At 46.3% G+C, this 60,891-nt stretch overlaps 2 long non-coding RNA genes across 8 annotated transcripts; both read right to left on the bottom strand.

Moving 5' to 3' along the window:
• Positions 1 to 20,870: 20,870 nt before the first annotated feature.
• On the bottom strand, positions 20,871 to 31,994 carry LOC137862586 (uncharacterized). 2 transcript variants are annotated; one of them, XR_011100413.1, is made up of 3 exons: positions 31,899 to 31,994; positions 28,211 to 28,310; positions 20,871 to 23,143 (listed from the first exon to the last, which is right to left on the bottom strand). It is a non-coding gene; the product is annotated as an uncharacterized lncRNA (long non-coding RNA). The 2 variants fall into 2 exon arrangements; XR_011100418.1 differs by having other exon boundaries at positions 20,871 to 24,196.
• Positions 31,995 to 36,172: 4,178 nt separating this feature from the next.
• Positions 36,173 to 50,801, bottom strand: LOC137862594 (uncharacterized). Of its 6 annotated transcripts, XR_011100421.1 has the most exons (6): positions 50,584 to 50,720; positions 44,085 to 44,198; positions 43,207 to 43,332; positions 41,638 to 41,759; positions 39,211 to 39,351; positions 36,173 to 37,102 (listed from the first exon to the last, which is right to left on the bottom strand). It is a non-coding gene; the product is annotated as an uncharacterized lncRNA (long non-coding RNA). The 6 variants fall into 6 exon arrangements; XR_011100426.1 differs by lacking the exon at positions 39,211 to 39,351; XR_011100424.1 differs by lacking the exon at positions 36,173 to 37,102 and having other exon boundaries at positions 38,797 to 39,351; positions 50,684 to 50,801.
• Between the last annotated feature and the right edge of the window lie 10,090 nt (positions 50,802 to 60,891).

Consider the following 60,891-nt stretch of genomic DNA (forward strand, 5'->3'; position numbering starts at 1 on the left):
TGTCTCAACAGCAACCAACACAGTGAAATCAGTTTGATGTGATTGTAGGTGGAAGTTGAAGGCTTAGAGGATCTTGTGATAAACGGTAGAGTTAGGTCAGTGTGAAACCGAAATCTCCACTGTGTTGTTGTAACCTTCACTGCAAGGCTCGCTATGCAATTTAACTCCCAGGTGGGGCTGCAAAGCCCCAGAAGGGCACAAAGCAGCCTCATCCCGATAAGAGTGTTTTGCTCTGAGGGTGCCAATGGCAGAGCGCAGGCTGCCTCTGAAGAGCCAACTATGTGAGAGGCCAGACACGCCGAGATAACAAAGACAATGCATTCTCAGTAATGAGAGCTCTGCAGGGGAAAGGGATCTGTTTTCTCAGCCTGAATGATGATTCAGAAAAAGAGGGAGGGAGTTGTCAAAGGTGAGCAGTGTCCTGAGGTGGCCTGTACAGGCAGCAGGCCTGTAAAGGAGCGTTCCCTGCTCCCTCCTGAGTAACCTCCCCACTGCAGCTACCACAGCTGCTGACACGAGTGGATGTTCCCTTGTGTGCCAGACTTGAAAGTCCACATGGTTTGATCCTACCTTCAAATTGTAGGGATTGAACATAGCCCTTCTGCTAACAACCCCAGCTATAATCAACGGTTTCAAGTCAAGGCTGAATTTTTGGTTTAGCATGTCACTTCAGCTAGGATTGAAACCATGCTTTTCTCTTCCTCCACCCTTCCTTCTACAGGTTGAACCCCCCATGACCCAGAATGTCAAACACATTCAGACACCCTGTCAGTCAGACACACCAAACAAATCATTTTTTTCTGGGGAAGTGACTGACACTTCAGCAGCTTAAGGACGGATTTCACTCACGGATGTAGATTGTTTATGAAGGCAGGTTTTTCCTTTCTACCTTGGCAGGCTGTACTAAACAAAACAAAACAAGAATACTGAAATAAGGAAATCTTTTCTAGTAGGAAAGAACGTCTTACAGAGCTTGGCAGAAACACCATCTCCCACACTTGTCCATATGAGTCATGGTGTCACTCAGGAGATTACTTGGTACTTGCTGCCTTGCCTCCAAGTTTAAAGGAAGGCAGTGACGTGCTGTTCTGCACCTTAGATTCACAAATTCCCTTCTAATCTAATGGTTGACTAAGGCCACTTTCTGCCACCTTTCTCATAATATAGCTTACTCCTATTCCAGAAAAGATAGGAAATGAACACAAAGAGACAATAAAAGAACCTTGGGAGGTTTCCAGATTGCTTTAATTCATAATTTCATTGCTATAGTTGAGATATAAGTAATCTTCTTGTTTCCACTCCAGTTACTTTCAACCTCAATAATGCTAGAACACAATCTTGCACCTCTCAGACACTTCTGAAATAAAGTTACTGCACCTGAAGTTATTTTTTTTATATATATATAATTTCCACAACAGTTCAAATGATAATGTAGACATATGGGTATCATATAATTGATATTACATTCTCAGTAGCTTAGTTTTTGGAAGCAAAGTATAAACATTTCCAGCATGCACACTTAAAAGAAATATGCTTGCAAAGCGAGATTACTTCCTATGAGAAAGAAAAAAAAAAAAAAAAAAAAAAAAAAAACAGCTCCTCTTTAAATGACAAATTGCATTTCCTCTTCCCATCTCACAGTAGATGCTTACACATGCATGTCACGTACACACACAAACAAACATTCACATGTGTAAGATCCACCATAATCAAAAAAGGAAAGTGCTGTGAAAGGTCCCCATAGTAACTGGGCAGCATATCATGATGTAAATCAGTACATCTCAGGAAAGCTGCAAGCGTTGTTGTCTTGTTTTGCAATGCTAACCACATGCAGACACACAGACACCGAAGTGCTTTCATGTTACCTCAGTTCTCCTTCCATAAAGGTTGGTGGTAAAGCCCTCCCTGATGATGCCCATCAAAGTACTGATGAGTTGAGAGCTGATGGCAGTTTTGAATAGCCAAGGAAACTGATGATTTGAAGAACTTAATTCCTCCCATTTTAAACAAATGCTTGTTTCCCTGGGAAAACTCATCAAAGCAATGAGATATTCTGAGAAACAAAAATCCTTCCCCTTGCCATACCCTGTCCTCAGGACAAAAAGTTTCTTCTGGATTATAGCTACCCATCTTGACTCCTAATATGGGCAACAAGAAGGAATATGAAATTCTGGGGCACTCTTCGTGTCATCCTGAAGTCAATGTGTGAAATAGGTCAGATGCATCACTGAAAATGTGCCCTGAAAATGCCACTTTCTCCTTACTCACGGTATAAGAAAGCTACCAGCATGAGCTCCCATGCAGACCTTGGAAGAGGACCATGCCCTATCCCCATGGGACAAGGGAAGGAGGGAAGCACTGCTCTCTCGGCTGGCAGGAAACTTCTTTCTCAGCTCTAAATCCAGGGACTAGTTAACCCAGTGACACAAACAGGGTGATCCGTCCCTCCAGCAAAGGTTTGAACAGCATCAGATTTTCACTTCAATGTACCTCCTGCCACAATCAATCTATAGCCAACCTCCAGGGTGGAACAGGGAAAGGTTTTTTTTTCCCTGGCTCCTGCATCCTTCCTGTACAGGAACTACTCAGAAAAGCCCTCACCCAGTAAGCCAGGTTTATCACTATCTTCTCGTCCAACTCAGTGTCATAGTGGTGGCTTATGGCATCCTCATACAAACCTGTCTCTTTCTTCCTTTGTGCATGAGCGACAGTAAAAGTTCCTCCTATTCATCTTCAAGTAGGGAGCTTCATATTTTGTGCTACTAAATTGCATCTGCTTCTACTGGGAAGTAATAAAGATGAGTGTTAAGGTCCAAAACCACCGGCTCTCTGGGGACAAACAGTACTTTTTCCTTCTGGCCTAGCTAATAATCAGAGAAAGAAAAAAAAGATCTGAGAGTCTTTTCCAACCGCTTTCCCCAAAACCAGCTGATTTCATTCCTCCCTGCGAAAAAAACATGGTTGGCATTTGTGGTTTTATGCTGAGGAACACGTTTGCCAGTTCTGCTTGATGCAACTCGTGGCAATGTGAATAGCAGTTGCTGTTTTGTTTTGTTGCTTTTTTTTTTTCCTGAAAGTGAAAAGAAGTGTGAAAACCAAAACTATTTCATTCCAGTTACAAATGCAAGGAGTTTTGCAGTGTCATTCATTTTCCTAGGTAATATCCAAATATTTTTTCTTGCTGTGCTCCAGCCAATATCCATTTGAGCTTTCATATGAGGAAAAGAAAATAGATTTGAATTACGCAAAGCCAAAAAAACAAATCAACCACTATACAAGCTTAATGGTACACACAGACAATCTCCTACAATTATAATATGTACAGAAGTATTTAACCTGTACCATTATCCCCTGTTAAAAGGTAACAGGGTGCGAGAAAAGAACCACAATGAGATATTCATAGAGTTATATATCTGACAAGAGGTCAAATTAGGCCACAACACAGGCATCAGCAGCATAAAATAATGGGATTATTGTTGTACTAAAGAAAGACCCCTGTGTCTGATCCTCAACTAGATTAGCACTGCTTGACATACATCAAAGGAGGTATAAAGGAGTCATATCTGATAGGCAGTGCTAGAGATCCCAACTGCCTCCTCCTTTTTTCAGTTTACAAGAAAAACAACTGCGTTTAGAGCAAGTTACCAATCTTTTTCTAGCCTACTTTTTTTTTTTTTTCCAGCCCACACCAATCCTAATTCCATTACTTACAGCAGTGAAAGATGGCTAAAGTGGCTTTTGTTATACAGTCCAACATCCTGGGCAACCGCCTTGCAAAAGGAAAAGGACAAGGAAGACTTGCAAACAGACAAAGCACCACAAAATAAACTATTGGTACAGTAAATATATGTATTTCCTACCCAGCACTGGTGAGGTACACCTCTTGATAGGCCTGATGGCATTTGTAGATATAATATGGCAGCAAGCAGCTCTTCAAGCAGCACTCACAGCAAAGAAAACCTTGTTAACATCACGTTGTTTATAGTCTCTATAATCCAGCAAAGGCCTTGTACAAGAGCTTTTTGAAGAAAAGCATGCAAACTGTCCACCCCTCTCCAACATACATGCTCAAGAGGATGGCCAAACCTGGGCCACAGAAGGTGTTTTGTTCTTCTTTGAACTTCTGTCTCCTAAGACAGAGAAGTGAGAATAGCCCTTTGGATATTTCACTAGGAAAATAAATAAATAAATGGATGAATGAATGAATAAATAAATAAATAAGATGCAAATACCTATTTCCCTGCTGAAAGTATTATGCTCATCTGTTTCCCTGTCTATGTGAAGTGGCAAACTTCACATAGTGCTGCAGAGCCTTCAGTATAGGCAACCGCTGTCTGAGACCTGTAGTTTCAGGTGGTCCTAGCATCATGGCCTTTCTCAAAAGAACTTTTGACTCATGTCTAAAAGGGAGATAGCCACTGCTGAGAGCCACACAGGTTTTGTACTACTATAGCTGCGCTGATACAATTAAACTACCACTGGTGTAGAAGCAGTTATGGAGGTAAAGCACAGTTACATGAGCCCTAGGCTACCAAACCACATGAAATGCACCTGTATGGTTCCTTTGCTGAATTATAAATCATAGGCTCCCAAGCCAGCTGCATCTGAATCCTTAAAAAGGACTCTGAGAGTTTGGCTCACAGCTGCTGAAGCGGTAGAAGCAGGGCCCCAGAGACTTTTGAAATGAATTATTGAGAAGAATGAAAGGAAATAATTTGCAAATATTTTGCTGTCTGTAGCTCATTTGTGAGACAGTCTTGCTTCCTAAGAATGTGTTCAGCATTCAGCTCCTTCTACCACAGGGGTGTCAAAACAGCTTTTATCCTCAATTGATTGCAAACAGTTTTGTTCAACTATTTATAGTTCATTAAATTTGTTTTGTCAGGAAAGCATTACTTCTGCTTTTGTAATCTCTGACTGAGGCCCTTTGAAAGGAAAAATATGAATAATGATCAACAAATAATAGCACTCAGCGACTAGGGAAATAAATGCTTGCTGCCACATACAGGTCTGGGCATTTATCTGAAAGACAGCTCGCTGAGCATGCAGGCGAGCAACACCTGACCCTCTGGGGGCAGCTACCTCTCCTTATGCTTGCCTACATAGCAGCTTCGGGGCACCCTATGAAGCCACGGAGCAGTCTGGTTTTACCTAAGCCCCATATTACTATTCAGCTGGTCACTGGAGGCTCTGTCCCTGTGTCCATCCACCTGGCATGCAGCTGGACTTGCTGTAGGATGCTGATATGAGGACTTTCTGCCCTAGCTTGTGAGGCTGCCACGTATCCCCTCCCTGAAACTCAGGTGGTGGCAACCTCCTGTCTGAAGGTACCTGAACTAAACAAACTTTTCACTGAGAAATTTCAGGCTAGCAGCTAAAAATGCAGTTGTGCTGGTGGAGACAGAATTGGGTGCTCTTATAAATGTAGACAGCCTACATGGTGAAAAGAGAAAAAAAAAATCTGTTGCATTTAACCCATTTTTTTCTAGTTTCCTAAAGAGGTTGATGCAGCCATGGGCTTCTTCATGCATTTGTTCTCATCCATCCTCCCACTGCCCCATCACCAAACCAAGACAAATTTCACCAATACTGAGATTTCAAAGGCAGCAATTTCCTAGAAGTTTCTCAAGCAGGCAGCTGGCAACAGGAGGGAGAGCTGCATCCACAGCCAAGGGAAAGGGCACAGAGGTTCACTCATGCAAGGTCTTCAAGGTCTTCAGGATGTCTCTCGAGCACAGAAGCCACATCAGCCATCACCTGCTCTGTCCCAGGCATCAGTGAAGCAAACCACAAGGCACAGAGCTGTAGGAAACCAGGTTTCGCCCACTCCCAACTTGCGGAAGCACTCACTCTGGAAGTGGGTTACAGAGAAGCGCGTCATGACCTGGTTGCACACTCACTGTACGTATGCCTGTGTCCGTAAGCAGGTAGACTGGGGAGGCAGCAGGAGCTACTGTGAGCACACTGCCATGGGTTTGCACAGCACTAAGGGCTAGGTTTGCTCCGTGGCCGGAGAGCTCAGTTTCCTGCTCCAGCTGATGGAGCACTCAGCGAGAAGGATGCCCAGACACTTCTAAGAAGGAAGCCACCCAACTGCATGATTGTCACATGCTGTACAATTGTTTTAATAATAAGAAAAAGCACAAGGTGAGGGAAGAAGAAGTACTTACCAAAAAGAAGCATAACAAAAGCCAACAAGTTCCTAGCACTTATTAAAACAGTCACTTCCATTCCACTGCTCTTCAGATCCATTAGATGTAAAGAGTCAGCCTAAGGAAGGGCAAGCCACACCAGGCAGTCCTGGGGGAAAAAAAAAAAAAAAAAAAAGTTTTACACAGAGCAAAGTTACTCTGGAAAATGTTTTGGAAGAGGCTGAGTGACTGCCATACACAACGCATGCTTCATTGAGCTGGTTTTCCAAAAAAATCCCAAGTCACTGTTTAAAACCCCATGGGTTTTAAACCCCTGGGCCCTTTCCCAGTAGTTTTCATAAATCCTCTGAGTAACTTTGGCAGTTGGACACTGTTATGATGGAGTTGCATTGGGTTGCAAAAAAAAAAAAAAAAAAAAAAAAAAAAAAAAAAAAAAAAGGGGGCGGGGAAGCAGGAAAATATTTGTTCTGCAGAAGCATTTTTGTTAGCTGGGGTTTGAGGGCTACAGCCTGGTGACAGCTGAGTGTCTAGAGGCTGGATCCATGCCTGGGAGCAGAATTCACTGACAGGGTTAGCCAAAAGGCTAACCAAGACAGTGGAAGGGCCTGAACATGCTCCTGGGCATACCAAATCGTCAGGCAGTTCTTGAAGCCATGGGCAGTCTTTCATCCTTCCAGGGAACTGATCTACTTTCAGGTCAGTTTTCTGTGAAGAACATTAATTCTTGCTGCCACCAGGATGCTGAAGGGTGAGTGGATGCCGTAGATCACAGAGAAAATAGAATTGAGGGTAGGAACCCACCCCAGACTGAAACCACCACACATCACACCCAGCAGCTGCAGCACAACCATCCACCTCAGAGTGTGGGAACCATATGATTTCTCTCCTCCCCATCCATCCCCTAAAAAAACAGTGACTGGAAACCTGAGACAGAGGTACCCGTAGACATCAAGCGAAATAAAATCCATCCGATGTCAAACCTTAAATTTATTTAAAAATAATTAAATTAAATAAGTAAAAAGTTTCTTGAAAAATTAATGTCTATGTTAAGTCTGCACCATCCATATGGGTTTTCAAACCTGTTATAACATTTACACTGAAATAAAAGACCAGGGTCACTGGTAACACAGTACAGAAGACAAAGAGACCTGGGTAAAGCTAAAGGCACACCAATCCATTGTAACAACCCAATTAGTGAAAACCAAAGTACTCAGGTGTGGGGGGAGAGGGAGAAACAACACTCAGTAGGTGTATTAAGTAAGCTGCTTTTTTCAACCCAATGCAAATCCGAATGCTCTTTTCTGTTTCAACTGATGCATGGTTTCCATTGCTGTCTTAAGTTTTTTTGTTTTCCACTTTTGAAGGCTATAGATTTCCATCTCTTGCCCTTGCAACTGTTTCGGTGGTTTATTATTTTCCAGCTACTTCTGATTTGCTCAGAGAACGCAGATAGGCCAGCTACAATAAACTGTCACAGGATGTACAAATTATTCATGAGAAGTAAACTTCTCTGGCCTCTTGTTGCACCCACAAACAAGAAGATTGAAATGAAATGTTAAACAGGAACCAGCCCACTGCACACGGGCAACAGCTGCTTTCAAATCTAAACAGCTCCCTGTGCTTTCTGACCACTGACTGGATCCAGCTCCCAGCTGACTCTGAGGATCAAGAGCATCCTGCCCCACAAATGCACTGATGTCATCTGCTCTGAGGTCACTCACAACCAAACGTCAGAACTGTTGAGAAGTATATCTACATCAGTCGGCCTCTTCTACAGACAAAATGTCACTTGGACCTGTAGTGTTGTTTTAAGATGACTAAAGTATTCAAAGGACATGGTCTTGCCTCTCAAAACTAAGTTACAGTGAACCAAAAGTATAAATTGTGTATTGTTTTTTAAGGGGGGTGCATGGATTTTGATTTTGATACTTATTCAACATTGTTTCTACACTGGCAGAAAGAAATACTGGAGCCACATTCATCAGCTCATTACACACCCTTCTGAAACAGCCCTTCATGGCTTTCCCCTCTGGCCACAGTCCTGTGAGTGGCTTGGTTCATTTGCAGCAGGACCAATCCTGACCTGTCACTCTGGTGTCCAACAGCCTTCTCATTATGCAAATTATCTATCATTAACCAAACAGATACAAGCTCCAGCCAAATGTTATTAAAAGGCTCCATTAAAAAAAGCAAAACATTTCAAACTGTTGCACAGTTTTCTACATTTTTGCAACTATTCATGCAAATGCAAAATGATCAGATGGTGTTTTATATGCACATCACTTTAAACAACTTTTTTAGTCTTTTTTTAAGCAATACACTGAAAAACATCCCTGTGATTTGGCTGGCAAGAGAAGCCAGGAAGCATTACTCACAGCTTTGATTTAAGAAGTTTTAATCCCATATCTGCAGCCACCCAAAGGAAGGGTTAAGAGTCACTCAAAACTGCCAAACACCATGTTGTCTATCAGCAAAACCATAGCATATCGTAGCTGAGGAGCCTGTAGGAAATTCAGTAAGTTCTGGTTAAAGAAAAAACAAATGATCTGTCCTGCTGAGCTGTTTAAATTGAACCCAACAGACTGGCTGTTCTTTAACAGATGCTCCTCCACCAGAAAACACCTCAGTGATTTCCAAGCTGCTGCCAGCCTGGCCATGGCAAACATCTAGAGAGGCTGTGCTAGCTGACCCAGGAGAAGGACCAAGCACACCCTCTGAAGGGATGCCAGCCCCTGAGCAGTGGCACAAATACTGTTCCTGATGTCCAACCACAGCACCTGCAAAATGATCCTAGGTAGAAAAAGATTGGAAACCCTAGATGAAATTCCTCCTGGAGTAATTCAGCTATTCTGAGCTCTGGCAATGCCTATGATGCTGATGATGTCAATCACATATGTCTGAAATCCTCCTGCTGTCTGCTACTTGCAATTTGCAGGTCATAGCACTTCAGAGGGGCTTTGATTCTTCACTGAGCTTCCAGGAGGCATCGCATCGTGATTAACACAATGATATTTGTAAAAGGAGAAGCAGCTAAGGTTGATGGCCCTCTTGCCTAGAGGAAGCTTTGAACGATAAAGAATCAATGACAATCCAATAAATCCTCCACATGCTTTCCCACTTACAAATAATTCTTGAAGAAAACATTTTCAGCATAAGAGCTGAACATAGGAATAGGAACAAAAGACAAGCAAATATTCTTAAGCCCTTTACTTTTTCATATGGCAGCCAGAATGTAAAAGTAACACCAACTTTCTTGCTCCCACCCTCAGTGAGGAAGCTGTAAATCTTTCAGAAAGAAAGGCAGGCCACAATCATTGCTCAAGTCTGTTCACAGTAAAACTAAGAAGTTATTGGAGGTAACTACAAAACTACAGGTCAGTAATTTCATCTACACACCATGGAAGACTGTTTTTTTTTTTTTTAACCCTGTCTACTGAGGAACTCTGTCAGTCTTGGTGTTAGAGTGGTAACAGCCTGAAGAAAGGGCTGGTGAATTAACTAACTGCTTGGCCGAAGGAAAACTGCCTCAGAGGGTTGAGGAGAGATTTAAAAACAAAACAAAAACAAAACAAACAAACAAAAAAACTTTTAGCTGGGAATGCCTGGGATTGATTTCCAGCTTGGTTTCCCATGTCTCCTTGAGGAAGTGATTGAGTCCTTGCATCCATTACCAGCTGTAAGAGCAAAAGGTCCGAGCAACCTCCAAGTGTGCAGAAATTATGATTGTGGAGATCAGGTAACTCCAAAATGAAGCCCATAGTGCAGGAAAAGCTGGGGGACGGATTCAGAGAGAATACAAAAACAAGTTAGTTACTGATCATTAGCAAGCTCATAGTAAAATACTAATGAAGATACAATCGTTGTGTTTTTTACCACAAGATACCTAAACAAGGACAACTTGCTTCCCTCCACCCATGAGTAACCTCACCCTCTTTGCTTCACTGTATGTATGGTATTTGCAGTGAGTAAACCAAATGTAAACTGCAGATAGCATGTCCCTAATAGGATGCCATGATGTGCATGCTCTTTAAATCAATTATATTAATCTTTTAATTAACATAAAAAGTCTTAACTGATGGTTTTGAAAGCTTCATTTCAAAAGGCCTCATTTTCCTAGGTGTGGATGGCTCGCTTCACACATGGACACAAACATCCAAAATCAAAGTCAGCCTTTGAAAGAGCAGACCTTTGCTTCCAAGCACACGCTTTGTTAAAAAGGAGAAAAGCGGAGGCTGAGGGCAGCCATTCACAGCCATAGCCCCACAGCAGTTTTTCCATTCTCTTCAGTTGAAGCCTCTGAAGGGGAACATGGTGCCAAAAGGTCATATGCTGCCATCCGTCTGTCTGTGGAACTGTCACAGACTATGGGATTTCCCTCCTAGGGCTTGCGAACCGCTGTGCCAATAAGTTTGGGGTTTTTATTAATAAAAAAGAGCCCCACCATTACCATTTGTTTCTATGAATGGAGCCTACTGTAGTCTCTCATGCTTGAAACCTCAAGGACAGAAACAGCACGGGCCCCGAAGCGAGGAGAGCCACTCAGGCTTGCCCTCCCCACAGGTCTGCCTCTGCTCCTGAAAAGAGGACATGGTTGGTGCACATGATCTGGCAGGAAAGCACTTTGGACCACTGAAGCGATAAGAAAGAGAGGTTCATCTCAACATCACAGCTTTGTTCCAGGTGTTTAGAAACCTTTTGAAAGCCCGCTGCCACTGGGTGTGGGTGGGGAAGGAGCACCACACACTGCAACACCCACGGTGGGCTTTCCTGTGCTGCAGCAGGTCCAGCAAAAGGACAGAGCAGATGTTTGGGGTGCGAAGAGCCATCAGCTCTCCTCCTGGTGGGGATGTCCTTAGAAGGCCAGTCCTCACAGCTCTGTGGATGGACAGAGTTCACAAGCTGAGTTAAAAGGAGGAGCTATCGTTCAGAGTTGCAGAGAAGGACTTAGGAACAAGGGCTCCCTAAGAGTGTTTGTAACTTATAAAATCTGTTGTCATGCTAGGACCTTGCAATTTTGTGCGTAGGCTCACTCTTGAAAGTAGACAGTTTGGGGTCTGTTTGGGCCCAACTGGCTATTACCACGATAACCAAGTCCCCAGCTATTTGATAAAGCTTGCCTGGAACACACACTGCTCTCCCTCCTGTGAGCTGCCCTTTCTGTACCTGAGTCAGGCAGTACCTCCTCCTCCTCCTCCCATCTCCATCCACATCCCATCCCTACAGGACTACCCCCACAGCCTCCTGGCCCTTGCCAAGGTGGGTGGCAAAGGTAGACAAGAGGCATGGCACCAAGCCACCAGTGCCCAAGAGTAGCTACTTCTGTCAGCAGCTACTTCTGCACATGTCCCCAGGGCTGTTAGGGTTTCAATCCACAGAAGTGATTCAGCAGAGGGTCAACAGGATCCAGTGGGCCACCACTGGAAGAAACAGAAATGATGCTGGAAGTGTTAGGATACAGCAGAGACAGGACTTCCCCACCGCAGCCGGGGCTGGGCTGACCACTGCTGATCTCAGCCATGTTGAGGCAGAGGAGGAGCTTCAGTTTTCCTGGAAGCCACAGCACGGGTGACCCACCATGACGAGAACCACTGCATAAGCCCTACATCTGTACACCCCAGCAAGGGAAAACATTGTTTTCTGGCTACTTAGGTTACACTTTGATGGAAAACAATGTGTATTTACTGACTTCCCAATTGGAAGGGTATAAACCATCCATGATTTACTGGGCTACCTAATTAATATCTAGTATACATAAACTGAAAACTATGCCTTGCCATGTGCTTCAAGCTGTGGAACAGAAGCTGCCACTTCTCCAATTAAGAAAAAAACAGAGCGGTTTATTAAGCACAGTTGTGGGAACATAGTTTCAGTCTTCAGTGGGTTCATCTGAATATTTTTCCATTTCAGTTCATGTAAGTTCACGCCCTTTGGGTTTCACATAAAGCCCTAGGGTCTGAGCAACTCAAAATCTCAAAATCAAAATGTCAAGTTGAAACGAAACCATAAAAGGTATTTGGATTTGCATGAAAACGGGCCCAGATTTGCTTCAGGAGTTCCTGAAGCCTGGTAAAGCTTTTGAAGAGTCTAATCTGAGTTTTGTGGTTTCAGCTCAGACTGAAACCAGCACAAGAGAACAGATGCACTCCTTTCAGGAAGCCAAGGCAGAGGAGAATGATTAAGAAGCTATGAGAACAAGAACCACAGGGAAAGAAAAAATCTCTAAAACCAGATTTTCAAGTGCCAAACACCAAGTATTAGGAACTAAAAGGACATGGGTTACATTTAAGCAATGCCAACTCTGAGGATCATGCCCTCACAACAGGATACTGCAGTCCGGATGAAAGCCCACTCGCAACACCACCGTATGCCCTTCTGCCCATGTGTGAATATCCTGTCCATAGCATCACACAAGGTACTCTCTGAGAAGCACAAATCCTTCAAAACTCTTCTTTTCATGGGGTTCTTGTCACCACGTAAGTACTCATTCATAGAGTATTCCAGCTGTAGAAGAGCTAGGGAAAAACAAATCTACTGTTTTTATGCTCTCTGGCTAATATCCATAAACCTGTCTCAACATCAAATATTTCAAATTCTAGCTTTGATCTTTTTTTTTTTTTTAAAAAAAAAAGGAGACATTTGAATTTCATATTCGCTATATTTATTCATATTGTACTTTTTTTTTTCATGACAAAAATAAGCATATTAGAGTGACAGGTCAGTTTAGTTGAAAAGATGCAAACAAGAGAATAGAATCAATTAAGAAATTAACATTTCTTTCCATTAACAGTCTATACACTGCATTCAATTACACTCTTTACATTAACATAATTTACATTGACAGGAAGCAGAGGAGCTTACTTCCTGAGCAGGGGCTGATTGATTATTTTAGATTTAGCCTCTTGGCTGAAAAATTGAGTGTCTTTGAAACGACATCATGTCATGATTAACGCAAACATTATGAATAACATAAGTGAAAACTGTGAAACTCACAAGTATCTTGCTTTGAGAGCATTTTGCCTCCTAAAGATGCATAAATTTTTATTGGTTTTATGTGGCAAGGTTTTGGTAGCAGCAAAAATGCAGGGGTGGCCTCTATGAGCAGAGCCCAGCAGCTGCCCCATGTCAGACCAGAGCCAGCTCCAGCCGGCTGCAAAGGGACCTGCCACTGGCCAGAATGGGTTGTTTGTGCCTCTGTGAGAGAAGATTTAAGAAAGGGAAAAAGGACTTCTGCAAAACAGCAGCTGGGAGAGAAGAGTGAGAACCAGCCCTGCAGCCCCCAGGTGAGTGCAGCGGGAGGGCAGGAGGTGCTCCAGGCAGGCAGCAGCAGTTCCCCTGCGGGCTGTGCAGGGAGAGGCCCCTGGTGGCGCAGGCTGTCCCCCTGCAGCCCATGGGTCCCCCATGGAGCAGATCTCCACGCTGCAGCCCGTGGAAGAGCCCCCAGTGGAGCAGGTGGATGTGGCCTGGAGGAGGCTGCGGGTTGTGGAGAACCCCCACCAACACAGACTGTGGGCCAGAGCTGCAGCCTGTGTAAACGGGACCACAGAAGAACAGGTGACTTGGCAGGAGCTGCTAAACATGGGGGACCTGTGCTGGAGCAGTTTGCTCCTGACAGATGGACCCGTGGTACGGAGCCATGTGGGAGCAGTTCCTGAAAAACTGCTGCCTGTGGGCAGCCCCCGCAATCTCAGTTCAGGAGGACGGCATCCCATGGGAGGAATCCCATGGGGAGCAGGGGCAGAGAGTGATGGAGAAGGAGCTGCGGAGATGAAGCACCAGGGACTGACCGCAGCCTCCATTCCCTGTTCTCCTGTGTCCCTTCCTCATGGAGAGGAGGTAGAATCCTAGAATCATTAAGGTTGGAAGAGCCCTCCAAGATGATCTGGTCCAACCAAACCCCCACCACCAATGTCACCCACTAAACCATGTCCCTAAGCACCAGGTCCAACCTCTCCTTAAACACCCCCAGGGACGGTGAGTCCACCACCTTCCAGGACAACCCGTTCCAGTGCCTGGCTACTCTGAGGAGAAATGTCTCCTAATTTCTGACATAAACTTCCCCAAGGACAGAAGAGGGTGGTTGGGGGGAAGGTGTTTTTTTAATTTGTTTTCAGTTTCTGACTGTTCTAATCTGCTAGTAATAGGCAATAAATTATATTAATCTCCCTAAATTGAGTCTGTTCTGCCTGTGACAGTAAATGGTGAGTGATCTCCATGTCTTTACCTCAATGCTTGAGCCCTTTTCCCACAGTATTTTCTCCTCCTCGTCCTTTGAGGAAAGGGAGAGAAAACGCAGTTGTGGTGGTGTTTAGCTGTCCAGCAGGGTGAAAACAACACAAACCTTAACTTCTAATCTGCAAATTAAACTTTGTTTATGCATTTTTTGAAGGAAAAAAAAAAAAGAAAAAAGAGAGAGAGAGAGAGAAGAAAGTACATATATGGCTGAAATGCCTTTTTTTTCTCACCACCAACAGAATACTTAGTTTCACTGCCAAAAAATTCCTCTTGTCAAAGGAAATCAAAAGGCTTCCCATAGCTTCAGCATTAGCTTGAATTCGCAGGAACTCAGAGTGTTACTTGAATGCTATGCTGTAATCCCAGGACCGTTCACTGGGGACCTGCGACATTCCCCACCGATGTTCTCATGAAGCAACATTGTAGGTCAGTTGGAGCAACTCCAGCATCTGAACATTTCATATCCATTGTTTTCATTATAGGGCAGATCAGTATTTTAGCTTCCAAATTTCATCTTTCATCACCGTTTTGCACTCTCACCTTTCTTTTCATACTCATTTAACCTATAAAGCCTTTTACTCTCTTTTCCCTTTCAGCAGTATTTTTTGCAATTCAAATGACTTCCCATTGGTTTGACCTATTCTCATAGCACAGACACTCGCCTTAGCCACAACTTCAATTTGAGAGTCCATCAAAGTGTTATGGCAAGTGGCATTCCTTGGCTGCAGTCCTTCCCCAGGGAGGATGGCTAGTTCTTTGCACTGCCAAAAGCTTTCTGCATCCGGCTAGCTAAGACCAAGCTCTGGCATTCAAAGGATGCTTGGTCATGACATTTTAATTGAAATCAACAAGGGTCAAGTGCTCAAGTAGGCATTCAGGCTGGACCATACAGTTTCTAATATACACATATTAGATATGAAAGACGGTGCACTTTCCCACACTCTTGCATTGCAAAGATAAATATGAGATTTTCTTTGGAAAACTGCAATGGGATTGTTTTTCCATCTGACTACTCAGCATCAATTTTGCCAATACCCTGGCTTAGGTAAAAATGGCTGTGGGGCAAAAGTTCCCATACCCAGTCACAGCAAACCAACTGCTCAGGGATACCCCCCTTTCCAAATGATGTGGTTTCAATATGTTTTCATTCAATATTGTAGAAATAGACCAGAGTAAAATATAAAGTCTTAAGACACAAACCAAAACCACATCAATTTACTCCATCTAAACAACACTAAAGGGCTTTATTTTCTTCCTCGGAAGGAAAGGTTTCAGGGAGTAGTCTGAAGCCCTATTTTTCAGACAGTTTTGACCTTTGGGGAGAAAGAAACCCCAAACAATCAACATTCTTACACACAGCACGATTTGAGCGTCCAGGCTGGCCCCAGGCAGGGACTGCTGAGCGTGCAGGAGGCAGGCACACACAACTCTCCATCCCTAGCTGATGGTATCCTGAATAGCTCTATACCTTGTATGGTTCCTGACCTTTTTATGGTCAGTTTTTGTTTTGTTTTTCAAAAGAAGCTTCAGCCTCAAAGGAACAGCTGCCCTGGCAGCCAGACAAACTGGAATTTCATTTAAATAGCATGGTCTGGTTGGCTGTCCTCATAATGCTTCCACGTAGACTTCAGCCTTTTCCTCACAGAAGAGTAATAAGCTGCCCAAAAAGCCAAACACATGGGACAACTTGCAAGGTGGCACAGCCACTGCTCTAGAAGGGAGGGCTGGGCATGCTAGTATTTCTCTCCCTACAGATGTTTATGCTAGGAGCTGCTGCTGCATCAGGGTCAGAAGTGGGGCACAAGGAGTCTCACAGCTGAACTACAATGTCTAAAATCACCACACACACACACACAAAAAGAAAAAAAAGAGGAAAAACGGGAAACAATAATACAGGGATAGGGAAGACAGTAGGCCAAAGGAGTGACCCTTTCGGGGTAGCTGAGCCAACTGGACTTGCAGTGTTTACCCTGACATTTGCCTCTGACACTGTGTCTGGTCTGTGGCCTAAGGCAAACAACAAAAACAAAAACCAACAACAACAACAACACACGCAGAGAAAACCAGTGAAAATATTGAACCCTCAATGTTACGCAAAAAGAGAAGCACAGCTGGAATCGTTTTGAGAAGGTCTGGGGTTTGTCCTGTGACAGTTTCATCTCTGTGGTTTTTCTTGGTATCGATGCAGTGAGGAAAGCAGACAGCTGTATTTCCTTTTTTAACAATAAACACAGTCCTAAGCAGAAATTGCCCGGTACGCGGAGGATCGGAGCCCTCCTGGTCTCTCTCCCCTAGCAGTGCAGGCCGGAGCTTCCCCTCAGGCACCACATTGGCCCCCAGCGGGGCCACGTGCCATGGCAAGGCCTGGGCATGGAGACACGGGGTGGCACCCAAACCCATCGCACTGCACCTCCAGTCCCTGAAACCAGCCAGGCTCCAGTTTGGAAGAGTGTAAGAGGAGTACACACATACCATAATGCTTCCCCCTGAATACAGACCCATTCTCTGGCACGATACAGTTCAGGTACTTCCTGAGCCAGAAGTAGTTTCTGTGTATTTAATAACCGTGGTGGATTTTTTTTTTTTTTTTGCTCCAAGGCTGAACAGAACCTTGTGCAAAGACACACCTTTCTCTATTCATTTTAAATATGCCTCTTGCAACGCCTCACTCTTCCCAGGCTTTGCAGGGGGCAAGAACAGCCTCATCTGTGATGGCCAGCGAGGGCAAGGGGGTTTCTTTGCCTCTGCAGGAATAAGACCAGCTGGAGGTCCTCAAAAACAAGGGGCCGGGCAAGCACAATCCCAAACAGAACTGGAGTATCCTGTCAAGGGAAGCAGCACAGAGCCAGTGAGGCTAGGCTAGCCTCAAGGCCGAGCAGAAGACATGAGCCACGAAACCCACGAAAACGCAGATCCCGCAGCAGAGCACCGAACTTTCTCGAGGGCACGGCGCGCCAGCAGACACCTAAACGTGAGGCAAGCTTTTCCCCCAGCTCAGCACATCAGGCACCATGTTCTTTGGAAAACCTGACTCACAGTGTTACAAGCAACGTCAGCAGCTCAAACCCTGTTATTTATCTGTAGGACAACAATGTCTAGAGGCCCCAGGCGTGGCATAGCATTCCTCCAACCTGGCGCTGCGCAATCCCGCTGGCTGCAAGCAGTAGCTCCAGGAGAGCTGACCTGGCATCAGCAAAAGCGGGCAGCTTCTCAGGACACTCGAGCAGACATGGCTTCCTGAGGGCTACAAGCCATCTCCTTTCTCTTTTCTGATCAACCACATCACTGCAGAGAATATTTAGATTTGAAACCACAGTGCAAGCCTCTGGTGGCTCTGTTGATATTGGGGAGGTACCTCAAACACATATCGCTCTGCTTAATTTCATCCCATGCAGATTTAGCCCCACTGGGTCTGCGTCACAGGCGAGGCAGACACAGGCAACCAACATCTCTTTCTGTGGGTCATGTAAGCACGCCTAATCTTCCATCAGCCTCCAGGGGGGAAGCTGCTGCCCCCTCTCTGAGCTCGTGTTTTGCTTCAGCACATCAGGAGCTTTTTCTGTGGGGAAGCAGTGTGGCATTTCCACGGCTCTTGCTCATCAAGACCTCCCCAAAAAATCCAGCTGCAATTTCTCCTGTGCACAGCCATTTAGAAGATTTAGTAAAATAAATCTCATGCCAGTGGGGAAACAGACATAATTCATCCGGCATCAGCTTCACCACAAAATGGACACAAAGAAAAACTGGGAGGTTTCTCAGTCTTATGGCCAACACTGGAAGAGAAGAGAGAGCTCACAAACAGCCTCACATAGCTGGGGAGAGACATCACTTAATGATCTGCATCAGCTATACCTCAATTTCAGAAGCTCTATGCAGAATTAAATGCTTTCTGCCAGCTGCCAGGGAGGACTTTTTAAACTACAGAGGAAAAAGTGAGCTACCCCAAACCAAGAACAGAGAGGAGAAAGGCAGGTCTGGTAGACAAGGACACAGCATAGTGCATAAAGATCTAGATTCACATCTCTTTTTTGCCCTGACTTTCTTTGTGACCTTGGGCAGCCTGCCATAAGCCTTCTCTGCAGAAGTTTTAAGCATTTTCTTTGTGTGTTGGGAGGCCCAGTGCTCAGCACCCTGGCAGACCAGCTGAGTGCACACCTGGTCCTTGTTGGCCATGCTGGGGGAAGGCACCACATTACAGGACATCAGGAGCAACCCTGGCCACAGCTAGACGCCCCTTTTGTTTGTACCCCTTTACCAAACAAGAAACTTCGCAGCCTCCCAAAACATGCTGTCATCAAGGAGACTTCAGTCTGCTTTGAAAAGGCCTAAGAGCTTTCCTCCAGAAATCAAACAGTTCTTCACCATCTACCTCATCCTAAATAAAAGACAAGAGAAGGAACTGGTGCCACTGCTACAAGGCATTACAAGTCTTGCCATCCCATCTGGCCCACAGCAAAGTAGATCAGAAGAGGAAAAATCCTTGCTGAACCATAAAGATTGGCATATCATGTTTCCTCAGATTCGGACCCAGTCTTACAGATTTTACACCACAATTATGGCTCCTTACGCTGTGTGAGTCAGCAGGGACACATGGCTTTCTGTGGAGAGGAGGAACTGTTCCCACAGATACGCAATAAGGTGTATCTGTATGTTTTCAGGAGGCATTCCTGTAGTAACATATTAGACAGAAGAATTTGCTTCAACAAGATACCTGCAGAAATGGGCCATCATTTTCACTTTTGGCACAGAATGAGCAATAGGATAGGTCCTTGTTTCAAATCCGCGGCTCTAAGACAGACCTTGGGGATCTGTTACCAAATCCTAAACTGTTAGGTCAAGCTAAACAATAGAATCCGGAAAGTAATTTGAACACCTATTTGTTGTTATAAATACTCGAGTTTCAGAATAGAGCATTAAGCAAATACGCATCTTTGAAGGCTACAGTATGTGTTTAGAAGCACCAAGTCAGGAAGCTGAACAACGAGATATACACTGCGTGCCACCATCAGACCACCCATGTACGCCTTATGCATACCCAGTATCACGCAAACAGGAATTTGAGTATAAGCCCTTATCATTAGACAGAGATTGCTGGGTTGTGGGTCTGGGGGCACTGGAGTTGCCCACACAGCTTCATCTCACTGCAGCGTTTGGGCGTTGGGATTCGGGTTTTGCATCTCAAACAGGAACAACTCTAAGTTGATTCATGCCAAAAACAACGGGGGATTTTTGGTATGATCACAACACCAGACGTCATCTTCCTGTACCAGCAAGGGTTATTGAAAATGACCAGCCCAACTTCATAAAAATATCAGCGTGTTTATGGTGTGGTCTGCTACCACTCCACGCTCAGTGTGAGTTGTGGTTTCTGGGCACACAGCAGTAGACTGCCTGCTACAGACTGTAAACAAAGATACAGGTTGGGAAACCTAAAAGGTGGGAGAGGACTCATGCAAACATAGATGCAAGATTTCATAAGAAGCAAAACAGAAAAGCCTGGACAGATCCATATCCAGTTGAGGTCAACTAACATTTGTGGCTGAATCAGTACAAAAGAAATAAGTGAATAGGAAAATATTCATTTCCTTTACTTCAGAAATAGAAACAGTGTCAGGCACAGGAAGTACATGTTCTCATGTTTAGATTTTCAAATAAATATCGGATGAAATGACATCAAAGAAGAAATAGAAAAAGCCTGGGAAAGTCCTTTTTTGTAGGCTTTGCTTTCCTTTGCATAAAGGCAAGGTTTTGCCTTATTTCTACATTTGCAGTTTCACTGAGATCATTTCAATGGTACCTGAAATTCAGCATACGTCACGTTATAAACCATTCAGCAACTGAGCAGGAAAGATAGTTGTGTGGGTTAAAAGAAAAAAAAAAAAAAAAAAAAAAAAAAAAAAAAAAAAAAGAGAGAGACCACAGGTTACTTCAATTTCAAGTTTATTATCTCCTTATAAAGACTTCACAAAGAGAAAAAAAAAAAAAAGAAAAAAGAAAAGAAAAGTGACAGGATCAGCACACAGGAATTATTTACTCCAGTAAGACCATAAAATAATTGTTAAAAAGTTTTTTTGCCTACATAATCCATCCAGTCTTCCTGCATGTGGACCACTTCCCATACTACTGGACCTGGTGACTCCTCTCAAAGGTCCTTCACTGCTTAAAGTGTTCCTATAAAATGTAAGGGTTTTGGTGCAAGCACAGTGAAAGTTCATTGCATCTACATTACTCCTTTACTTCTGTCTTCTAGTGCATCAGGTTTACAAGGAAAAGAGGGAAAAGCATTCTGGATAACCCAGATAATTTTTTGCCAGTGGTAAACTGTGAACACTCCTTTCTGAGAGGTGAAGGACGTTTTCCTTGTATTTGAGCCTGGGACGCTCTCTTCAGTTTCCGATTTAGCCTCGATTTTTTCCATTCCAATTGTAATGTGTTTCTGGGAACTGTTTCCACTCTATTCCATTCAAGGCAGTCGCAGAGACTTGCTGACCCCTCTGCACTGTGAGGGAGCACAGAGCCCTCGGGCTGGGAATGGTCTGGCCCTGGGGACAGCAGGTGGTGAATCAGAGGAGGACTCATTCCCAGCACCTCACACGGAGCAGCATCTGCAGGAAATTGCTGTTCCACTGATCACTTCTCGGGAACACTCCGCTCCCACCAGCTCTTCAGGCTAATACTGAGAAACCTCAAGACATGAACACCTCACGGGTAGCACTGTTATGCCATATGCTACTGGAAACCAGAGAGAATCTGAATTCCTCCCTTCTGCTCCACCGCACTCTGATAGCCACTGTACAACAAGTGCTCACACTGACTGTGAGCAGGAAGAGTATGCACAAAAATGGTAGCACTGCTGGTACTATGTGTCTTGTGTGTAGGCACGTGGCAGGACCTTGAAGTAAATATCCAGCAGCATCTTGGTCCTGATATGGTCTTTTCCGTGGTGCTCCAGGTGAGGGAGCAACCCACAAAAAATAGCTTTAAAGGACTCAAACCCCAAACCAGCCTTCATCCTGAAAACAAAAGCCAAGCCCTGCCCAGGTTCACTTCTTGAAGCACAGAAGAAAGGATGGGTGATGGCTCATGGCCTGCAATCCCACGGTCTTGTTCCTGGAGAGTCCAGCTCCTGCCAAAGTGGGGTGGAGGCTACATTGACTGCAGTCCGCCCACACGCCATGGGACTTCTACACCGGAGGACTCCTATTTGCTTCATTTGCTCCCGAGCAGCACCGAAGCACCATGAGATTCTTTGTGTCCATCAGACAGCAAAGCTATTGCTACCTTCTGCACAGTAAGCACAACCCCTGTGTGGGATCCCAGCCACGGCAGTTCAGCCTTGGTCAGCCAGAGCCAGGTCTGGGCAAAGCAAGTAACCCTCCAGCGGGAGCCCCAAGAACCAGAGTCACTCATCTCTAGGGAGGCCCTTATCAATATACTTGAACTTTTTAAAATCACGGCGCAGGCTTGCTTTGCTTTTAGGAAGCAGGTGAAATCTGCAAATGTCTCAATGTATCTGAAGGGAACTTCTGCTGAGTAATTCTTCCTCAAATCAGTTTGCAGGAAAATGGCTCACTGGAGACTCCCACCTCACGTAATAGCATGCGGTGATCCACTGTCAAAAAGCACTTTCTGTTTTTTTCAGAGAGAAACTGACGAGATCACTCTCATTTTTTTTTCTGAAATACATTTATTGTAAGTGTTTTTGGCAGTGCAGGAAGTTAACTTCAGAAAGGCAGCCTGAGTGATTCCACTGAGCCAAGCATCTTGATAGTCACTAGTTTCCCCTTCTCCCTTGTCACTTCCTCTTTTGGAGGCTTTTATTCATTTTAAAAATATAGCGTAAGACCTATTTAAAAAGGAAAAACACAGTTTTTGTGTGTTTTTTTTTTTTTGTTTGTTTGTTTTTTTCTCCTGTTTTGAAACTGAAGCAGCTGCCAGCAGGCTGGAGTTGGAAAAGCCAGCTCTGGCTAGGAGGACGAGAGAATCACCAGGTGACCTAAACACCTTGAAAAGAGAGGTGCAACCTGCTTCTCCAGCTCATCGGACAAACACACGTGTAAGAGCAAGACCAAAAGGCAGTGGAAAAGGCAACACTGAACGAATATCCTTGAACCAGCCTGCCTCAGGGGTAGGTGTGCTGCATCCAGGAAGGCATAAGGGCAAGAGGCCGTGGGGTCCGAGCCCTGTCCTCCTCCTGCAGGAGCCCTGCAGATCCTGGTAACTCACGGCGATACCCACGATCCTGCTGCTCCCCTGTGCCATGCCCGCCTGCGTGCCACGCCAGTCTCCTGCCCCGAGGCAGAGGCTCACCAGCAGCCAAACACTGCAAACAGGACTGGTTCAACATCCCCGCAGGAATGGCTCTGCACACCCACACAAGGAGACGGCGATGTTCGGTCAGGTGCCAAGCCCTGTCCCTCTCTGTCCTTGGCTCAGCGCCTCGCTCGAGTGTGCACGCAGCTCCTCTCATGAGTCAGCAGCCGTCAGCTCCAGCCCCGTGCAGGAGGATTTGTCAAGGCTGTAAGGTCCTGCTCTCTGCAAGGAAGGTCCTGGGCCAAAGGCAGCACCAGGACCCCTCACCACAGGTGGAGAGGTGAAACTGCAACTGGAGTGGAAGGGCAGCCTCGCAGCAAGAAGCAGAGTCCCAAGCCAGCGAGGTGAACAAGAGCAAAGTTTGAGAACCAGTCTGCCAGGGAGACAGACACTGCCCGCCCTTGATGCACTTTGCCACAGGGCCAAGTGGGGGATAAAAACCTTTCCTGTATAAGAAATGAGGAAGGGAGAAGCTTCAGGGCAATCTGAAGGATTGAAGCAGGGACCCAAAGGGAGCCCCCAGCACCTTCAGTCCAGAGACAGCTGCCATCCCAGGCTCCACACCATGCAGGACACCTGGGCTCCCAGAGAAATGCAGGGCCTGCTTGGCTGCTAAAGCAAATCAGATAGAAAAGCAAACAGGAACTGCCAGCAATGCTTTGACTCCCTGATTTGATTTGGGTTTTCACTTCACATTACAGATGCCCGGCCCTTCTCCCCTGCACACCTCCCTGGCGCCACTATCCTCACTGCTCCAGGAGCTGCTGTTGCAGGAACCCTGCTCCACATTTCTTCTCCCTGCCCAGTTGGGCAATCAGCAAAGCTCTTGTCAGAGGAGAAAGCAGCTATTGTCTGCTGAATTACCCGGACATATCGGGTGCAATAACTAAATATTTTGCAAGACCTGATCCTGTTTCTGCGCAAATCTGGTTTAGATGAGGGCAGTTTTCACCAGCTTCTGAGGTCAACAGAACATTTGTGGAAGTGATTACTCAAGCCAAGGAGAAGTCCTCCAATCTTGTACTGATCAGTAGTTCCCACACCTCACATTATACGCACCCAGCAAGGGACATGGTGTCTCTCAACAGCCCGGCAAACACCATCCCCATCAGAAATGGCACAGGGATGAGGAGCTTGGTTTCCCACCAGGCTCCCTCTTTCCCCATCCTGCTCCCTGCCGATGCCAGCTCCTGCTCCTCCCTCTTCTTGCTGTGTTGAGGCACAGCCCCATGCCTCGCACACAAGTAAAGCCACTGAAAGACCTGGCAAGGGGAATCAGGCCCAGGTTGCTGTTTCAAGGCAGATCTGTATCTGAAGGAACATGCTGGACTGCAGCCTCTCCACCTGCTACATTCGCAGTTGTGTTTGCAGACACGCATGTTTTGAGAGGAAAGTTCATCCTCAAGCCAGAAATTCATTAGGGCAGCGTTGAGCTAGTTAGGATGATAGCAATCTGCTTTGGCCAGCTCAGTCTGGGCTGAGATGCTGTCTGAAAAGGACTGAAAAATTCATTTGAATTCATTTAACAAGTGGGATAATTTTCTGCAGCGATAACAATTAGCTTTCCTCAACGTGTACTTCAAAATGCTAGGCAGCTGCTGGAAGGGAAACCCCTTGATACATGACATTTAAGTAGAAGACAAGACTCCAGACACAACACCTCCTGCTCGTTGGAAAGGACTCCAGGAGCATCCCACCTGAAGGTTACCTGCAGGTGTGCAAGGAGAACACTGCTTCCTGGTCACAATGAATTGCAGAGGGAAATTCCAATTTCTTCCCCTCCTTTCCTTCTGCTAAAGCCTACCTGTCAAAGCTTTGCCAGGAAAATCACTTTGGGGATAAATGCCAACTGTGACTTTAGTAGTTCCTGAGCTTTTTAGAGAGGCTCAAAGATCAACCCCAGAAAAGATATATCTGATAATAAGAAACTACGGATTCCTGCTCTCCAGCAATAGAATCGCTGCTTTCACCACATATGAGATAAGAAACTCTGAGCTGTGAAATGTCTCATTTTATGTGGAAACAAGGCATTGCCCTAATACATATAGATCGTGGGCAAGACTTGAAATGGCTTCAGTGGGCTTGCCACATAGCCTTGTCACAAAGCCCACTGAAATCAAAACATTGACTCCAGTCTTGCTTCTCATCACACGCAGCTTTAAGTAGCTGGGAGCTCAGAGTCTACCTTAACCACAGAAGACACTCAGGGATTTGCTGCCCTCTCCATCCTCCACCATTTAAAATGCCATTAGGCACCTTCCCACTGCTGGGGATGTAAGCAGCCACTCTTGTATCCAGCCCAGAACTAATGGGGGTTCATTTCAGAGCTACACACAACAGCCTGCTCTAAATGAGAGGTCACAAGTGGACAGGATTTCCAAATCTTGCTGTGTCAGCATCCCTACATACTCATAACCTGCCTTCCTCCTTAATCTACTTCAGTCACAACACAGTCATTCAAAGAGTTTAAGTAGCCAGATGGGGCTCCTTTCATCTCCAGCGGGGTGCAGATAACAAGCCGTTTTGCTGGCAGATCTAGTCAGGGCTTCGCGTTGCCTTCCTGCCCTGAGCATTTGTGCCGAGGGCAAACCCTCAGACACCCGGAGGCAGCTGCTTGCTGCAGGCGGGCGGGTTGTGCCTGGGAAACGCTTGCAGGGATCTCTCCACAGGACACCAGGAAGGTCTGCCACTTGATCAGCTGCCTCCATCGGGCACAGCAGCCCTAATGATGGTGCCGTCTTCCTTTAGCACAGCTGAGTGAGAGCGAACTTGCCTTAAATTAAAAAGGAGCAAGCAATATAGCTTGGCCAGCTACTCAAAGAGAAGAAAAAACTGCTGTCTCTGAAGAAGCAACCAATTTATAGCCCAGCTGCTGCTCATTCAGTTACAGCTGTTTTGAGGTTATAGGCTCTTTTGTGCAAGACTCAGATGAGAAGTTCACTTCTAACATTATATAAAGCTGTGAGCTGTGATGTGGGTATTTTATCTAATCTGGGCAAGGCATTGACAGAGATCTAAGAGAAAGGGGGCTTTCAGCAAGCAGAACTTCTCCTTTTCCACTGGTGCAACAGAAACATTTGGAAAAGGCTTAGAGAAATGATATTTTTAAATACACTCGAACATCAACCGAACCGAACATGCATCTCAAACCGCAGTCTGGAGGCACACAAGCAATAGATGAGCCCTCACTCCAATAAATACAGCTGCAGGACAACAATCAACACATGTTGGTTATCCAGGCAAAGGGCACCACAACACTGACTGTGTGTAGAAGAGCCTTTTGGTGGAAATGACCACACAAGAATCAATCATATAAGCATATGCATAAAAAAATACATATGGAGAGAGGATGAGGATAGTCAGACTACCTTAGACTAGCTTTGGGCATCTAACTTGGGTGCTTATACCAGCCCTGGGTGCTAAGCAGAGTATACAGAAGGCAATTCAGATCCCTGGAGCCCGGGTTCAGGATGTGACCCCAGGCAGGCTGCCTGCCTGCACCCCCAGCCCAGCAGCCACCTTGGGTGCCCACAGAGCATCACATCTAACCAAGGCTGCAGGGCACAACAGGAAGACAAATACCACCCAGGCCCAAAGAGCTTACCATGCAAGTAGGGCAGTGGCTGCAGAAATAAAAGGCACACTGCTTACTGCAGCTTGCAGTAGAGGACCTGAAAGCAGAACCTGCTGACCTGAGGTCTGTACTGAGAGGGCCCTCCCCAGGGTCCTGCTCTGCACCTCCACCCACCCCACCTTGCTGGCCAGGAACCCCTCCAAAGGAATACCACCAGCCCATGTATTTGACTGCTTTTCCACATGCTGAGACCCCGTCTCAGCATGAAGAATGCAACATGAAGCAGTGCTACTGGACTCAAAGCCAGCTGCGGCTGATCTTACACTCCCCACCAAAGCACAACCTCTCTGTGCACGACACGAGCAGGAACAGCCACTTAATTGTGAGCAGCTTCAGAGGAGCACCAGCCGCCTGGCACAGCACCTCTGCAGAGAGGCAGAGCTCCAAGCACATGCTTCCACCCTGCTTTATGGGAGGTGAGACTGACCTACACCTTGAGGCAGCCACCACCAGCCTCAGTTCCTCTCTGGGACACACACTGCCTATTCTGATTTAAGTAAGGGATATCAAGCGTTGGACTGCAGCCAGAAAAGCCTGCTGAAGAGCCTTCATTTCAGGAATAAACATTATTCTCTCTAGGCCATCAGCTGCATTTAAGCCACCTGGTTACAAGGGAAGGATTCATTATCAATATCCAAATTACCTGCTGGCATGCGCAAGACTCTTTTTCATCTCTGCCCTGTATACACACAAATACAGACACACCATCAGAGAACCTTTCCGCCACTCCCAGCAGCACCTGAAGGTTGAGCTTGCAGTCAGCAGTCACAACAAGCAATACTCAGCACGCACTTATCCACCATCGCCACCTCCAAACGTGTGTGCAAATCTGCAAGGCTGCTATCTCCCCCTCTGTGAGCCATGGCCTGGCACCACCACACTGTGCAGGAGGGGTGGACACAGCGTAGATGGTTGGCTGGCCACCTCCTGAGCAGGACACCGCACCCACTGCTAGGGTGCAGGGCGAAAGAGAGGGGCAGAAGGAGACTGCTTGGCTCATCTGAGCCAGAGTCTCCCGTGGTGACAGAAAGGACACCAGGGGGAACATGGCGTTGACACTGATGACCACCAAGTCAGCTTAATCCCCCCACAAGCCGCTTAACAGTAGGATTGTTGCTGGAGCACCTGCAGGGCCTCCAAGTGTGCCTGAAACAGAGGACACCAGGGTTTGCCACGACATCCAGGACCATTTTTCTGCTGCTATTGTGAAATGAGGACCTGAAGGAGTCGATGGAGATCTGCTGTTTCACTCCAGCTGAGAAAGCAGACTTGTGTTACTAAAGGTCTGCTTTTCTCACACAAACGCTTTATGTGATAAAACTGCTAATTAACTACATGGCAAATGCGATGGGAAGACTCTTCTGCTAATTATTTCTATGGCTTTAGGCAACAGAATAAAATCAATATGTACCAAGAAAACAATTGTTAAAGAACCCTGGCAACTTGGGCTGGGATGTAAATTAACAGCGTGGTGGTGGATGGGAATGCCTTCGCAAGTCAGGACGAGGGTGGGACCAGGCTTCAGCTGCGTGGTGCCCACCAAAGCCTCCTCTGCTTCCTCCACGAGGCCTTGCCACGGGTCCTGCATCCTCCTCCTTCTTTGGGTCTCCCTGCAGCACCTGATAATGCCTTCCAGATAGCGTAGAAGTAATGAACTGCAGTGTGCGGGACAGGAAGGATCACTATGAAATGGCACGTATGCAAAGATGAAGCCCTCGCTGAGGACTCCACCAACAAACACAAATGACATGTGGAGCTGCTGCCTTTCTCCTAAAACATGCACCAAACCTCCCCAGCACCACACACCCCAGCAGGCATGAGCAACCATGTCCTGGGCATCTCAGGCCATGCCACACGGAGTGCAGTACAAGCCACTCACCTCTCCCCAAAACCTCAGTCCCTGAGCAAAGCACCATCCAAAGTAGGAAGGCTGTGACAGGGACCGCAGAGAGCAGCCACATCTGCTGTCAGATCAGATTCTGCAGGATATAAACCAGAGACACGATTTTTACAGAGATGAAAGGATGTTTTGTTGCGAAGCAAGGCTGCTAAACGCAGCCCCAAGCTGCAGTCAAGCTGCAGTCTGAGGCCAACGATTTCTTGCACCCCTCAAAGTTCATCGCCTGCCTCCTGTGGACAAAGCCCCTTTAGTGGCCAAGTCCCCTCCATGACTGAACTGTATAATAAAAAAATGCATTTAAACTTTTTTGTATTCATCTGATTCTATCTTGTTTTCAAAATTAAAGACAACCTGAGCAGAAAAAAAAAAAAAAAAAAAAAAAAAAAGAGAGAATCATGTTGTAAATAGAGTAACTGAGGAATGGGCAACTGCAGAAATAATGTCCCAAGAACCTGACCAGAGACCTCTACCATATAACAAAACTGTTTTGAAGCACAAAATCTTCAGAAGCAGAACAAGTTTCACAAAATGCTTGCTTATATTCAAGAGCAAAGTCTATGCTAGAAGTTATATTGCTTTAACTCTATCACAATGGCCAAAAGAAGGAAAAATGATCTTAGCAACTGTGCAACTACATTGACGTAAAACTGCTCATTATTTCTCACCGGGGAATAAGTTTCTGGATTAAGTAACACTGGTATGAAACTAACGCTTGCACTGCGCAGCTCTGTGACCCGTTGTTAACAGTGCACAAGCAAGGGAAGACCAGATCTAAGGACTCAAAACCTAGGAATTTGTAATTTAGGACCCTCTGTTGTGTTGAGCCTAATTCCATCATCCTTGGATCCACTTTTAAAAAGGCACTGAAAGCTTAGCTACAGCTGGGCAGCCAAAAACTGAGCCAGCCTAGGAGTTCGGTACGTTGGGAAGCCTCAGTACGTTAGCTTTGTTTGTAGGCCGCGGAGTTAGTTTCATTGATCAGAAGGCGAGATAGCGATTTGAAAAACAAAACCACAACCACTTGTTAGCTGTAAGCTCCTTCACATACGCTGCATTAATTCAAATGCGAATTAGGCCGATTAGACATGGAAATACAGCCCCAGCGCCCGGTGCTGGCGGAGCAGCCTTGGCTTCCAGGCTCCCCGTCGAGTCAAGCCCCGTCCTGCCGCGTTCCCATGCCAAGCTGGCAGCGACCCGCTGCTGCCAGCAGATACGCCGGCTGCTGCACGAGAAGGCGCATGCAGAAGGCATGTCTGGCGAGTAGGCTCTCATGACTAACATTCTGTTTCTGCGATAACATGCTAGGCCACCTACACAACTAGCCCTCGGAATAAATACTTTGCTGCACGGGTTCCCATGAGCAGACTGATGGAGCGCTAGATAAACTGCTGTCGCTCTCACAGTGGTTTGCTAGGTCTGGATTATCTTCCAGATCTCACACACCGCTCTTGCAGCACTGTTTTCTATTGGTATTAGTTTCTTTTTTTTTTTTTTTTTCAGTCAGTTCTACTGCTCCATTATCCATTGTTATTATTTCAGACTGTTCCTTGAAACCTGTGTTCATACAGCACGTAGCACGTAGCTCCTCCATGGGTGAACACTGCCCGGCAGCTGATGGCACGGTGGTTTTCGTCCCTGGGCCATCACAGCCCTGGATTTGCCAGCCAAGGGCCAGTACCTGGTGGCCACACTGTCCAGGCACATGAGGACCATCCTTCCTCACCAGCCAGCCACCCTATGCACAGCCCAGCTCCTCCTGGCATCCCCACCATCACGTTGTTCTCTCAGGAGGGGGCTCAGCACATCGCTGAGCTCCCAAAACACCCACACGAGCACAAACTATGGTAGCAAAGACTGGATAGCACTGTGAAGCCCCATTCCATTAGGCCACAAACACCCATCTTGCTCAGCGGATAAGTCTTCTAAACCAAATGTTCCACAGTCAGTGAAGATGCTCCCCACTTCCTTTCCACCTTTTCCTTCCCTCCCAAAAATCTCAGACCAATGTGTTTTGAAAAGCATATCCCATGTGTCTTTACTGTCATCACATGTCAACAACAGCATTTACAGATTCCAAATCTTCAGCAACAGGAGTTTCTTGGCATTCAAATATAAGATTATAGGCTTGTTCACAGGAGTGAATTTACATCAAAGCGAGTCTTTGGCGTGACTGCATTACCTGGCACAAAGTAGGCATGTCCAACAGATGGCTTTTCCACCAGCACAAGTCATTGCTCCCATTTCCTGTGCGTGATGCTCTCACCTTTGTGGGCGAGTAACCTATTCATCGCTGCTAGGCCCTGAGCACTGCAGGATCATTTCTGCAGCTCATGATGGGCAAGCTGGGAAAAGCTACACAAAAATCACCCTGCCTCACATCAGGGACCACACCTCTGAAAAAGAGGGACTTGAAAATCTACCCTCACCAGGTGCCATGGAAAGACAACACAAGGAAGCTCAGCACAGAGTAGGGATGGGAGACACAGGACTACAACTGCGTCTAGGGATGCAATCATGGCACCATCACTTGCATGGCAGGAGCCCATCCTCTGAAATGCACCACATATCTGCAAAACCCCACAGGAGTTTGGGGAAATTGTGTTCCTAGTGCCAGCTGGACAGGCCAGCAGATAACCGGGGCAAGGTACACCAGAGGGACCAGTCCTAGAGAGCAAACTGACAGGAGCAGCTTTCTCATCAGATTTCCCAATGCCTGACATTGCTCAGTCAGGGTGGCCAACAGTGAGGAGGGCACATAGCCGCCTGCATGTCTCTCAGCCACCAGCACTCACAGAGGCCAGGCGCTGTGCTGAAGCCTGGGTGGACCACCACAGCAGCCACAGGCAGCTTTATTTCTCAGGGATCTTTAAACCAGAACCACCTCATCGCTTTCTTGTTTGTATGAGGAACCTCCTTCGCCCCATATCTTTAATTAAGAGGCCTGTGTGTTGGTTTTTTTATACCATGTGGTAGCTTTTATCTAACAGGTATATGTAAAAAGCATGCCTGGGGAAAATCATATTCATGGGAACAAACTTAACAAAGCCACTTTAACCCGGCTGCTTTTTTAAGAAGCACCCCAGGGCAATCCCTTGAAGATATTTATGCTCCTATGGTGAGTTAGAGGCTTCTGAAGACTCCCACTAGTCCCACTTCCCTTTATTCTCCTGGGTACAAGCACTGGGAAGCGCCACTGTCCCTTTTCTCTCAGACGAGGGCATTCATGACAAGCTGCTTTAAAGCAAGAGGATGAGCTCCACCCTGCAAGCTGCTGAGCATCACCACGCTCCCTCACAGCGCCCAAGGAGCACTCCAGCCAGCCCAGGGGCTTCCAGCAAGATTGTGAAATGCTCCCAGGACCTGAATATCTACCTAAAACACTGCTGACAAGGCACCTCACAGGCCAGATACACACTGCAGGCTTTTGCCAGAAGAGCTGTCGGTCAGGGACCAGGATGCCTGGCTGACCCAAAGCGTGCTGTGAAGCAAAACACAGCCCTGGCAAAACCTGGGGGTAAAGAAAGTCTAGGTTAGGGCTGAAGATGGAACAAGTATGGGCATTGGGTTTTTGTCTGCAGTATTTCATCATTCTTTTTTGGATAGCATCAACATGCAATATCATTTCTAGACTGGATTTCAGGTTCTGTTAAAAATCTGTAGAAGCTACCTTAAAAGCTTGGTCTATATCCTGCTGAAGTCAGCATCAAAAGGGTTTCCCACAAGGATCAGCCTCTTCCAAAAAGGCCCAATACCTCAGGCCCATCCTTTTGTGGGGAAAAGACCCATCACAAAAGGAGGATCAGACACAATCATGGTGATGGCACAGTCCTGTTGCCAATTATGCCAGCTGTAAGTGTTCAGGAATTATTAGTAACCAGTCCCTTCCCTCTCCCCCACATCAGTCTTTCCCATACCAGCTGGGGTGAAACAACAATAAAAACAACAAAAAACAATCCCCGCAAGGCTAGTTTATAAATTCAAGACTTTAAGACCAAAAAAAAACAAACCCCAACAACATCTGGATGGTTTCCCTTCAGGTGTCTAAGTGAGGGGAGTTTTCCAGCCACAACCCCACATGTTTTCATGCTTTCACCGCAAGCTCAAGGGCCAATTCATCTCCCTCTTGCTGGTGGGATGGTGCACAAGGCTGCGCTGCAGCTGACACCCTGGGCTACAGCTTGCAAGGGAACAAAGATGAGCAACACAGCCCAGTGCACGTCCTGTGACCCAACCACAGAGGCTGGCAAAGCCCTGCAGGGCTCCCCAGCTTATTTTTGCCCTCTGTAGATGTGGAACCGGCTTGCAAAACCAGGGATCTGTGCTGCCCATGAGATGGTAGCGTGACCAAAATGGGTGCTCTGTGCTGGGCCTCGAGCCAAGGCTACAAACAGCCCCAGCCCACAGATGTTCACACTTGTGCTCCCATATCCTTGCTGCATGTGGCACCAGGGTCAGCACTGCTTTCTCTTGGGGCACAAACATGTTGGATGCAGCTTCCAGTCAGACCCACTGTGCTTGTGACTGCTCCTGATGCTTTTCTGATTGCAGCATGGTAGGAAGCAGAGAGAGGAGGCAGGAGCCAAAGCTTTCTCATGGCTGACAGGTGACAGAGCCTGCCCAGCTGCTTCTGTGCATGGAGACAGGTGTCCACAGTGGGACCCACCACCCTGCATGTCCCTGTAGCCCCAATAGTCACATCCCCTTGCACATTGGTGGGAAAGTGAACGGAGGAGCACTAAGCATTAACATTATTTTCCTGAGCCTCATATACGATGCAAACATGAATGGCCAAGGTCACTCCCTTTGGCTATTTTTAAGCGAGGTTCTGTTTATGCAGCCCTGATGCAGTGGTCTCACCATTGGCCCAAAATGCACATACTTCTAACATGACCAGGCACAGCAAAAACAATCCCATCGAGCCCTTTGTGTTGCTAATGCCAAAGGAAAATTCCTGGAAAGGCAAACAGACCTCATGGGAGGGCTGCAGCATCTGCTGGTGCCACCCTGCCACCAGGTGAAGAGGTTTCCAGACCAGATTACCAAAAATACAAGTGCATATTGGCCAAACTGTTTTTTTTTTTTTTTTGGTTGGTTGGTTGGTTGGTTGTATTTTTTACAATGAAGGTAGAATGAGACTGTTGTTGTTGTTGTTATTTTTATTATTTTTGAAAAAATTGTGTTTCCAGGAAGATTCAGGAGCTCCAGTCTTACAGCAGACTCCACGCCAAACAGCAAGATGTGTCTGTCCCCAGGAGCTGCTGAGCTCATCCCAGAGCACACCCGAGCAGCCTGAAGCAGCACAGATAAAATCACTGATGCATGTCCTCATGGTCTGCCACCAGCTTGTGCTGTCTGGAACAAGCATCACAGGGCTCAATCTCCTCAGACAGACAGACAGACAGACACTGGAGCCTAGCTTGAGCCATACTTTTAGCTGGGAACAGAGAGGCAGTATTCTGAATCACACATCCCAAGCATTTTACACTGTAAAATACCTCCAGCCCAGCGCTGCGCATTTAAAAGTTGGGCTACTCTGAGCTTTCGTATCAAAGGGCAACGCTGATGGGTGAGAGGCAGAGAAGTGCAGCAGAGAGGTAAATAAAGGGAAAAGCCTTAAGAGGTTTACAGCTGCCCTGATATAAAAGAATCATCTTTCACGCTGATAAAAATAATGTTACAGGCTCTGATAAGGATAATCTCCCGGGCTCTGATAAGAGTACAATAAGAACAAGCCTTTTACAATGCAGCATTATTGAACCACAACCCCATCCTGCCCAGAAATACCCTTTCTAGATGCCGCTGCCTTTTGTTCACCAGCAGCAAAAGCACTGGGAAGGACTGCTCTAGCTTTCCTCCCTGTCTAGAAAATTTGAGCAGCACAGCCAGGAAAGGACTCGATGGGCTCCACCCTATTGAATATGGAGCAATTCGCTGCAAAGCAACTAAAGCATGCAAATAATTGCATTGACTTCAAATGAAATTATTCCTATGTTTAAGTGCTCTACTGAATCAGGGCCAGGGTGCTCGGCATGCTGGAGTATCAAGTCTCAAATGTTTTGGAAGGCTTTAAGTGAGAGGGAATGGTTTGGGAAATAGGGGGGAGGAAAGTGGGAGGGAAAGGAGTTCTCCTACTGAATAATAGGCCAATTATTTCTGTGGAAGTTTTTGATGGGTATGAATAAAGAAAATAAGAATGATGGAAGGTCTGAATCTCTTTGGATGTTTGTGTTAACTGTCAGGTACTACCTCATATCCACGCTGACCCAGAAACTGGACCAGCTGTACAGTTATGAAATTGATTTAAGAAATACATCCTGCATGAGCCTATGCGCACAATGCAACCTGCTTTCCCTCTGTATTTCTGTAGCATTACAAGAATGCACTGAGCCAGCCTACTGCTCTTGAAGGGATGGATGCTAAAGATGCCTGAAATTCCAAACGTCACAAGCTGAAGATAGCAGAGGGTTGTTTTTTGTTTGTTTGTTTGTTTTTTGGTGGAGCTTAAAGCCCTGCTCCTTGGACCCAGCTGAGCAGGAGCACCTACCCATGCAGGTGAGGGCCACCTGTAGTACCAGTGTCAGTGCAGGTACCCAAAGGCAGGCACAGAGCTGCTTTGCTGGCTCAGTCACGTCCACAGTGGCAGGCACAGGGACAGCTCTAACAGAGCCACTGGCTTGGCAGGACAGAGTAAGGTAAAGCTCCACAGAAATGCCCGCAGTGGCCACTGCTGCTTGCAAGACAGGCGTTTGGCTGCAGCCACCCCGGTGTCCTGCGGGTAAAATTAAGGAAAATGAGAGAGGAGTATGGAAAGCCGTAGCCTCAGCTTTATGCTGGAAGACCAGGAGTGTCCTTTGCCACATTATGCTCCTACAGGCCCTGTCCCTAGGACCTGGACATACCAAGCGGCTCATTCCAAACCTCTCCCAGCACAGCGCCGACTTCCCATCCTGACAGCAGTACATTGCGCTTCTCACGTCTGATCTCAGTTTATTCCAAAAGCAACAGATGAAAGCCGGTGAGCATTAAAGTAAATAGGAGTTTTGCTTTCAACCACATTTGGAGCAGAATTTGACCCAGAATTAAAAGGACACTTTCTACTCGGGATCCAGCAGGTTTCTGATGCTGTTCCAGTAGCTCGAGGAGGCACACCTGCTCTTGGATCTGCATGGCAATTTCTGTGGTTTGGCCACTGAGGGTGGTTTTATATTATTTTTAAGCGCTACCATTAAAAACAAGGCACTTTTTCTTCTCTTTTCCCTCCACTTTGTATGTTTTGCAAAGAGCTTGGGCAGAACCAAATAACCACGCAGGTGAAAAAAGCCGTACAGAAAATATTCTCAGTGTTGTGTGCAGGCAATTCCTCCTGCAGCTGTTCGGGATGACTGACCCAGCCTCAGTCTCTCACCCAGGGCCCCTTTCCCCAGCCACCAGCCGCTGGGGACCGACCCCAAGAGAACCAACCATGCATGGTGCACTCCCTGAGGGCCTCACAGGCCTGCAGGCTATGCCTCAGCCTTGCTCCTGACAGGAATTGGGTGGCCGTGGGTGAAGCCTGGCCAGCAGACCCTGCCAGCTTTGCCACCCACCCATGTCCCCATGCTGCCTGGCACACAGGGAGGCTGAGACCTGGCCCTGACGTGGGCTGTGGCTGAGCCCTCCGCATCGCTCATCCCCAGGGTACAGCCACCGCATAAATAACATCGGATGGCCTTTGCTGTGAATGACCAAACCAGAAGGGAACTCAGGGAAAACATTGAGAAAAACACATAAAACCACCTCGAGCGCTATGAGGCAGCCGTTACAGCAGTTTTCCATGAGTATTGCCAATGGTGAGGAGAACTATTCCAGTTCAACTCGGGGTGAGGGAGAGCATAGTTCATGATGAAATGATTGTGTAGGATGTGCTGAGAGTTAGGCCAGTATGTAAAGAGAGACTTTAAGTCGGTGAATGTGATTTTAATGTCATAGTTTTGGTCAATAACAAAAGCGTGTAGAGCAAACACATGTGAAATGGTGCTCAGACAGATCCCCGAAACATGGTTTCTACACAGACGTGGGTGAAAAACCACACAGGGTTAAATCAGAACAAGGGCCACAGGCAGGAGTATTTCACTTCAAAAGAGATTAAATGTCCCTTTCAATACAGCCTACTTACAAGGGGACTCCAGCACCAGGGGGATTTTCAGCCCTGTCTGCCACCAGGATATTGGGAGCAGGAAGAGCTGAGCAGGCCGTCCCTGCCCAGGAGCTGACTGCACGGCTGAAATTGGACCCTGCTATTTGCGTCATCACCAAACAATTAGTAAATGCTTCAGGTAACTCAGGCCATTCCCCAATGCTTTTGAACACGTTTGTGGCCGGATAAGGACTGTCACATCCCTGGTGTCAACACGGCGGCTTTGCGGTGAGCTCTGGCACATCAGCAGGGCTCTCTGCCTGGGAGGCTGGTAAAGTTGGCAAAGCACAGCTGTGGGTGAAGCACCCGCAGCTTGCCAATGCTCATGCTGGTCTGTAGGAATAATAGCACAGGAGTTGCTCCCAGATCCAGGCGAATTTTTGGCCCTTCAACAATCAAAGTGGCTAAAAAGCTATGTCTTGGTGTAGGAAGAGCAGTAACATAACAAAATTGGGGCCATTGCAGAAAGTGCTCTGACATTTTCTACAGTTTTCATGATTCACCCTGTATCCAAAGGGAAACATTTCTATTACGTGTTGAAAATTGGCTGATCCACATAACATCTGCGAGATGTGTTTTCTCTCTGTCTGGCTCAGCAGCTCTCAGTGCTTCATTGCTCCATCAGTGGACAGATGCATTGATGACCACAGAAATCAGTTGTCCTCTCAAAAGAAAGCTTCAGATCCCACTTTAGCCTGAAAACAGAGGCAAGTGTTTTTAAATCAGATATATAGGCAATTTTTCATCCAATTTCAAAAACAAAGAAGGAAAAGATAATATTACTGCCATTTCCACCAGTTCTTTTAAGATAGACTTTGGTAGTCCAAATCAGAATTCACCATCTCCACTAGCAACAAATACTTGTAACCCTTTTGCTGGGTCAGGTTTTGCAATAATTTTGCACTTTTCTGCAATAAGGGAACCCCCCAGCCACACACACCAAGACACATCATAGAGAGGTGTAGAAGAGCCATTTGGAAGATTTTAGGTGTCAGGTGTGGCAGTGAGTTACCACACCAGATATAGAGGTATCACCATGCATGAAGGACATGCAAGGGGCACAGGTACACAAGGCAGCCTAAGGACAGCAGCTCTCAACAGGTGGAAAGCACCAGAACTTACAAACAAGAGTTTTTCAGGAATTATTTTTTTCCTCAACAACAAACCTTCAGAAGTTCACAAGGAGACCAACTCCAGTTCATGTAAGATTTTTTCAGCCCAAACCCACAGCTTCCCATTAAAAATTATATACCGTTATCACAGCCAAAATAGCCAGAATCACTGCTATAAATGTGTGGAAGAGCTAGTCAAACACTGTTTCAAGGCTTAAATAGTCCTAACTATTAGTTTGACAGTCAGCTGAGCTCAAAGGCAAGATAATCACTGACTTTCATGGGTTTTGGATTAGGTCTCTAATAGACCCTGGCATCTGCTGCCTTGTTTACAAACAAAACCAGGAAAAAAAAATCCTCCTAAAACAACAAGACAGGCAAAGGAATACAAACACTAGAGAGCTGGAAGGGAGACCAACTACTTAGTAACACCACCATTATCCAGTAATCATGACCAGAAAAAAAAAAAATTAATGTGCACATATTAATTCTAGATGCCTCGTACATGTAATCCTTAGATGTTTTCAATGGATTAAATCCACTACTTATGTAATAGTCTGGAGGTGAGTGGAGCTACACCCACCGTGGTTTGGGTTCCACCTGTTTTTAGGTAAACCCTGACTTCCCTCTATTCTGCATATCCCTCTTCCAGGAGCCAGAATGTGAAGACAAACTGTTTGTTTTCCTTGCTTTACCATCTCTAAGCTATATTGTCATAACATTCAGATGCAATTCCAAAAGGCAGCACAACCATAGCAAATAGCCAGGATGGAAGACTGTGCCAAGCAGGCTTGATGATCCATAAGCCACACGTGCAAACATGCATTTGTTTTAACAGATAGCCAGGGTGTATTATAGGGGGGTAAAAAAAAGTATTTCTGTGGCATATATGAAAGTTTTAGAGACAGCAGAGGCATTTGAAGCAAATGTAAGCCCCTGTTAAGAAACACAAAACGGACATTGCATGTGTATTTTCAGACATAGTATTTGTCAGCATGGATAGTTCAACTTTCATTCTGTGTATCAGAACAGGGCTTCTGCTGTTTGGATTTTACTAGTCAGGATATCCTCAATATCTTGTCTTTTTATGCAGAGTGGTGCAGTCTGGTATGCAGCAGTATGAGTACTTGGCCTCTTGAATTACCCAATGTTCCTATTGTCTATAAGGGACAAGAAGTCCCCTTTCACTCAGTTCAAGCAAATTATCAAGGGAGAAGGCGTTCTACATGCAGTCTCAAAGCTCTTGTGTACCTTTGCTGCTTGCTGTGAGCCTACAGCTAAAGTCAGTGTAGGCAAATATTTTTCCATCCAAGATTTTTTTTTTCCATTCAATGGCCATAGGCCGTTAGCAAACCACGTCAGTTTTGGGAATTAATCCCTGCCAGAAATGAAGAAGGGCATGAAATGCTGGGAAGGGGAAGGCTCTAATCAGAAGAAAATCTCTCAAAATTTAAAAAAATATATATAAATAAATAAATAAAATAAAAAGGAAATGGTGAGCAACTGGCTATCTTAAACTAATCCAAATATCAGTGAAGCATTCAGTGCTTCCTCTTCCTCTAGATAAGGCTGCATACTGACACCAGAGAAACAGACCCTTAAAAATTGCTTCTTATCTATTTTATTGTCATAGCGTCTGGCCTCGAGGAAGTGATGGAAGTGAAAAAGGGAGCCAGAATTTGTTTTATAACCTATCATTTCTCATTTCTGTTTTCCATCTGTGTCGTACACAGGGCTGAGAGGACTCTACATCAGCAAGTGACACTGGAGTACCCCCGGAACGATGACAAGCGTTGGTTTGAAGTTAACACTTGAAGTTCCAGCAAGCTGCCCTAATGAATGAAAACAAGCAAACAAACAAAAATGTTCAGTTAAAGACTTTCCATAAACACACAGACCCTGGTCCTACTTTTATTAGGAACTTGCTGCTGCAATCCAGATGGAAAGGCAGCCGCCGACCCAGGGCAGCAGCCTCAGCCTCTCCTCAGGGGGCAGCACAGCCTTCAGGGCTGTTTGGGGAGCATCAGCATTTTGGGCACCCCATCTTGCTCAGCTGATGCCACACTCCACTCGCAGACCTGGCTGCACTGCCCTTGTCTTTACTGTCTTCAATTGACTTACTCACATTAATTGACATTACTCAAGGTCTGGGTGTAGCTTGGATTCATTGTATAATAACGTTCCTTTGCCATTCCAGCTGTTATGCAGAACCCAAATATTTAACTGACTGCACATTGTTTCAGCTAAACAGTTGACAGAAGCATCCACTGCAGAGCACATATGGGGCTTATTCCTAAATCATACAAGAGTGGTTTTTTTTGTTTGTTTGTTTTGTTTTTTTCCTCCCCTGGACGGATCCCATATGTTGTCCAGCTGCAAAACCAAACACTGAGAATCAGTCTAGTAAATGGATGTGCAGCAAGTCAACAGTGCACAAACTCCTAAGGCTAATAGGGAATTATTCCGAATAGGCAGAAATTAGTTTGATTTACACTAGGGTGAGAATTCTTATAAGTCACCACTTTGCTCTAAAGCTGGAGAATAAGGTCAAGCCATCAACTATCCTTGTTTGCAGATTCATCCAGCAACACTGATTTTGACAGTGTGGAAAGAACCTGGAACAAGATCACATCTCAGTTGCTCAAAATGTAAAAATCTCACCCTGCAAGACACAGCTCGAGATCCCATGTTCCATGATTCACCCCACCTACGAATAACGTTGGCTCCATCCAAACTATTCCAGCACACCAAACAAAACCATGACGTGCAGTCAATGGCAGAGCCAGCATTGCAACGCAGTGAAGCAGCCTGCCGTTTCACTGGTCAGCCAGCTCGTGTTTCTGACACATCTTTCTGAGGCCTTTACCTAACCCGTACATGGCAGCTTTCCCAAATTTTTCCTACAAGAGCGGAGAAGGGGAAGACCTGCTGACCAAGCCAAAATCTGGCACCTAGGCTTTGTGCAAGAAGCAAAGCAGAGCCCTGAATTCTTACAAAGCCACACCAGGGGTGGCACAAAGCACACTGCCATACTGCTGCCTGCCATCCCCACCACCTGCGGCACCCAAACTTGACCTGTGACACCCTGAGGCACCCAAACACTCGCCCTCCATGTGCTGGCAGCATGGGCAAGAAGAGGAGCTGTGAGAGCAATGCCTTTCTCACAGCACAAGTAGGTGGGGGCTGGGGAATACCCAGGCTGGCAGCAGGAGCATCACCCACCTACCCTGAGAAGGATGAGTCACCTCTTCCTCCCTCTGTAAACAAAATATTTGAAACCCTGGTTTAGTGGTAAATTGTGACATGTTTTCTTGGTTCTCCTACTCAGGTGCTTGCTATCGGGGCCAGAACCCCACACATCATTTGTGAGGTGAAGAAGTGCCAGCGCACAGCTCATGAGCTCATCAGTGGGAAGGACCGGGTTTCTTGAAGAGCAGTTTTACAGCAAAGAGTGACTGCAATGCAAAGTTACCTTTCCTCTGCGGGCTGTGCCTCTGCGAGGTGAGTCAGAGTTTAATAGATGCCTTCAGTGACCGAGATAAGTTTGCAGGGACAGACCTGGGCTACGATCCGGGCGTGCTCTGCATCCTCAGCCAGGCTGTTTACCTCATGCAGCACAAGTCAGTGGGACACCCCAGAGATTTCCCAGGCACAGAGATGGCATGACACCCCATTTTGACCCAGCAGGGCATGAAGCAAAGCCACCTGGGCTACTTGCAGCCAGGTGTTGAGATTTCGAGAGCCTGAGACCAAGATCACCCCCTCCCACCCCAGGCAAGGACTCATGCCTCATGATCCCAGTGACACAGCAAAAGCCCCATCTCCTGCAAGGAGCTTTTCATTTTTAACTGCATTGTATTTAAAGCACCTCCTTTTATTGCCTCCAGTTGCATTTTACCTTGCAATATTAAACACAAAAGCAATCACCAAAAGCCTGCCATTAAATTGCCATAGACCCAATTTCTGCTTTGCACAACACTAGGAAATTATAATAATACGTCACCACAATTTCTTAACAAAATGGATGATCAGTACTCGAATGAGAGATGTGGTAGGTTTGGAAATAAGCTCTCCCGTTTTCTTCACCCCATGCGTGCCACGTTACAGAACTGGGTTACTGTGGATTACAAACTTTCCTCCTCTGAAGCATCATGTTTGGGTTCCCTCCAGACCCACAAGCATGGACAGTAGCCTGAAGCAACAGGTTGGTATCACAGAAATGTGTCACACTTGAAGTCACCTGAAAAAGGAGGGAAAATGCAGGTTTTCCAATTTGCTTCTTTTTGCATTGAATGTCCTTTTCACTATTCCCCTCCAGAGAAGGCACTGGGATTCTCCAGCTAGCTTTTGCTGTTAAACACGTCTCATCTGCCACACTTTTCCCTGAAGGCAGTAGACCTAACACAGAGAGAAACACTGCAAAACAGAAGAAAATGTTTGTCGGAGATCTTGTTTTACCACATAGCTCAAATGCCTGAAAATACTTGGAAAAATGCTTAATCCTTGTTTTAAAAGAAAAACCTGCAGATTACCCTTCAAAGCCAAAGAAAACTAGTGAATGTGCCTAAATTCTTCATTAAGGCCTTGAGGATTTTCCAACACACCCCATGTATTTTTAATGTAGCCTGATAATCTGTTTTAACACATAACCTGTCAGAAGTAGGCTGAAGCTTGAGAATGTCATCTTTTATATTTAATTAAAAATTACTAATTAACGTTTCTTCCTTTTAGAGTTTGAAAGAGAAAAAGAGCTTGGAAGTGGGACATGGGAACACCCTAAACACAGAGGAGAAAAAGCAGAGCTCCAAACTACCTTCAGATGAAGTCATTCTTCCAAGCCCCTCAGTTCACGCTAACCCTGGGTTAGCACTGGGCTGGTGAGAGCAACACTCTGTGAGAGCAGTCAGTCTCCACTTCCAAATCAGGGTGAAAAAAAAAAGGAGGGGAACCAATCCAAGCCCATTTACATGGTCAGACCCATCTTAAGAAATCAACACCCAATTTTTTACATCTTCCACCAGGCCTTTCCCTGCTTCACTGCTTCTTTGGAGGACACGCTCACAATTCAATTATCCACACTTAGGGGCCCATAAAAATGAAAACAAGCTTTAGTCAGCACACAAAGGCTGAGTAAAGACAAGGCCCAAGGCTTTGACGTGCAGAGATGCAACACCAGGCTGAGCAGCAGAGCCAGACGCTGAAGGTGCAGATTTCCCGGTTGGAGAATCCATCCCCATCAGAGCAGGAGCAAGGGCTTCGGTCGGGATTTGCCCTCTGTGTGGTGCATGCAGGGAGAAGCCCTATGAATCACAGTGTGTGCTTTCCCAAGGGTTTCTCAGGAGATTTGCAAGTCTAATCCTAATCGTAGCTTGCTCCAGCATGGCCGCTGGCAGGAGCTGCAGGCACACCACCCCCTCACGCACCACCCTCGCACCCCCCGAGCAAACGTCCCAGCTCCCGGCCATCTCTTGTCCCCAGACACTCACATCCTGCAGCTCCAACCAAACACTCTCGTCCACCTCCACTGTCTGGGATCCAGCCCCATCTCTCACCTTCGGGAGCGTTGGATTTACCAGTTACCAGTTGCTGGATCTACCAGTTAGCGCACTGCTGGAAAGCAGTAATGGCTCCTGCTCACATCTCCCTTCCCTCCCCATCAAGGCCCCAGTCAAAAAACATCTTCTTACACCAAAACCTCTCTGAAGCATCCATGATGCTTGGAAGGGTCTGAACCTCACTTCCACTCTCTTCTCAGCCAGCCAGCTTGCCCAGAGCTGCCCAGCTCCTGGGTGAGAATTCAGTGCTGTGCAAACCTAAGGACAGAAGAAAAGAGCGAGGAGCTGAGGAGCATTAGTTTGTGCTAAGAAAGGCAGGCAGCAGTGGGGTGTCAGCACAAGGGATGCAGCCTGGGCCAGCACCAGCAATGCAGGTACATGTGCACCACATCCCACGTGGACAGCCCAGCCCATGCCTTCCTCTCAGAGCAGCCACAAAGCACGCTGGCTTTGCCCCCTCCCACAAAATTCTTGCTGCAGTCAAGCTTTTTCATAGAAAACCAGATTTCTCAGCAGAAGGTGGCTTGCTTTCATCGCAGCTCATAGTTTCTAAGAAATGTTTTCCAGTTTCCTGAGCAGTTCTAGGAAATTCCAAGAGCAATCACCCAGCAGCCATTTCAGGTGCCCTCCTCCTGGATGGCCAAAGCCCCCACAGAAACCACCATGGGGTCAGCAATATGGGCCTGCCCCAGGCAGAAGTCAGCACCAGCCTGTGATTAGTGCCCACTCAACCGGATCTAAACAGCAGCTCATTCACCGTCAGCTTCCCAACCAGGGCAGGCAACCCACATTGGTACCAAAATCCCCATGCAGGACTTCTGCATCCCTCACACAACCCTCCTGCTTGGTGCCAGGCATCACTCGTACGGCCAGTACCCTCTGGTCAGCCCAGCATGTTTTGGAAAGAGAAAAATAACCTGGAGCACTCACATGGCATTGAGCACCTTGGACATTTGTACGACCTGCAGCTCCGTGGTTGTTTTGAAATTCATGCCCCAGCTAAGACTCACCAGCGACAGAGGAGAGGCAGGGTTTTGCTACAGCAGCACGCCTGCAGGAGGAAAGGATGCCACTGGGACCAGATGTCCAAATCTTCATCCACCAACAGCTCTCCATGGCCAGATCTGGGGAAAGGGGGAGGAAATACGGGTACAAAACACACAGAAAAATCTCCCCAAGAATTTGGTCAGACTAGGAAGAGAAGAGCATACAAATCTTTTCCTCTGAAAAACCCATTGGTGTCATTTGTAGAATAAACTGCCGTCATTTAACAGTTTGCTCAGCCCTCTGGATTGTCGCTGACAATTTCATTTTTTCAGAAGAATTAGTCATGCAGTAAATTGTTACACTTGAAATGAGAACCACAATCGCCAGATTATCACTCATCTAATTAAAAGCAACCTAAGTATTTCACACGATGCAAACAGTACGGTATTCACGTGCCAAACATCAAGATACAGAGCGCTTTGGAGTTTGACGTCAGTTTTTTGCTTCAATCAACATTTGCCTTTTAGGTCAATACATTTTGATGTTTGCCATAACAGAAACTAGAAGCGACACGCTTATTCTTGCAATTATTTTGCTTAACCCTTTTGGTGTCTGGAAAAACATTTACAAGAAAAAAGGGAGAGCCAAAGAAGAGCGTGCAGTCTCTGTGCATGGCCTTTCTCTCAGTTAAATCCAGAAAAATGCTGGTGCAGTTCTGTTATCTGGAAGAATCACACTGTTCCTTGCCAGCGCTGGCACAGAGCGTGCAACAACACTGCCAGTAATATTAAATATCACTAATAGCCCACCTGAATAGCCGGGAGACAAACATTCAGTTATTAAAAGCGACGGTACAGAATTGCCTAATTAAGCCCGGTAGCTTGCTGTTTACAGTGGGCTGGTGCCAAAAGAAGAACACAATTTTACAGCTTTTATTGCTATTGTTTCAGTGTATTGAGGAAAAAAAAAAAAAAAAAAAAAAACTATTTTAATCAAACGCGGGGTATTTGAACTCCACAGCCACCATTTGCTTCAGCCACAGCGAGATAAGCAGGAGAATGAGCTCTTGTGCGTTCGTCTGCTCAGTTTATACAAGCAGCAAGGAAACTGTTTGCTCGTGCTCACTGCGCTCCCCTTGCCAGCAATCCCCACGCCAACGTGATTGCTCGCAAAGAAAACAGCATCTGCCTGGCAAGGGTTAGTGCAACGTGTGCTGTACGGACGGACAGATGGACGGCTTCCCCAGCCCCGCCACCCATTCTGCAGGAATGATTTTGTGTCCCAAATATCCAAGCTTTAGATGAGCTCAGGAGTACAAGAGGATGGAGGAATCAGGCCTGGAACGGGAGCACAAAATGTGCACGCACAGTCACATGCACCCTGCCAAAAAAATGCAGACACACACTCACATTAGGCTTGTGGGCAGACTCTCTCTCTCTCTCACATGTATATGTATAAATGCATACATATGTGTATGTATATATGTATATATATGTATGTGTATATATATCTTTTTATTTTTCTCTGGGCCACAAGTCTTCCCTGCAAGCCTAGAATTGCCAAAAACTCTTTTGCTGGACTCGATCCAAATGGTTGACAGGACCAGCAACTGGTTGTGTTCCAGAAATAACAGGGAAACGAGGAGCAGGCATGCTGTACGTAAAGAGGGAAAGGAGAGGAGGTCGTAAAGAGAAGGGCAAGTGTATGGAGGAGGTTTCATCATCCATGGGTAAAACCCAGAGCAATGGGAGCATGGTGCCCTTGGGAGGGAGTAACCAGGAGTTCCTCGGCATCTCCCTCACACTGCCTGTCTCCAATCCCAAACGGGAACAAAATCCCCCGTTTCTGGCTGGGGGGCACCTCAGCAGGTGTCTGTGTCCCCAGTGCCCACCATGGGGCTCCTCAGGCGCAGCACCCACGCTGCACCACCCCAAACACAGCTCCTCAAGGCAAAGGGGAGGCATGAGGTCAGCGTGCTCTGTCACAGCATAAACATAAAGATAAAAACCAAGCAAAACTGTCTATTAGCACAGGGAAGATAAACAACCGTTTCCCCCAGTTTCCCATAACTCATTGCCTTAATGGCAGAAGATACGCAATTAATAGCGTGGCTTCCGCCTTAAATCACATCAGGGGCTATGGTTTAAACCCACTTTAAAGAAACTAGGCCAATCATTTTATAAGGCGTGGGAATTGTTAGATCGTGCTATCCCTTCTGCTTCATACAATTGCATGAAGCCTGATACTGTAGAGAGGTTTTAATGAAGGCCTTATATAGCTCTAGGTCAGCACATTTGCATTTGTGAAGATTACACTGAAAGCACAAGAAGTGAAAGAGCATGAACAAACAGCAATGTTTTCATCTTTTAAAACAACATTCCCTCCGTGGGAATATGGTACAAGACACTGGGAAACAATGGTTTCTATTTCCAGCTCTGCTGTCAGCTCGCAGGAGTCTGACCTTAAGCAAATCATTTTACTCTGGAACCTCATTTATCTGCCTCGGGTGTGTGAGGCTCATTAGTACCCTTACTAATGAGCTTCACATAATCATATGCAAAGCACAGCATTTTTGTAGATTTTGGAAGACTAAGATTTGTAAAGCCCTTTGAAATTCAAGATGATGTAGATATGTAAAGATCTCCCTCCTGCTCCCTCTCTTGCGCACACAAACATGAGCACACCATCCAGGTGATAAAGACAAATTCTGTTTCGAAAATTTCGGTTCCCAAGCACCAGCTGTGTAACTCAAAGTCCGGTTTTGAAGTTTTATTACTTCTTTGAAATAACACTGCTATAAAACACACACTCACAAAAGAAACCCAAACAGCAGCAACTTACCGGAATGGTTGGTCTTGAGAAGGCAATAAAAGCCTAAACAAACCTGAACTTTGGACTGTGTGCTTTGTTGAGTTATTGAATTTGACAGGTTAATTTATTGCTTTGATCTGATTTATACACTGGCTGTGTGCTTGCAGAGCTTCTTCTGGTGAGGTGCTACTTTTATACTTTGTGCTCTGTTGTAGTCCTAATCGCACAGACGCAACTACCTGCCAGGAGTGCACGATTACAAATCTATCTTTTATTCAACTAATTGGTACAGGTGGATTAAAAAAAAAAAAAAGTTTTCATGCCTGCTACCGCAAAGCACAGAATGACTCTGTTCCCTAAAGACTGTCTTAATTTTTTGCAGTTATAACAGCTGCTCTGATAAAAGATGTTACCTCTACCTACAAATCTCATCCAGCTGATATCTTCAGAACACCACACTTGCAATAAAGCACCAGGATAAAATGTCTGACTCTTCACTGGAATTTGCAGGCTGTTTCTGTCAGCCTGCACACATCCACTAAGGGCTGGAATCCAGCAGCAGTGCTCTGACCAGAGCTAACTACAGTTACTCACGCAGCATTAAAGATTAAACTTTTCCCAAAATTCAATTGAATTGCTTAATGGAAAGTGGAAACACAAATCAAGGGGACTTTTGCAGAAGGCTGCCAAAAACAGCCTTACAATAAAGCTGTAATATCTTTGCACAAAGGTTTCATTTCCCCCTCCACGCACAGGGACCATAAGCCATACCCTGCCAAGTTTTGTTCTCTTTAGCTCTGACCAAGGCTTCCCCAAGAGCCTCCAACAGAGCAGGCAGGTAAGTCTCCCCTTCACAGCCAGGTTCCCAAAACCCAGGTGTAAAACATCTCCTGTCTGCAGGCAGGGAGCTAATTCAGTCCCCAGACACCAGGGCACAACTCAAGCAATCTAAGCTACTCTTGCACAGCCAAGGGCTCTTTAGGGGACATCAACCTTTTGTGGTGGGTTTTTGGGACACGTGGCCATGTTGTCAAGGCTGCCTGGTCCCTGCCAGGTGCCTGGCCCTCACAGACAGCAATCGCTCACAGAGGCAGAGCCGAGGCAGAGCTTGTGCCTGCCTGCACGTGCAGGTGTGGAAGAGAGACACAAGCTGCTTTCACCTCTGCTTTCATCTGGGGAATACGGGCAGCCATGTGCCCACACTGCAACTGGACAGCTTTTCATGGGGGTGACTTGCTGTGGGAAAAGCAACCTGGGCAGCCCTGGGGCTCTGGTGAGCCGCAGCCTCCCCACCAGAGCATCCCATGTACCCAAGAGCAAGGAGCTTTGCTAGGGGATGATTACAGCAGTGGGGAATTTGTCCCAGTTCATTGGGTGCAAGCTTTGCACATGCTAAATATTTCCTTGGATAGAGGTTCTGGGCATTAAAATTAAGGAGGAACAATATCTTGCAATGATAAAGAAATGGTCCCCTTGGCAATTGAGGTTTTGCCAGGGCAAGGAAGCAGCTGAAAGACCACCATTTTACGGAAGATGAGATCGGATTCTTATCTCTGATCAGTTTTCTACAATTTGTTTCTCCACTGGATCTAATTGCATCACTTTGCATTTATCCTTAGGTAAGGAAAAGAAAAATAGATTTAAGGTTCGATTTAAGAGAAATTAGGCAAGGCAAGGAGGTCAGAAGCTTTAATTACAACCTCATCTTGCTATCCAACTAGCATTATTCACTCCTTGCACTTGCCATAACCCTTCAGAAGCACGAGGAAAGATCTCTGTGCCTTCCTGCAGCAAGTCCAAAGCCTCAACTCCTTCCACATCCCAGAGAAGACACATGGCTCCCTCAAGATTTCACTAACTCAGGAGAAACTCCAACCATGTCCCAGATGCAGCAGCTGCACCACTCCTCCAATCAGTGTCACTTTGCTACATTAGGCCAACTCATTTCCAGCAAAACCCTCACCGTGAAATTTTGGGAGAAGATGATGAGCATGGTAGCCAGTTTCCTCCCCATGCTGTCTCTCATCCATGCCCATCCTGCAGTGCAGGGACTCATCTCTTATGATGGCAGGAGGTTCGCAGATGATCAGAACTTGTGAGCAGTCAGTGAAGTCAATGTGTGTCCACATTGAAAATAACCCTGTAAAAAAAAAAAAATAAGAAAGTACAGAGGAAGAGTTACTGAGGCCATGCAACATCTGGCTGAGCTAAGGTGGTAGCAATTGGTGGGAATGGTCATGAGGAAGGATGAGGAAAAACCAAACATCTCAAACCAAATCCCTGGAGGAGTTGGAGCTGGGTCCATTCACACTGCTTTGTGATGCCCCCTGTCCTGAAAAAAAGAATTGCTGGTGCTTGGAACCCTGCAGATGTCAATACCAAGCTCTCCCAGATGAAAACACAGATTTTCCTAAGTGCTTTGTCCAGAGAAACAGCCTTCATCAAAGTAAGGATTTTGTCCCTGACTGGGGGGTATTGCCCCAACATCCCTCCCCAGACCATCCCCATTCAGCATCACTAACCCCCAGCCCACACTGGCACCTGAGGGCACACAGGCAGCTGCATGTAGCTGGAGGAGGGACAGCGGTGAGGAGTCACCCAAACTCCTGCCAAGAGCAGCAGACGAGCCCGAGGGCCTGGTGCCCAAGGCAGAGGGTGCTGCTGGCTCCCAGCACCTCTCAACCTTTCCCACCGGTGCAGAGCGGGGCTGGCAGAGCCCTATGCCTGGCCCTGAGCTACCCCCTGCTGCTTGTTATTTACCACTGGGGAGGTAAGTGACTATCTTCTTGTGGCTGAAGCAATGGCTGGTGTGGTAAGAAGTCAATAAAACTGTTTTAAGGCATCTTGTCCCACCAGCCAGCTGTGCCAGCATCAGTCTCCATGCTGTAAACTGGACTGAAAGGGAGAGGAGATGGCAGTTCCCGTTCCCTCTCCCCCTCATCCAGTGTAGCAAAGCATCCTCACAGAGAGGAATGAGCCAGCATGGGGCAGGGCTGCCAGAAGCCCCCACACAGTTCGTGATTACAAAGCCAATCTCCTCGCCTGCTTCTCAAGCCAGGGCAGACGCCGGGGTGTTTCCTCCCACAGGCGCAGGCAGCCAGCAGCCCACCCACTCCTGCCTTGGGGGAACGCTTGTTCCCTGCCCCGTGCGTGAGCTGGCTCTACATGCGTTTGCATGTCTCCTGATAGCGCCCGGATAGTCGCTTTTTCCAAGCCTTCACTCGGGAGACGCCAGTGGCCCAGCGCAGCATTATGACAATTAGCACCACGCTTGGTCCCCAGCACGCAGACCTCTCGGCCACGTGTGACAGCCACACTTCCCCAGCAGACAAGCAGCACACAATCGTTCATCAGCCCCGGCCATCCCTGCTCTCTTGCATCTTTGGCACCAGCACCCCAGGCAGGTGCTGCAGTGCTGGAAAGGCACAAGAGGGTTTAAGACCCTCCTCTTTCCCCTTTGCTGGGACCTCTCCTCACACCAGTCTCCTCAGCACCAACTCCAAAACAAGGCTTAGCTCACAGGGAAGCAAAGAAAAGCAACACAGAGAAGGGGAAACGGGAGAGGAACAGCACGGAGAGCCAGGCCCCGGCCTGGCACGGCAGGGCCCAGCAAGCCGAGCCATGCCGCCGAGAGCTGCCGGGCGCAGATCACCTCCCACCCGCTTCCGCGGGCACAGGCCGCGGTGCCAAGGCATCTTCCCCCGCGCATACCCGTCCTGCTCCTCACCCGTCCCAGCACAGAGCATGCCAAGGCAGACGGGCTCTGGGCCGAGGCCAGACGCAGGTGATAGGTTTTTTTAGCTCGGCTCACCCATCTTCTGCTCAGCTCCTCATCTACAGCTGAGGCACTGGCCTCAGCATCACAGCCTGTCCTCACCCCAAGCAGGGGCACATGGGGCTGCAAAAAAGGCACCTTGCCATGCTGCTCACAAGTGTTTTTTATTAAGGGGGTTGTGGAACAATCAGCATGACCAGGTGCTTGCAGAACTGCCCTGTGAAGCCTTCCTTTCTGGTTAATCAGGGAGAAAAAGCAGGAGGCAGCCTGACACCACTGCAGCACAGAGCTCTGTGGCTCTGAGGTCAGGGAGAGCAGATGGGCAATCCCTGCCCCCTGCCACCCTTACAGCCATGGCATTACACGTACCGCATCAAAAGATGATGGTGGCTTCACAAACGGGGTATGGGGATGGCTGCAAATGATGCAATGCTTCCTCATGCTGGCTTCCCACAAGGCGCCTCTGCTTGGAAAAAAGCTCCCAGCTGCACTGATAGACCTGGAAGACAAACTTATATTCAGGAGAACATCCCAATGTAGACTTTCCTAACGGCTTTCTGATAAGGAGAGATATCGCAGCATTTCTATATCTCATGCCATGCAACAGATGCACTTCAAAGGCACCAGGCTACATCCTGGTGACCCAAGGTGTTAGCACTTGGGAAAGAGGGAGACCAAAGGCAGGCAAATAAAAACATGCAGGGAATACATTGTTCACCCAAAAAAAAAAAAAAAAAAAAAAAAAGAACAGGAGAAAATACAATTTTCTGTGGGAGACATAGTCTCCCCACAGGAAGAAGTGGAGGTTTGTTTTAAGTGGGTTTATTTTTTGTAACATTACAAGTATTTTGTTTTAAAGGAATGGTGTTTCACCTGTAAAACCAGAGTTCATTTTATCTCCACCCACTCCTCATTAATCGACCTCAAAGAGCATTTTTACAATGAAGAGATACAATATTAGTTAAACTAATGACTTACATAGGCAGAATCATTCCCTCAATCTCACCAAACACTTGGATCAAGCAGACAGGTCCTGAGAACTGACAGCTCCAGCCAAGCTCTGGAAGGAGGAGGGCACCTCAGGGGACTCCCTGATCCCAGACTCCATCAACAGCATTGATGAAGCCACTCTGAAGATGTGACATGGCAAAGAAAACTCTTTTGGGTGCACAGAGGAAGTAGCTGGAATTTTTCACAGGCAATCACTAGGGAAAGAAATGGCAACATCCAGGCAATTGCTGGGCCCTGTCTTGAGAGGCAGGATGCAAAGCAGGCCCAAGTGGATACTGTAGATAACAGTAAAGTCCCATGTGAAGGGCATGCAGGAGGTGATCTGCAGGCTATAGCTAGCCTACAGCATGGCTGAGCCAAAAAGGACAAAGGCTGTAGGGCTACATAGGCCCTGGGACCCTCAGATGGGGGACAGAATCAGACACTTGATGTTCTAGCAATGGGTTGTGACCAGAGCAACTCAAAGAGGAGTCGAATAGGCTCCATCATCGAAAGACGGTGGAATAGGCTAATTCTAGGCAAATCAGCAAGGTTTGGCTAATTTTAGCTTTGACCATTTCACTTTCCTCTTGTTGTCTCCCTGAGTTTCAATTTGTCTTCTCCGCAGCCAACATTTTGGCATGAGCAGACACATATAAGAAAATGCATTGATGGGGTTAAAAAGGAAAACTTAAGCCAATAGGATTTGCACAAGTGGGAAAATGGGCAAGGAAGACAATGGCTCCAAAGGTGAGGCTGGGAAAGGAAACAACTTGGGGAGCAGCAACACAGAGCATGAGAGAGAGAGCGTGACTGTAAACTGAATGCACAAGGCAGAACAAGGCAGAAAGCCTGATCTGGTGAGGAACATAGGTAAAGGCTGGAAAAATGGGTCTGACTGGCACCCAGCAGCTGGAACCAGCAAGGGGGTGCCATAGGCACCATGAGGGACAGGGGTGGAGGCAACAGGAGAGGCAGGATCTGCCCACATGAGCTCAAGCATGGCACTCCAAGGAAGAGACCAAGTAGGAGACATGCAAGTAGCACAGTTAAATGTGGTGGACCACATGCAATAGGAGAGAGAGACCCTTGGGAGCTGCCTAGAAGAAGAGGCACCAAAGAACTGTCAGCAGCTCTGAGTAGAAAAGCAGGTCTCAAAGTGAAGTTTGGCAGCAAAAGAGAAGTTTGCAAAAAATTTCCCACAAAAGCGACGAAGAAAAGAAAAAACACTAGCTAATTGAGAAATAGGAGGGATGGGTGAAATTTGACAGGGGACACCCGAGGATGTAAAAAAGCAGAGGGAGAGAGAAGACAGAGCAAAAGAAATCCATCAGCACCAGCCCTAAAAATGGCAGTGGGGTGCAGGCCATGGAGGAGCTACGCAGCAGGAATCTGGGAGCATAGGACAAGAGAGGGAGGATGCAGTAAGACCAGCAATACTCCCAGGAAAGGATGGGGCTCCATGGTACTCCACATAGGATCTATGCAAGACACAGAGAGATAGGGAAGGCAGGGACAGAGAGAGATGTGGCCAAAGCAAGCTGAAAGCAAGGCTAATGGGTTTAGCAAAGGCAAGGAGGAGTCTTCAGAAGCATGGGAGCAATAATTAAGAGGATGTGGCACCAAGATATGATGGCAAGTAATTAAAGGTTGGTAAGAGGCAGTAATTTAAGGCTAATAAGAGGCAGCAATTTATCAGGAGCCAACAAGAGTAAAGAGTCCAGGAGCAATAAATTCAACAATAGGGCAAAACCAAACAGGCAGAGCAAGAACTGGAGCCATCAGCATGATAACGAGGACCACAGCGCAGCAGTGTTCAGGCTGTGCACAAACCCAGCAAGAAGCTGATAGAGGCCCCCCATGGGGCTGCCGGGCCTCCTCCCTTCTCCTTATTCAAATCTTCCCCAAGCGTGCCGGGAGGCTTCTGGAAGACGACAAGCAAGCGACCAGGGAAGACTCATCTGTTTGAAGTAGGGGCCCACAGCGTCCTCGTCTCCGCACCCAGCGTCTAGACTGAGAGCTCTCAGGGCAGAGGCTGTCACGAGCCCCTGACCGCTCCAAGGGGCGATGGGGGGATTTGCAGGGGTCAGCAGCCACTAGTAAGCCCCTGAAGGAAGGTGCCACCCCTGGACCTGATGAGCAAAGGCAGCACAAGGAAGGGGCAAGAAGGCTTAATGTTCGCAGCCTTAGCTAGGAAGTGCCAGCCAGGTACCTCTTGGGAGAGCACAGGTCCGTCCTCCCATTGTAGCTGGGAAGCAGGAGCCTGGGCACTAGTTTGGGAGCAGGAGGACACAAGGAGCATGCTGCCTTCCCTAGAGCTCTTTCTGACAGCTTCCTAGAAGCAAAAAGATTTTTAGAAAGGTTTATTAGTAGTGCTTCTACTCCATAAAGTCCAGATTGACAGGGAACAGTTGCACTGTGTCCCGGCTTGAGCATCCCAAGCTTGAACACCAGCTCGTGCTGCTCCCAAGCAAGCTGTGGAGCTGGTCAGTGCCCAGTGACCTCACACCTGCGGTCAGGTTTTCTCCAGATCTCCCTTCCCTGGGCTCTGCCATGGCCCAGCCTGAATGTACAGCTGAGGACGCTGGGTGTGGAAAGGCAGGGCTGCTCCGAAATCAAGGGACGTGTCCTGAGACACCGATGCAGAAACCGTGGGAAAGAGGCTAACGACATTCATGCTCATCAGTAGACAGATAAAACCACTTCAGTAACAGAATTACATTATGACAGCTAAGGAAGAAAAAAAAATTCTTTGTTCACTGTGTCTGTAATAAAGTACAAAGGTATCTGCCTTTGCACTACTGGTTGCACGGGCAGGTTGCAGTCCTGGATGAGGGCTGAAGTTGCTGGTGCGCTGTGTGACACTTTCCAAGCAGGACATCAGCCCTTTGCAATGTTGACTCAGCCATCCCACCTCGCTTCCACCCCCCATGCCAAAATGTGCACAAAAAACACCTTTCCTGGGGTCCTCCTCACTGGAACAGAAAGAGGAGACTGCAGGGTTTGCCAGCTCACATGGGCATGTGGACATTCTGCATTTACAGAGACAGCCAAGAGAGAAGCAGGGAGCACACGAGGGTCCTCACCCGCTGCTGAGGACATGCTTCATCCGTGTTAGGCATGGGAGAGAGTCTATGTTGGTGTTCATTCTCAGGACAGAAAACCATTAGAAACTTGAATTTTATTCCACGTAGATTTTTTTTTTTACTACATGTTTTTACTAGTGTATTCCATTTGCAAATTCAAGGGAATAGTATGGGAAAAGTTTCTATTTTTAACAAAAGAAAATAAAAACTTCTGAAGTAATGAAGTATTCCTGGATTAAAAGATTAATCTTCTTGAAAGAGTTTTGCAGTCTTATGTACTCCCACACAATACATTTTACATACTTACATTTTGCATGCATATATACATACAATTCTCCTACAGAGTACAAAAATAAAGTGATCTATATTCTAAACCTACTCTACATATGCATTTTTCTTCTTCAGACATATGTGAGAAAGTTTGAAAAGCTGTACCAGCATGCAATGAGGGAGATGGGCAAGGACAGAGCTGGATAAAAGCTGTATATTCCTAGGCAGTAAAGCATCCTCTCTTATCTGTTAACTTTAAAGACACTTATATTATTTATCTTAACTATCTTTAAGAGAACTCTATCCTGAACAACAGAATAGCTAACCTGATAGCATAATAACTTTTAGTGCATCATTCACATCCTGAGCTGAATCTTGCTACCCCATCCCAAAAGCAAGACTTGTTTCATATAGCTGTCAGAATATTCATGGCAATATATAAAGCACTTTTAAAAGCTCATACCAGTAATGTAAATGTTTATTTCTCAGTTTGAATCATCGCTATTCTTTTCTGAGAAATCCATTAATGACTAAGCACGCTTTATGACCAGCTTTTAAAATCATAGACTCATTTTGGTTGGAAAAGACCCTTAAGATCATCAAGTCCAACCATCCACGTAACACTGAGTCTGCTGCTAAACAATGTCTCTAAGCACCATGGCCACATGTCTCTTCAATACCTCCAGGGATGGGTACTCCACCACCTCCCTGGGCAGCCTGTTCCAACCCATGACCACCTTTCTCCATGAAGTTCTTCATAAGGTCCAATCTAAACTTCCCTTGGTGCAACTTGAAGTTGTTGCCTCACATCCTATCATTTGTCACCTGAGAAAAGAGACCAACACCCTCCTCGCTGCAGCTTCCTCCCAGGTAGCTGTAGTGAGCCATGAGGTCTCCCCTCAGCCTGCTCTTCTCCAGACTAAACAACCCCAGATCCCTCAGGTGCTCCTCACACGTCTTGTTCTCCAGCCCCTTCACCAGCTTTGTTGCTCCCCTCTGCACACACTGGAGCAACTTACTATCCTTCTTGTAGTGAAATGTCCAAATATGTATGCACCTTACATAAGAAAAAAAGCCGTCACAGTTTTGCCTTCGATGTTCACATAACGCAGTAACTAGAGACATGGGGATAGCTCAGAGCTCACTAGAGCAGTAACACTAAATTTGCTTAGGTCTACTTTTTCCTGATCCAGGTCTGCTTTCCTTCTTCCTGTTCTAGCAGTCTGGGTTTCGAAAGGTGAAAGGTGAAACTTTTTCCTGAAAAGTTTGCAGCTCGTTCTTGAGCTTTTGACCAGGAACAGTCTGGCAAGCCTAGCAGTATCACATGCAGGGTCTCCCAAAGTGAGTGTACAAATGACATGAACAACTTACAAAAGGATTGTCAATGACCTACAGCTCAGTCATTGCTCACTTCATTATTCAGTAAATTTAGAAAGAGCAGGCAACTGCAGGAGTAATTGGAAGCCTTCGCTGCCTTCGGATGAGGCTCTTGTGGTACTCTTCAGACAAGCTTCTCTCTACCTCTGGTTTCTTATCTAGCTGATACAATTAATGACTGACTGTCCTTTGAAGCCACCTGGAAATCTCCTGATGAATAATGATAATAGCATGCTACCATACTGAGGCTTTTCCTCGAATTGCCGCTAAGGCCCTTCCCCTCAAAATGTATGCGGGCTACAACTGGTGACTCAGTTCTTACTCCTACATGCTACACCAAAATGCAGCACATTGCAAAGGACAAGGTCACAGGTGGCACTGTAAGCATCTCAAGCATCTCGCAAGATCTTTCATTGTTGTGACCTCAAATTTCCAGTTCTCACCCCAAAAACCCCAAGTTTATTGGCATCGTTTACTGGGTTGGTTTTGGTAGAATGAAAGTCCTTGGGCAAGGGCCTGTGGTCTGCCTGAGGATAATAACAAGACACCTTCCCAGCTCAGCAGGGTTCATTGGTTGGCCACGAACTGCAGTGTTTATGTTTAGTCCCAGTCCTCTTGGAAATTTTACGGTGAGCCTGAGTTTAATGCTCACCAAGTGCAAACATCCTCCTGTCTCTCCCCGCAGGCTTGGGGGCACCCCAAAAGCTTCAAGGCAGCTCTGGGCCTTCCAAGAAAGGCTCCAAGAGATACATGGGCAATGACTTAATACCATCCCAAGGAGCCACAGCTGAAGGTTAACCAAGTTCTACCTCTCTCTAAGGCCAAGTCAATGGAAAGAGCTCAGCACTGACCAGGAGATCTTGGAGCTGAGGCCTATAAACCATCCCCATGCAGCACTTGGTACTGTGAGCTGCATATACCATCTGAGACCATCTGAACAGGGCTACAAGGTTTCATGAAGCATATGTGAACACATCTCTGCACTGCACTGATGTAAACATTTCACTCAGATTCATCACCAGTCAAAATCACAGCCCAGACAAGTTTACAGAAGCAATGGGCAACTGCTTTCAATTGTCTGCTCCCACTCGTAACTCTAAAGCACCACCTTAGTCATCTTTCCCTCAGGCTCTCTGACTAGCAAGGGAGGGGAGAAATTTCACCAGAAACTAAGAGGAAAACCACGTGTGAAGTCTAGATTGGTTAGTGCAACAACCACTTTCTCAAAACAGCCTAGATCAAGTTTTCAGAGCTAAGAGGAAGGTTTATCAAGTAAAACCCAAGGAGTTACTGAGTCAGCCTCTTAATCAATCATAACAGCTGGAAACAAATACACAGTCAACAAGCACAGCCCAGGATACACCACCTTTCCCCCACAGAACCAAAGTAAGTTCCTAAAGGAGGAACCAATCCCCAAATCAAAGCATCTGAAAAGAGACAACCTCTCACATAGCATTTTTGAGCTAGTGAAATTCCCAATTTCATTAGTGCTATTTTGAGTTTTTGCTAACAGTGGACCAATCCTAATAAATAGATAAATAAATAAATAAAGATTAGACATATCCATTAGCTAACAACAGTGGTACGTTTTGCCAAGAAACACAGCTGGCCACATAGGTAGATGAGCATTCCCAGGTACCAAGGCTGGCTGTAAGGAACTACTTTAATTAGGGGCTAGTTCTGCCTCCTTTAGAAGCAAAAAATATCAGCAAGTCCATCCCTTGAGCAAACCAAACCTTTCTCCTCTCAAAATAGTATTTAATTTTCCAGAAATTCAAAGATTTTTAAAGAGGTCTCCTCTCAAAGTGGCAAAACACAGCCAGGTGAGCCCTCACTGCCATCCTGGAGGGAGTGGGGAAGGGAGGTCGGATGCTTGTTAAGAGGTGTCTCAACTTTCAGAGGTGCTACTTGCTTTTCCCAGACATAGATCATTCTTGTCACCAGCATTGTTGGTCCTTGTCCTAGTCTTTAAAAGTGATAGGTAACAGTGCTGGACACTGACTGATGCTTAATCAACCTGATGAGAAGTCAGGGCTACAAGCCATCAGTATCTCAGGGCCATTATCTCCAACAAACACCCAAGAAATGTAGTAGATAACAATAGGAGGATTTGTTTTGAATGCACGGAAAGATCAGATCAATTTTTGCCAGGTATTTAATTGCAGGAACCTGTTCTTTAACTTCCATTTTCAGGGCACTTTAATCATCCTCAGCTCCTGTCTTACAGAGGACAGCATATATATTTTTAAAAGAAAGGCAACCAGATAAGCAAACTGTCAGGCGAGAAGAACAAGCACTTCATGTTGTACCTTTGAAGTTACTTCCACCACACCCAACCTCTCTAAGAATGCACTTCCTGGATATGTCTTCTTTTTCTAATAAATATATAAAATGAGCAATAGATGTGGGAAATGTACTTTTTTCCATCCCCAAAAGCAGAACGCATTTCTTGGAAATCATGAATTGCCACCTTCCCCAACTCCAGCCAGATGAGCCATCCACAAATATCAAAAAGGAACCCTTCCTGAGGTTTGGCTTACTTAGACAAACAAATCAGAAACATCCTGGGAACAAAGCTCCATATGTCTTAATATCCCTACTCGGACCAAAGCCAGAGTCTCTTTTGCCTCCGTTCCAAACAGAGAAATAAATGACGTGCTTGCATCCAAGTCAATAAAAGCCATTCAGTGCTTTCCCAGCACCGCAGGTTTTCAGGTAAACACCACTAGCCTGCTAAATATCTAATGCCACTTGCCCTTCACTAAAAAAATATAATTTCTAATAACTATTCATATCATATTAGATACACCAAAACTTCCCAGTATTATAGGGTAGAATAAAATGAGTCATTTAGGGTAACTATACTTTCTTATGAAATTGCCTACTGAGTTTGAGACAATGGAATTAAGCTCTAGGCAGGTTAAATATGTTCCAAACACTTCGGTCTCCCCTCAGGATTATTATTTTTTAAACATGTAATGCCTTCAAGAACAGATCTGCAGCACAAGTGTCACTGAAAGTACAGCACCACTTGCTAAACACCTCTCACCAGCAGCCCCTGTTCTATGCCCTAGCACAGACTGAGTGCATGCTTATGCTCTGCCACCCTTAAGAGCCCAAGGTACTTTAGCCTTTGTTAGATGACTCAGTAAACAACACCCAGAAAGGAGTGCCAGGCAGTCAGATCCAGCTGATATGAAGGCCAGCATCTCATCAGCATTTTTATTTTTTTTATTTTTTTTTTGTGTAATCACCTTTTATAAATAAAAGGGAAATGAAGTGAGAACTGTTCTATTGGGCTCCTCATACAAAAAAGGACTTGAGTTCACACAGGTGAACAGTGAGAGGTGCATTCAGATGACAGCATATTCAATGCAATCTAGGCCCAATTAGTTGTTCACATCAACAGGTGCCATTTCTTCTTTGCATACTGTAACTAGAAATACAATCCCATTTCCACTCTCCATCATCATTTCATAGTCTTATCTGCTAAACATTGTACAGCCTCTTTTCTCCATCACCTTACCTCAGCACCAGAGGCCATTTTTGAGGCCTCCAGGGACCACTTTTTACACAGAACAGGGACAGACCAAAAGATCTGCTAGCTTTCCCCTGAAGCACTCAACTGACCACAAGATGAATTCCCCAGATTTTCTTCTTATTAAAGGTGTGACTGCTATCAGTGGAGCCAGACTGCAGCTGTCAAACACTAAAAGCATAACTAGAGCAAAAGTTCATAGTTCGCTGCACTATCTCGTCCAGAAGAGTGCCCATTAACAAATCCCCGGGGGAATTAATCACACAGCAAGCCTGTATGATCTTACAGTACCTCAAGTACTCCCCCAGCACCCTTCAACAGAAGGAGGACTGTTGAGAAGCCCTTCACAAAAAGGTTTTTCTTTTAGGTATCCACCCAGTCCCTCCCCGGATCAGCAGATATGTTGCTTCTACAACATTCTTCGATTATCTCAACAAATCACATCCTTTTGTCTGTTGTACACTTGGTGCCTTCATTAATAGCCTCTGGCTCTTATAGTGGAAGGCACAGCAAGCAGTTAATCCCAATCCAGTTTCTCTGGCCTGATATGATGTTTTATCTGCTGTCAGTCACCGCTCTTGCAGCTGAAGTGTCCTCAGCTACTCTGCTCCTCCCTGTAGAGCTCTTCCACACCTCTGGGCCTCTTCCAATTCCAACACACTTTTACCTGAGGGGACACCCTACCTGTATGCAATTAAGGAGGGGGCAGGGCTTATACAAGTAGCATGGAAGTTGTTTTTTTTTTTTTCCCTCTCTGTCCCTTTCCTAGGGTCTATGTACCTCATCTGCTTTTTGTGTGTTGCTATCTCCCTAGCTCAATGCTCAGCAAGCACTGTCTGTCATGACATTTCTTCTCCTGAAAGGTCATGGTCAACTCAGAGCCCACCCTTTTACTCATGAAACGATGGCAGTCTTTCCAATGTGTACAGCTTTCACTTACTTTTAATGGCCTATCACTTATATGTACACTTTTAATGCATATA

The sequence above is a fragment of the Anas acuta genome, chromosome 1 (assembly GCF_963932015.1).
Source record: "Anas acuta chromosome 1, bAnaAcu1.1, whole genome shotgun sequence".
In the NCBI taxonomy this organism is placed as follows: domain Eukaryota; kingdom Metazoa; phylum Chordata; class Aves; order Anseriformes; family Anatidae; genus Anas; species Anas acuta.